Source organism: Phyllobates terribilis, unplaced genomic scaffold (genome assembly GCF_046119375.1).
Source record: "Phyllobates terribilis strain yellow unplaced genomic scaffold, ASM4611937v1 Scaffold_5__5_contigs__length_657084704, whole genome shotgun sequence".
Lineage (NCBI taxonomy): Eukaryota > Metazoa > Chordata > Amphibia > Anura > Dendrobatidae > Phyllobates > Phyllobates terribilis.
Genome location: NW_027362765.1, coordinates 125,940,158 through 126,012,246, shown reverse-complemented (window position 1 = coordinate 126,012,246; position 72,089 = coordinate 125,940,158). Strand labels below are relative to the sequence as shown.

Sequence of the window (72,089 nt, the reverse complement as noted above, 5' to 3'; positions counted from 1 at the left end):
TAGGGCCGAGTCCTATCCGATAAAACATCACATAGCATTCGGCCGTGTTATACGACAGTGTGAGCGAGCCCTTAGAGTCAAGGAATATTTACATGCAGATGATGATATTACTCTCCCAGTGTATATTTTTTTAGGCAAGTTCATAGTAAATGCTTTGCCTTTTTGACATGTGATCAACTAAAGAACAAGAAAGATTTAGGACCACCCCTATAGAGAAATGGAAAATAGTTTGGAGGACTTGCATAAGTCATAAAAGATCCCGTTTTTTATCCATGCTGTGACTTTCTGCTGAGGGAGAGGGAGAGAGCTGCCCTATTCAGAGTCTGTAATAAGACCTGCTGACAAAAGTGTTGAAGAAACAGTCTAATGTGAATTAACAATGAAAAAAAGTTAATTTCACAAATGGCTTGTATTTTTTCTAATACAAACTTTTTTGTGTTTACAGCTCCTTTAAAGGGAATCTGTCATCAGGTTTTTGCCACCTAATCTGAGAGCAGCATAATGTAGGGTTAGAGGCACTGATTCCAGTAATGTGTCACTTACTGGGCTGCTTAGTGTTGTTTTGATAAAATCATTGGTTTGTCAGAAGGTACTTATCACTAGATGACTAGTAAGTTCTGTAGGACCCCACCCCCATCACTGATCAGTAGATTTCTGTGTACACTGAGCATGGGCAGAAAGCTGCCAATCAGTGGTGTGGGCGGGGCTATACAGAGCGCAGCATTCAGAGAGCTGCTAGATCTGCAGCAGATGAAACGGTGATTTTCTCAAAATGACAACAAGCAGCTGAAAAAGTGACACATCGCTGGAATCAGGGTATCTGCCCCAATATTGTGCTGCTCTCAGATGGGGCAGCACAATTAATATTGTGCCAAATTAATTTCCCGTGAACTATCACATGATCTATCACAGGGGATCATGTGACATGTCACGTGATAAATCAGGTGTGTGTGGGGGGGGGGCCTTCTAAACTGCCGGGGCCCTTGCTACTCTTAATCCACCCCTGATTGTGGCTAAACAGTTATCCTGGGCAATCCTTACATTGATGAAGGTCTGGTATATAGACCGAAACATGTGTATAGAATTCTGGATTGTTATTTTTCATTAAAAGTTCCACTTTTTCATCACCTCTGAGTGCCAAGTTTTCTTATGAATTAATTGTATAACGGGACAGGATCCTACTTGAGCACTTACCTATATTATTTAGTTTGGAAAAACGAAGACTTAGGGGTGATCTTATTACTATGTACAAGTATATGAGGGGACAGTACAAAGACCTTTCTACTGATCTTTTTACTCTGAGGCCTGAGACGGGGACCAGGGGGCATCTTCTACATCTGGAGGAAAGAAGGTTTAATCATAATCACAGACGGGGATTCTTTACTGTAAGAGCAGTGAGACTATGGAACTCTCTGACGCATGATGTTGTAATGAGTGATTCACTACTAAGATTAAAGAAGGGCGTGGATGCCTTTCTTGAAAAGTATAATATTACAGGTTATATATACTAGATTCCTTGATAGGGCGTTGATCCAGGGAACTAGTCTGATTGTCGTATGGAGTCAGGAAGGATTTTTTTCCCCAATGTGGAGCTTAGTGTTTGCCACATGGGTTTTTTTTTTTGCCTTCCTCTGGATCAATATGTTAGGCTATGGGTTGAACTAGATGGGCTTAGTCTTCCTTCAACCTTAAAAACTATGTTACTATGTTACTATCAGAAGTGCCATGTTTTTTTATCTAATTATAACAGGAAGGGGCCAGGACAGAGGACATTATACCAGGATGGGTCCCCTGATGGGCGACATGATTACAGGAACGGGGCAGTACAGAGGACATTATTACAGAAAGGAGCCCAGGATGGAGTACATTATTACAGGATGGGGGACATTATTATAGGAAAGGCCCATAATGGAGGACTTGATTACAGGAAGGGGACAGAACGGAGGACTTTATTAAACAGAGGGCGAACACATATGTCTTTATAGGATGTAGAATGCTGCAAGGGCCCATACATCTGTTACGCCATTGATCACATGTATTGTCTGGATGAAAAATTGACTACTTTTCATTCATTTGTCTGAATTAATATATTTTACGTACGTGCGCTGTCTGGATATCACCCAGACAACAAGAGGCAAAGCGGTGTACATAAAGACTGGGATCACCACAAAATATGATCACCTAATTTTATTAAACAAAGAAGATGAACAGAAACAATTTAAAAAGATTTAAAAAGCAACACATGCTATCTTCATTTCATTCTGACAGGTGAGTCCATAATGGGACAAAACACCCCTCCTCCAAAAAACACAACCATACAGTATAAATGGTAATCCTCAGGATATAACAAAGTCAAGTTATATAGAAGGCAAAATGCAGCCAGGAGGAATGACTGAAAGAAAGTGAGGTCAATAGGTGTGGAGGAGTTGGAAACCCCACGCGTATCGCCACCTCTAGTGTGGCTTTATCAGGGGAGGGAAGCACAAGAGGAAGTTTCACAATTCATCATTTATATACAAAAATGCTATACATGTAATTAAAGTAAGATTTACCACATGCAGAGATGAAGCTTAGGGACGGCGTGCTAGGAAGTGAGCCCAGAGGGTGTCAATGCGCCTGCGCCGCAAAGTCAGCCTATCGGAGAGTGCTTGACAAGCGCGGTCAGCTGGAGGGATAGTATTGCGCATGCTCAATAGAAAAGGACCAATCGGACACAGCGTATCAAAAAAGTATGGAGACTGTGTAGTATAAAGAATCCAGCAGCCCTAAGGATATTAGTGCGCCTGCGCAACAAGGTGAGCCTATCAAGAGGCAGATACCAAACAATTTAACAAGTGAATATACAATGCGCAGGCGCCATGGCAAAGGTTAATCACATATGGCATAGTGGATGATATCGCCGAAAACAAAACCATACAAGTAAGTATTGCGCATGCGCTGTAACAAACAGAGTAACAGGTATATAAGACTGGTAAAAAGCAAAGCCATGTAAGTGAATATTGCGCATGCGCTATGACGAACCAGGTGGCAATGATGTGACAATGACCACCAGGCAAAGGAGAGGCCGCCCACATGGATGGCATCAAAAAACGCAGGCATAATAAAGCCGAAGTACACATACAGACCAAAAAATGTAACCCACTACAAAATTACACACCCCACCAAAAGGAAAAAAACAGGTAAGTATTACAAAGAGTGGATAACATTGGCACAACAAAGAAAAAAGACAATAAAAATTAATCACGGTAAGATTTAAGTTCCGTGGTGTAATGGAGGATTGGTATATATTAACCACATGGTGTAAGTCACCACATGTGAGAAACTGTATTGGTAAGCGAACAATCAGAAAAAATAAAATAACCCAAATCCACAGTAGTGAATAATAAACAATAAGCATTAAGCAGGCAGGGAAGGAATTAATAAAAGATAATGAAAATACATATGAAAAACTATGCATATAAATACATTGTTCAAAGGAGAATGGAAGGGAGAATCACCATGGATGATGTTAATCAAATAGACAAAAGTCAAAACCATAAAACATAACCAACATGACAAATAAATGACAAACAGAAAGGGGTTAAGTTAGTCTGTAGTGGGCAATCTTTATAGGCGATGTTAGTAGGATGAAGAGATGTCCAGGCCACCAGATGTTAGTCCATATAAGATTAGGATGCAAGCGCAGAGAGGATTAGCGGAAGCAAGAAGAACAATGAATCACACTTGGGCGAAAGGTCCATAGAGGGTGTAATCACTAGATGTTAAAATACTATGAAAACAAAGAAAACAAACAAATAAATATCCTCAAAAGACTCATGTACCCCTATTTTCATATTTTATTTCTTATAGAAGCCCTAGAAAAGTAATTCTTCATTAAGACCCAAGGGTGTCAAACTTTTGAGATTAAAGATCCATTTGGCTTCTCGTCTCAAAAGTTCATCAGTGGGGTGTTCACCCCTAATGGTAGTAAAAACTCTATCAACAGCAATGATTTTTACATGTTTTGGAGAGAAGGAGTGATGCTCCAGAAAATGTGCAGCCAAAGAGGTAATAGGCTTACCTTTTTATTGGTCTTTGCTGGCTCTCATGATGTTTGAAAAGCAGGATTCTCCTGCGCAGTTGCTGCGTGGTCTGTCCAACATAGATCTTGGGGCAGCTACAAAGTAAAACATAGACAACATGCCTAGTACAACAATTGGAATAAACCCGTGTAGAAATTGGGTTGGAAGACAGTGGAGAAGCCATGTGGTTACCCCCAATCATGTAGGGGCAAATGTTGCAGCTGCCACAGGGGAATCACCCAGACCAAAGCAAGTCAGTGGTGCAGTTTACAGCAGTGTTTTTACACATGAACTGGTGGTCGATGTGTAAAAAAAAAAAAATTCCAGTAAGCATTGGATGTCATCTGGACACCATGCGTATGGCATCTGATTTTTTTTACGGATCCATTGCAAATATTACTATAGAAGACAGTAACTGTCCATTTTTTCTGGATGAAAGTGGATGATTTTTTTAATACACTTGTCTGAACCAAGCCTTCGACCTCGTTCAGACGTCCATTTTTTACGCACGTGTTCTATCCGTGGTTTTCATTCGTAAAGCACATTCCCATTTTATTCTATGGAGCTGTTCACATGTTCATGTTTTTTCGTAGACTGTGTGTCTACAAAAAAATAACAGAGACATGTCTGTTTTTGTTCCGCAGCATAGATCAAACTTATCTATACAAAGTTTATGGGTCCGGGAAAATCTCCGACCGCACACAGATGGCGTCAGTGTACAGACCGTGTGCGGTCCGTGATTAACATTGAGATAAATAGGAGAAGATTTGTCATTTATTTAATTTTTCATCTCTTAAAATCACTTATAAAACACTGATGGTAAAAACGGACACATTAATCAAACTCCGTTGAAACTGGAATCCAAACACTGATGAACAAAGGTCTATAATATCCTTATGAGAAAATGTTTGCTTGAGGCCTGAGGCCTAAGGCTAAATTGACATGCGCATTGCGTTTCTTATACCAGGCGTCACATCTGCACATAAAAGGCATGGATGACTCCCTATGCAAATATCAAAAGACTGACCATCACTTCCAAAACAGAAAACAGGTGTGAACAGGTGCTTACTAAGACTAGCCATCTCCATATATAACTAACAAATAAAGTAGCACTCTGTAATGCTAAGTATGCAAACATGAAATATATGAAATTTGAATTGCATTACTGCTGTAGAAAATAGGAATAATTGAGAATACTTAGCACATAAATTGGCCAATTCATGTCTTTTGATATTGTATACATAGACTTTCTGACTGAGCACTCCACCTGTAAGCCTCATGCGGTTTTAATTATAGCAGGATCCTACCTTCCCATATACATGTAGGCTTCAGCCTAAGAGAGGATTCACACTAGATAGGTTCCCAGCAACCAGAATCGACTTATCATGGCTGCCGGGTACACAATTTATACACTAAGTATTCTCAATGACTTCTCATGCAGTTCAGAGTGCTTATCTGCATAGAAGAGGAGTGCAGGAGCTGTCTTCTATTTGTATGCACTAGTTTGGTCTGTAAATTAGGCAAGACTAGTGCATGCTGTAATTCTTCCCATGCAGAGTTGAGGTTTGTATGGAAAATAGCCAATGTGCACATAGACTAATCAGTCAGTGTGAGGTTCAATGTATGAACTTGTACACACAGCGCTGCCTCCGCTATACAGTATCTTCTCCAACACTCTGTGAACTGATGCACATGTATTTGTTTGATAAACATCACGTATGATACACAGTATCTATTAGGAAAGTTTCATGTATTTTCACCATACTCACCCCAGAGTTCCGGATTTCTCTTACTACTTTACATACAGTACAAGTGTTTGAGCATGGTGGCTCAATGGTTAGCACTGCAGCCTTGCAACCCCTGGATTTAAATCCCACCAAGGACAATATTTGTAAGGAGTTTGTATGTTCTCCTTGTGTCTGTGTGGGTTTCCTCTTGCACTCCAAAGACCTACTGTTATGAAATGCATACCTCCCAAATTCTTAAGAACAGAAAGAGGGATAAATTATGTGGTGTGTACTGTGGCAAATTTTGGCCATGCCCATTTATCATTTCTTTCTCCCCCTGGCAGGAGGAGTTGTCAAAGGGGAGCTGGCAATGAGGGACATTCAGCTGATGCGTAGACCCTATTCCGTAACTGTCCGTTGTGTCCGGGACAGTTGGGACTAGAGATGAGCTGATTGATTCACGGGTCTCTAGTCCAGCGTACAAGTCAGTGCTACCTGGCGGCTGGACGGGAGGCCGCCAATCTCTTACCTTCCGGTATCCCCTATGCGGCTTTTGATTCGCCAGGGCTGGAGCGATGTCATCTGTGCGTTCTGTCATCCCCAGTTGGGACCTGTGGATTTATTTTTTGTTCATTCGTTCACAGTCGGAGCCGCCAGAACTTTCTCATCTTTATGTAGTTTCACTATATGACATCTAATTTTTTTGTGTCTGTAAGGCCATGTTCACACAATGCGTAAATACTGTGTTTTTTTTTTTGTTCTCTGCAGATGTCTGCATCAAACTACACAATAACAATCTTCTCTGATTATTGCTGCATTTTTTTAGGCATTTTCACACTTATTTGATGCGTTTCTGATGCAGATGTGAAGCTGCGTTTTTTTATGTGTTTCTTTTATAATACAGAAAAATTTTGATTCTGCACTTAAAAATATCTGTATCTGCAGGTTTTTTACATGCATTTTTTTAGGCTCCACATAGAAGACAAGAGAAAAAAAAAAAAGCACCAAAACTGCACAGTTCAGCAGCGTCTTTAGACTCACAGCGGGCGCAGTTTTCATGAAATCACATCCACTTTGCTTGGAAAGTTAAACACAGAAGAATTTATGTACAAAAAAGCAGCAGAAATTGCGCAGTATTTACACGTCTACATGTGAACATGGTCTAAATTTCCAAGCAAAGTGGATGTGATTCCATGAAATCTCCACCCTTGGTACGTCTAAAGACGCTGCTGAACTCTGCGGTTTTGGTGCATTTTTTTTTTCTATAGGCTTCTTCTGAAAAGAAAAAAAAAAAAGTATGAAAAAAAGTCATTGCATTTTTAAGCTTAGAACCAAAGCTTTTCAGTACTATTAAAATAGAGTCAAAAACTCTGCTTCATATCTGCCCCAAAATCTTATCAAATAAGGGGAAAACGCATAAAAGAAATGCAGCAAACACACAATAATCAGAGAAGATTGTTATTGAACAGTATTTACGCTACATGTGAAGACGGCCTCAGTGTTACATTTTTATTACAGTTTTTATAGGTTTAATAGAGAAAAAATATCAATCTTGCCATTTTTTACATCATTTATCGATCCCGTAAATAATCTGATCGCTGTGTTGTGAGGCTCGTTTCGATTACAGGGACACCAAATATGACTCTTATTTGCTGATTTGTGATGTTTATTATTTAAAAAAAAAACACATTAAAAATTACATTACTTTTTCCATTATCAAGTGTTTTTCATTATTTTATAGTAATTCTATAAGATGAAAAAAATCTTTTATTCTCTCTCTACTGTAGAATATAGATACATAAATTGTACGCAGCAGTGTATTTCTATCAGTATAATCTGGCTGTGGAGTCAGAGCCTTCAATACAGATCAAGTACACAAAATTCGCCCTGTTACATCACCAAAGCCTGTAGTTCAGTAGCTTTAGCTCCTTCTTGTTATGTTGAAGGTTGTAGGTTCAAATACTTGGAGACTCTGAAAAAATGACATTTTAGTAATTGATTTTTGTTATTTTTATATGAACAAAAAAAAATCTGAATTTTTCTTCACCTTTAGTATACAGGGAACATAGAAATACATTGTTATATATAATGTATCTCTATGTATAATAGTATAATCTGCTTCTGGGAACGATGAAGACGTCAGAGAGATGAGTAATAGAAGCTGGGAAAAAGCACTGAAGTGGCGAAATGGCGGGACTGAGCCCTCAAATCACAACAGTCCGGCTGATACCGGGACAGTTGGGAACTATGGGAAATCTAGATTGTGAGCCCCAATGGGGACAGTGCCGATAATGCTGTAAAAATGCTGTAGCGATGGAATTAATGGTGCTATATAAATGAGTAAAATAAATTAATACAGTATACTATGCATCAGCATAAACTGGGAAACAGATAAGGATCCAACTTTGCTCTCAATAAAACCTATCTGGGAAAGATGTTTTAACAAGAGTTAATTTTTTTGCCCCAAATTCATCAAAATAGAGCAGGAAGTTCATGAATTTTGCACAAAGTCAAAAACTTTTTTGTGTCTTTTACCTGTTTTTGCAAAGGATAGGTATTGTCTTTGAGTATCCAGCATCTTGTTCAGCCTTAATCAGCTGATCAAGATGAGCACAGACCACTCCCATCTGGTTCACAGCTGAATGCATTCTGTTACAAATACATCTCTCCCTCCATTCTTCCCACCCATCTCACCTCCTCCTCAGAGCTATTCCTCAACATACAATCCTTTGCCTCCAAACACAGACAGCCACCTCATGCCCTCTCCTGCTCCCACCTACTAACGCTTTCTCTGCTCCTCCTCACTGCCGGCGACATCTCTCCAAATCCTGGCCCTCCTCACCACATCCCCACAGTCACTTCCACCTCCTACCCACGATCTATCCCAAATTCTCGTAACCCTTCTAACCTTATACCCATCTGCCCAGCCCCCGCTTCCCCAATCCCCCTAACAGGAGCTCTATGGAACGCTCACTCCGTCTGCAACAAACTTTCCTACATTCACGACCTCTTCATCACCAACAAACTTTCCTTCCTTGGCATCACTGAAACCTGGCTCACCCCCTCTGACACGGCCTCTCCTGCTGCACTTTCGTACGGCGGATTCCACTTCTCCCATACCCCCCGCCCCACCGGCAAGCACGGTGGAGGAATAGGTTTCCTCCTCTCAGATAACTGCTCCTTCATCCATATCCCACTGCCGCCCTCAATTACTCTCCCCTCTTTTGAAGTGCACTGCGTGCGCATCTACTCCCCCTCCAACTGGCTGTCATCTACCACCCCCCAGGATCAAACACCACTTTCTTTGACCACTTCACCACTTGGCTACTTCATTTCCTCTCTGTTGACATCCCCACTATCCTCATGGGTGACTTCAACATCCCCATTGACACTTCCCTCTCAGCTGCCTCTAAGCTTCTATCTCTCATTTCCTCCTTTGGTCTTACTCAGTGGTCTTCCACACCCACCCACAAAGACGGCCACACGCTGGACCCCCTCTTCACCCGCCTCTGTTCCCTATCTAACCTCTCTAACTCACCTCTCCCTCTCTCTGACCACAACCTACTTACATTCTCTACCCTCTCCTCTCCAGAGCAACAATCCCCACTCCACAAATTTGCATACCCTCGCAGAAATCTCAAACACCTTGACCTACACTCACTCTCTGAATCCCTTCTCCCTCTTACAGACATTAGTTCCTTACATGATGCAGATGTTGCTGACACTTTATACAACACCACAACAGCTGCGGCTCTCGATTCGGTCGCCCCCCTCACACATTCCAAGGCTCGCACAATCAACAGACAACCCTGGCACACCAGCCTAACTAAAGAACTGCGACGGGCCTCCAGGGTTGCTGAGCGTAGATGGAAAAGGTCCCACTCCAATAAGCACTTCATCGCATTCCAACAGTCCCTCACTACCTTCAAGTCCACACTCACTGCAGCAAAACAAACATACTTCTCATCTCTCATTTCCTCCCTGTCTCACAACCCCAAACAACTATTCAACACCTTCAATTCTCTCCTCCGCCCCCCAGTGCCTCCTTCCTCTCCTCTTATTTCAGCCGAAGACTTTGCCTCATTCTTCAAACAGAAGATTGACACCATCAGACAAAGCTTTTACCTAAAGCCCTCACAGCCCCTCCCCACACCTACTCAACCCTCCTCCTCCAAAACCACATTCTCCACCATTACGGAAGATCAACTTTCCTCTTTACTCTCCAAATCACACCTCACCACCTGTAAACTTGACCCAATCCCGTCCCACCTCATCCCAAACCTTACCACTATCTTCATCCCAACCCTAGCCCACCTCTTCAACTTGTCACTAACAACTGGTGTCTTCCCCTCATGCTTCAAACATGCCTCAATTACACCCATCCTGAAAAAGCCCTCCCTTGACCCATCCTCTCTGTCTAGCTATCGCCCCATATCACTTCTCCCCTATGCCTCAAAACTACTGGAACAACACGTCCATTCTGAACTGTCCTCCCACCTCTCCTCCTGCTCCCTCTTGGACCGCCTATAATCTGGTTTCCGACCGCACCATTCTACTGAAACTGCACTGACCAAAGTTACCAATGACCTACTAACCGCCAAATCTAAGCGACACTATTCTGTCCTCCTCCTCCTAGACCTGTCATCTGCCTTCGACATGGTGGACCATTCCCTCTTACTAAAAACTCTCTCATCTCTCGGCATCACAGACTTGGCCCTATCCTGGATCTCCTCATATCTAACAGACAGGACATTCAGTGTCTCTCACTCACAGACCACCTCCTCATCTCACCCCCTATCTGTCGGTGTCCCCCAAGGTTCAGTTCTAGGACCCCTGCTCTTCTCCATCCACACCTTAGGCCTGGGACAGCTCATAGAGTCTCATGGCTTTCATTATCACCTCTATGCTGACGACACACAGATCTACCTCTCTGGACCTGATATCACCTCCTTACTAACCAAAATCCCACAAAGTCTGTCTGCTATTTCATCCTTCTTCTCTGCTAGATTTCTAAAACTTAACATGGACAAAACAGAATTCATCATCTTTCCGCCATCTCATTCAACCCCCCCAACTGACCTATCCATCATAGTCAATGGCTGCCCACTGTCCCCAGTCCCTCAGGCTCGCAGCCTTGGGGTAACCCTGGACTCTGAACTCTCCTTCAAACCACATATCCAAGCCCTTTCCACTTCCTGCCGACTCCAACTCAAAAATATCTCCCGGATCCGCACATTCCTCAACCATGAATCTGCAAAAACACTAGTGCACGCCCTCATCATCTCCCGCCTTGACTACTGAAACCTCCTGCTCTGTGGCTTCCCTTCCAACACTCTTGCACCCCTCCAATCCATCCTAAACTCTGCTGCCCGACTAATCCACCTGTCCCCCCGCTATTCCCCGGCCTCTCCTCTCTGTCAATCTCTTCACTGGCTCCCCATTGCCCTGAGACTCCAGTTCAAAACCCTAACCATGACATACAAAGACATTCACAACCTGTCTCCTCCATATATCTCTGACCTAGTCTCCCGCTACATACCCGCACGCAACCTCCGATCCTCACAAGATCTCCTTCTCTACTCCCCTCTAATCTCCTCCTCCCACAATCGCATACAAGATTTCTCCCGTGCTTCCCCTCTACTCTGGAACTCTCTACCCCAACACATCAGACTCTCGTCGACCGTGGAAACCTTCAAAAAGAGCCTGAAGACCCACCTCTTCCGACAAGCCTACAACCTGCAGTAACCACCACTCCACAAATAATGCTGCACGACCAGCTCTATCCTCACCTACTGTATCCTCACCCTTCCCTTGTAGACTGTGAGCCCTCGCAGGCAGGGTCCTCGCTCCTCCTGTACCAGTCGCCGTCACATTGTGTTCAAGATTATTGTAATTGTTCTTGTATGTATACCCCTTCTTCACATGTAAAGTGCCATGGAATAAAAGGCGCTATAATAATAAATAATAATAATAATAATAATTGTCCATGCAGTCATATTATTACAATGCAGAAAGGTTTTCCTCCATTCTCCTGACTTGATCTGATCCTAGACAAACCTCACTCAGATGGCAGCAGGTCGTTGCCCTTAAAGGGATTGTCCACTCTATCGGTATAATAACAAATGTGTTGGGGACATGATTTTGTGACACTTACTAATATATATGTATTACAGGTTTTCCTTCTTTGTGAAGTGTCACCCACGCTTGACTTCCTAACACACGCACAGCACTCCTGTCCCCAAAATGGCTGTTGGTGGACGCGCATGTGACCTGTCCATCTGTATCTTCCAGTTGGAAAACTCTGCAAATAGGAAGGCTGATTTTCAAGTGGAGGAGGCTGATGAACAGGTCTGGTCATATGTTTCTCCACCAGCAGCCATTTTGTGAATAAGAGAACCTGTAAGGCAAATCAACTATGAAGACAAGGTCTTCAAATCAAGGAACATTTCACTGGCGACAAAGACACGGCTCGTACATAGTCTGGTCTTTACTGTAGTAACATATGGATGCCAAGCCTGGACGATAAAGAAACAAAGCAGAATAAGAATCGATGCCTTCGGAATATGGTGCAGGATGTTATCAATACCATGGATGGCAAGAAGAACGAACAAATACATTTTGGAACAAATCAAGCCAGACATGTCACTCAAAGCTAGGATCAGCAAGCTATGAGTTGTCTACTTTGGACACATCATATGAAGAGAGCAATCACTGGAGAAGGACATCATGGTCGGAAGAATAGAAGGAACAAGGGAAAGAGGAAGACCAGCAACCCAATGGCTTGAAACAATCAAGATAATGGCAGAGAAGACCCTGATGTATCCATATAGGCTTTCACAAGGTCAATCTTCCTACAGAGTGTCCTTCTGCACATAAGTGACTGGCATAATGGCATGGGGAGTGGGGTGACAAATCTGATCCACATCTTCCCCTGTGTCTCCTTTGCTGTTCAGATGTGTTTCCCATTGTGGTGGACATCTTCAATACTGGAAGACTGTAATACCAGTCTTAACGGAAAAGGCAGGAAATAAATGGAAGGCATCAGCAAGGGTGAATATACATAACAAATATATAGTCACTTTTCAATGCCAGTGTGGAAGGTCACTTTAATGTTTGATTTTTGTGGGTCCAAACACTGGAACCCCCAACTATCATGATGATGAGGGTTTAGTTTCACCCAATAGGATCCCAATAGGGGAAGACGACTGGGGAGTAAGCTGAGCACTTGTGTGTCCTATCTTATGTTCAATGGTGTACTTGAGCATTTTTTGGGGATGTTCATTACTAAGTGGTATTGGGGTTGTCAAGTGGAAACAAGTCATCACTGAGTTGCGGGATAGATGATCACTAACTGATCGGTGTGCGTTCCAGTGGATGGACACCCACCAATCGATACGTTATCACCTCTCCTAAGGACAGGCCGTGATAACTTATTTTCACTGGTTAAATCAATTATATATATTATATATCAGGTTTATTATAGTTTGATCAAACAGGTGTAGCATTTTGATTGGTTGTGACCTAAGACTTGTGCTATACGGTAAAGTCCATGATTGTCAACTGTCCCGGATTTCCAGGGACTCTTGGGCCAAAAGAGTGACAGCAGGGGTGTAACTATAGGTGCAGGAGTTGCAATCCCACCTGAGTCTTGGAGACTAGGGGGTCAAAAAGATATCTTTACACCACAGAAAAAGACTTACTATTTTAGATCTATGATTAGTTGGGGGCTCTGTTGGAGATTTTGCACCCTTCCTATCCTATAGCCATGTTCACATGATCAGTATTTGTTGAGTTTTTTACCTCAGTATTTGTAGCCAAAACCAGGAGTGGGTGATAAATACAGAAGTGGTGACGTGTTTCTATTATACTTTTCCTCTGATTGTTCCACTCCTGGTTTTGGCTTACAAATACTGAGGTAAAAAACTCACCAAATACTGAACGTGTGACTGTGACCCAACTTTTAAATGTTGCAATAGTTTTTTCCAACCACTTGCAATCATCCCCCTATAGGTCACACTGGTGAGTGCTTTGCGGTATAATGTTACTGTATGAGTTCTCCCATAATGACAGTGATGGATGGATGGAGGGATATAAATCACTGCAGGTCACTGTGTGCCTGATTTTATTTTTAGGGAACCCCCATGACAACCAGTGCATAACATCCTTTATTAGAAGGGGGTGACTCGGCCAGGAGTTACTGCCACATAGGTGCAGGACTTTTATCAGTTGCTTATAGCAACCAATAAAAAAAAACTAGCTGGAATGCACTGCGCATGTGCTAACCACAACTTCTCAATCACATGACTAAACCTCGCGTTGCTGCCGGGTCACGTGATACGCGCTGAGAACTCGGTGCTTCTCTGACGTCAGCGCCGGAAGTTCGGTAAGCGTCTGTTTACCGGGGGCTGGTGGAGGACTGATTTCATTCCATGGTGCTGCTGTCCGGTGCCTACTTCCGGTCATTGTATGAGAGTCGGGCCCAGGTAGCTCCTTCCTGACCCGGTCCTCGGGCGGTCTGTGGGCTGTTTACATCCGGGGGTCTCGTCCATACTCTCTGGTGATGCAGCCCCGTCTTTCTCTGTGTATTTCCATGTCTCTGTCTCTTCCATCTTCACAAGTCTGTGTCCTGCTCTGTAGACACATTGATAATGCATAATAATGGCTGCTGTGCTGGAAATCTGGGGGTCTATGGAGAAGAAAACCTGCTGGAGACCGGAGAATATGTCCGCCATGCCATATAACTGTGTGGCGGCAGCAGATTCTCCATCTCTGCTGTTTACCGTGGGGGAAATAATTGTAAGACGTTGTGTTACACGTTTATTTATCACTATGCATTGATTTCTGACCACCGTGAGGACGCATTGTCCGCCATGTCACGTATCCATAGCAACATATCCTGAGGGGGCTTGGCAATGTGACAGTTCTCACAGCTGAGGGTTTGCTACCATTGTACCTGGTGTGCACATCAGCAGACCTTTCTCTCCTGTGCTGACAGTCTGTTACAATGTATCAGTATGGCTGCTACTCTGTAAGAAGTGTTAGATCTGCACAGTTGTGACCAACAATGGTCTCATTCACACTCCGCAACCATCTTTTGGAAGCATTGGGAAATTAGATAACCTATTTACAGAGAATCAAGTAATAAAGCATGCACAATAGAGATAAACCTACAAAATAAGGTCACAGTCTTAATATACAATATTTTTATTCATTCTTAAAAACAAACATAAATATAATATAGTGTTATAAAATCAGAAATGCAAAGCAAGAAAATGGACATCGATGGGTTGGGATATATACATCTAATAAAAAAGGATCAAATGTGAATCGCTAATTGCAACAGTTACTAGGTACATATTATGTGTCAATATGAGATAAGCTATAAATCCTGTCTAAGATTTAAATGTAGAAATATTTACCGAAAGCCATCATAGCAGAGACCTGATCACCAAAAGTAGACACTTAAAAGGTTACCCAAAAGACCACAGAAATGTACACACCCCAATGTACATTTTGCCTACCTCTTTATCAAGAGGAAAGCAGCAAGCGAAACGTATGTTGGTGTACGGTATGGTCTTTTGGGGAACTATTTAAGTTTCTACTTTTGGTGATCAGGTCTCTTTATTTTTGTTTTTAAGAATGATCTAATAAAATATTTTATTATTTAAAAGTGTGATACCTCATTTTGTAGGTTTATAAACGTAGAGAAATTGAATAAACAATCTTATTATGAAGTGGCAGGCAGTTTTAATTATACAGTAAATAAGCCTTAAAGGGTACATGTCATGTAAAATAACACGATTAACCTGCAGATATGGGGTTAATCTTTAGGTTAAGAGCGTTCTGACACCATGTGGTGCCGGCACTGAGGGCCTCACTGCAGGGAGGATATTAACTTTATTCTCCACAGCAGGCTTGCCCTTTCAGTCATGTGGATGGTGCCGGTATGGTTTCAGCCACTGCTCTATGCATAGAGCACATCAGCTATAACTGCGCCCCGGCACTGACTGACAGCTGGATCAGCATTAGGCCGGTTTCACATGTCCGCATATATCCGGTACCGGAGATATGTGTCCCGTGTGTCACACGTGTGGCAGCCATGTGCCGCATCAGGATCCCACGGACGGCGCCTGGGAATCAGAGCTACAGTTATCGCTGTTCCCAAGTGCCGGTGCTGAACACTGCCCTCATCATGGTTTCCTGCTGGCTTTGTGATCCGCACCAGCAGGGACCATGATGAGGGTAGTGGTAGTCTGCTCCCTCAGTGTTCAACTGTAAAAATAAGAATAAAATAATACATAAATAATAAAATCCATGTACTCACCTCTCCTAGGTGTCCCCCGCTGTAATCCATGCAACCGCTGCTGCCGAGGAGTCCGGGAGAATGAGCCGCTCCGGAGCTGTGTCCTGTCACTCACTGACCTGCAGCTTCGGCTCATTCTCCCCGGCTCCCCTGCAGCAGCGGTCGCATGGATTACAGCAGGGGATACCTAGGAGAGGTGAGTACATGGATTTTATTATTTTATTCTTATTTTTACACAGGTGGACACTGCAGGAGCAGACTACCACTACTGCCCTCATCATTGTCCCTGCTGGTGCTGATCACAGCACTGGCAGGGAACTATGATGAGGGCAGCGTTCAGCACCCGGCACTTGGGAACAGCGCCAAGTGTAGCGCTGATTCCCTGGCGCCGGTACGTGTTAAACGGATGACACACGGATGTCATCCAAGTGGTACGTTTTGCGAAACGTGTATCTGCAAAAAGACGGACTTGTCTCCGCGTGGAGCGCACAGTCCATGAAAAGACACTAAGATGCGTGTCTAAGTGTCTCCGGTACATGTGGAAACTGTCACCACTCGTACCGGAGACACTGACTTGTGAAAGAGCCCTTAGGGTCGGCTGTCAGTCAGAGCCAGGGCGTGGTTACAGCCGCCACACTTTATACACAGAGTGGTGAATGAAACAGTCTCCGGACCACCCCTGTTACTGAAAGAGCGAGGCAGTTAATTTCCTCCTGGCAGCAGGGCTCTCAGTGCAGCAGCCACACAGTGTCAGAAGGCTGTTATCTTGCAGATAAGCCCCAGGTTCTCTTCATGTTAATGGCATTATTTTACATGACAGGTTCCCTTTAAAGGGGTTATTCACAACTCTGGTGATAACTTGAGAATTGTTGGGTGTCAGATTGCTGGGACCCCTACCGATCCCGAGAACAGAGGTCTGAAATGCCTTATCTGAATGTGCACATATGCTCCATTAATTCTTTATGGGACCACTAGAGATGGTAGAGTACAGCATAGGTGCACATGTTCAGCCGCCACTCCATTCGGATGGGGACATTTCATAGCTCTGTTCTCGGGCTCGGTAGTGGTCCCAGCGATCGGATACTCAACCTTCAGTTATCACACAGACAATTCATTCAGTCTTTAATATGATTTAGAGGTCCGTTCCTCCCAGTTTCCAGCAGGGGTTGGTACTTTTGCGGTGGCAGATAGATATTTAGGCAATGTTCACATGCAGTAGATCTTTTCCATGTCTGTGAATAGTTATATGTCTACACTGAGACAGTCACAGAAAACAAATCTGTCCAGTGTGAATTCATCCTAAGAGTAGATTCACACATTGCGTACATCACAAAATCAGCACGAAAATATCCCAGATTTCATTCATTACAAAAGCGTAAAACATACAACTAAATTCCGCACCCATATCTGCAATATAATCAACATGTGCGGAATCCACACATTGTGGATTTTAGGATGGTGTCTCCACCAAATTCTTTTTACTGTGTGTGCATATAGCCTTAGTGTCCAGGAGGTCATTGATCTCCATAGTAAACTGCTGTATGCCATACAGGTCAGTGACCTCCTGGATTGTGTTCTTAGCTGACAAGTTTTTAGCACTCATAATCCTGGAGTGGCATCATAAGTGGCGGGTAGCTGGGCACCCGGGCATTGTGGTCAACACGCCTATAATGCATAGTGCTGTTTTCTCCACATTTCATTTTTCAGTGCGGAAAAAAATTACAATTCTTTAGGCATTTCTGCTTAAAAAGAAAAGTTAAAAATAATACCATTAAAGCAATAGAACCAGAAAAATACTCTTCAAAGGCTTTTTTTTTTAATTTTGGATGTTTTTTTTTTTTTAGCTTCAAAATCCAATTGTGTGTGAACATAGCCTAACAGCAGTGGTTTTAGAAACATTTAGATCTCAGATTTTTTGCCTTTGAATTTTGCAATCAATACTGATCATGACATTTCTAAGGGAAAACCTGATTTGATTGCATCAGATCTGTTTCGTGCTGGGTCTCTCCGTTTTTCCAGTAAATGGCAGGCCATTGTATCATATCACAAATTTCCATTATTGTTTTATAGCTCAATGGGCCAGACCTGAAAAAATTGGCAAATTCTATATACTTCCCAGGTGACCAGCTCCTGCACTGCCTTGTGTTGCCTGTCCCTATCTGGCCTACGTATGGACCAGACCACTGTGAGATTGCTCCCCCCATGTCATGGGTTTGTCTTCCAATTTCTACTGCAGGATGTTACGCCCACATTGGACACTTTGTCTCAGAGGTTTCGTCCATTTACGGATGTGACAGGAAACGAGCAGCATTTGGAGAGTTTGTCCAACCCCATTCAGCTGATCATGGCGCTGTCTAACTCCCACCAATGTCATATTGATGACTTCTCCTATCGATAGTTCATCAGCTGTAAGGTCCCAGACTGTCACTTTAAGCTGGCCACACACATTAGATAGCTGACAGCTGAACCATCATTTGGTCAACAGCTATCTCCCCCGTGTCCCCACCGTACACAGGAACGCTCAGCTGAGAGAGCCGCTACAAGCAGATTATCTCTCCACCGAACAGAAGGATCGGCCGTTGAAGTTCAACAAGTCAGATTCATGGAGGCCATTAGCAATTACATTCCTGATTGCAAGACCCATTCTCCGGCCTGTAGCGCTGGGTTGTGGAGTCGGTAAGCCAAACCTCCAACTTCGACTCCTCAATTTCCACGACGCCGACTCCAACTCAGACTCCGACTCCCTCATACATGGCTCATGTTTAAGTGATAAATTTACTATAGCACAGATTAATCTCAGCTAAAAGTCTAGACCCTTAGATCAGGAATAGCACAGACATTTCTAGGACATTTCATAACTTTCCCAAATTCTTATGAAAAATATTCCCCACAAACTGCATTGAATTACTGTACCCAATTTATTATATATTTTAGGAGTCGGAGTCGGTCCATTTTATACCGACTCCACCAAAATGGCTCCGACTCCTACTGCACAGCCCTGCTGTAGCGCTGTTTTCATGCAACATGATGTTTTGTAATACATTTTTTTTTTTAAAAAGTGATCATTAAAATGTTTTCTTTAACTTCTTTCTGGCCTGGGGCGTATTAGTATCGGCGCTGAGCCCGCACTGAACTGGGCACATGTCAGCTGATTTATACAGCTGACATGTGTGCACAACAGCCGCGGGTGGAATCGCAATCCACCCGCGGCTGTTAGCCAGTTAAATGCCGCTGTCAATCTCTGACAGCGGCATTTAACATCACCACGCCGGAAGTGCTGCATTATGCCCGCCCATCAGTGACCCCCGTCACATGATCGTGGGTCACTGATGGGTGGGCATGACAACCCGGGGTCTGCAGCAGACCTCTGTGGTTGTCATGTCTCGATTGCTATGAGCGTCTCCCAGTGGTCGGCGCTCATAGCAAGTGAGCACATCTGCTGTATACAGGCGATCTGCTCTTCGCCTGTATGCAGCAGATTCAGTCTGACAACTGCTGCTTCTAGTTTCCTATGGAGACTATTGAAGCAAGCAGAAAGTGTAAAAAAAAAATGTTTTGAAAAATAGAAAAACAAATTAGAAAAAATATAGTTTAAATCACCCCCCTTTCACCCCATTCAAAATATAAAAAAACAACAACCCACATACACATATTTGGTATCGCCGCTTTCAGAATCGCCCGATCTATCAATATAAAAAAAGAATTAAGCCGATCGGTAAATGGCGTAACGTGAAAAAAATTCTAAACTCCAGAATTTCGTTTTTTTGGGTCGTCGCAACATTGCAATAATGATCAAAACATTGGATCTACCCCAAAATGGTATTGATAAAAAGGTCAGCTCGATGCACGAAAAATAAGCCATCACCTAGCCACGGGTCTCGGAAAATGGCGCCAGTTTTTTTTTTACCACTTAAATAAAAAAGAACCTATACATGTTTGGTGACTCGTAATGACCTGGAGAATAATAATGGCAGGTCAGTTTTAGCATTCAGTGAACGTGGTAAAAAAAACAAACAAAAAAAAAAACAACTGGGGAATTGCAGTACACGATATGGTAAAAACAGTGATGGCGTTTAAAAGTACAACTTGTCCTGCAAAAAATAAGCCCTCACATGGCCATATTGACAGAAAAATGGAAAGCTTATGGCTCTAGGAAGAAGGGGAGCAAAAAATGAAAACGCAAAAACGAAAAATCCCAAGATTGTTAAGGGGTTAAGGCTTTGTGTCAACATACGTCTTCAGAACTATACACAATCACAGCCCCCGCACTTCCTTGTTGCTAGGGGGGTAGGCGCTCCCACTTGAGTGACAGTTCTGGTTGAGCAGCATTGTCCTGCAGAACTAAATGTGCTTTTTTGACATATTCGGGTTTTCGTCATTGTGTTTGTTCTAAAGGCCTCCATACACCTGAAACTAATGTCAGCCAAGCCCACCAATATTGGCAGATTCAGCTAACAGTCTAAAGTGTGTGGTGTCCCCTCACAGATGATTGTCAGGGAAAATAAGGATCTAGTGTGTCCAATTTCGGACTGTTGATCCTTTTGTACTCTGAGAGAAAAGCCGCCGCCAGAGATGTCTGATAGAAGGTCTCTCATAGAGATCACAGAAGCTAATGTGTATGGGACAGTTGGGCGAGATAACGGTTAGCTGAACTATGGCAGCTATCTAAAGTGCATGGAGAGTTTAAAGTCTACAGTCATGGCCAAAAGTATTGAGAATGAGACAAATAGTAATTTTTCCAAAGTTTACTGCTTCATTTTTTGTAATGGCAATTTGCATATACTCCTGAATGTCAAAGAGTGATCAGCTTAACAGCAATTACTGTACTTGCAAAGTCAATATTTGCCCAGAAAATGAACTTTAACCCCCAAAACACATTTCAACATCATTGCAGTCCTGCCTTAAAAGGAGCAGCTAACATCGTTTTAGTGATTGATCCATTAACACAGGTGTGGGTGTTGATGAGGACAGGGCTGGTGATCAATCAGTCATGATTAAGTAAGAATGACATCACTGGACACTTTAAAAGGAGGCTGGTTCTTGGTATCATTGTTTCTCTTCAGTTAACCATGGAAGAGTATCGCAGCTACAAAGATTGCACTTCAGTCAACAATCTATCGCATCATCAAGAACTTCAAGGAGAGAGCTTCCATTGTTGTCAAAAAGGCTCCAGGGCGCCCAAGAAAGACCAGCAAGCGCCAGGACCGTATCTTAAAACTGTTTCAGCTGCGGGATCGGACTACCAGCAGTGCCGAGCTTGCTCAGGAATGGCAGCAGGCTGGTGTGAGTGCTTCTGCACGCACTGTGAGGCGGAGACTCTTTGAGCAAGGGCTGGTTTCACGGAGGGCAGCAAAGAAGCCACTTCTCTCCAGAAAAACATCAGGGACTGACTGATATTCTGCAAAAGGTACAGGGAGTGGACTGCTGAGGACTGGGGCAAAGTCATTTTCTCTGATGAATCCCCTTTTCGATTGTTTGGGACATCTGGAAAACAGCTTATTCGGAGAAGAAGAGGTGAGCGCTACCACCAGTCATGTCTCATGCCAACTGTAAAGCATCCTGAAACCATTCATGTGTGGGGTTGCTTCTCAGCCAAGGGAATCGGCTCACTCACAGTCTTGCCTAAAAACACAGCCATAAATGAAGAATGGTACCAGAATGTCCTCCAAGAGCAACTTCTCCCAACCGTCCAAGAGCAGTTTGGCGCCCAACAATGCCTTTTCCAGCATGATGGAGCACCTTGCCATAAAGCAAAGGTGATAACTAAATGGCTCATGGAACAAAACATAGAGATTTTGGGTCCATGGCCTGGAAACTCCCCAGATCTTAATCCCATTGAGAACTTGTGGTCAATCATCAAGAGACGGGTGGACAAACAAAAACCAACAAATTCTGGCAAAATGCAAGCATTGATTAAGCAAGAATGGACTGCTATCAGTCAGGATTTGGTCCAAAAGTTGATTGAGAGCATGCCAGGGAGAATTACAGAGGTCTTGAAGAAGAAGGGGCAACACTGCAAATATTGACTTGCTGCATTAACTCATTCTAACTGTCAATATAACCTATTGGTACTCATAATATGATTGCAATTATATTTCTGTATGTGATATAAACATCAGACAAACACTAATAAAAACCAGAGGCCAGCAGATCATGTGAAAATATAATTTTGGTGTCATTCTCAAAACTTTTGGCCATGACTGTACACTGTAATCTCTACATTTACTTATAGAGATAATAGTGTCTTTGAACAACCCCAGAGCTCAGCAGCTCTTGGGAAAGATGAGCAGTGGTTAAACTATGATTTTGCAGGACTGATAAAAGCAGCTCCAGATCAGGAGCTGACTGGCAGCAGAAAGTGACAGCTGTTTAAAGGTTTGTTCACATCTTGTGTCATTGGTCACTAAGCCACTTCAGATCAGCTACTTGCTTGCTGATGGGGGGGGTCGTTTAATAGCTTGTTTACATAGGCCGACCTGGCATCAGATGTGCACTGAGCGCTCTGTAATAGATTGTTCAGTGCGCATAGGCTGCCATTGTTCTCGGCAGCACAGGTCCTGTTTACACAAGACAATGTGCTGCTGAAAGTGATCTTTTTTGCAAATGTTAAATCCATTAAACAAGCATTTTGTTCATTCGCCTGCCGAGCATCAGTCAATTTAGAATGCAAGATTATTGTGGAACAAGCGTTCTTAGGAATGCTCGTTCGTGATAATCGTGCAGTGTAAATGGACCTTTCATGCTCTGTTGAAATTAATGTACTATAGAGAGATGGTGGGGAAATCAAGAGTTAACTCCTCAGCTTGGACTGTAGCTACTGCACATGTTCAGACTGCCTCTGAGGGTCTGTCTACTTGACAACCAGCTATAAACAATAAAAGACAATAGCTCTCATAGCAGGAGAATCACAGCATATAGAAAAAGCTAGTCAATTGCAAACTTATTTTCATGTTGTCTAACTAGCTATGCCAAATTCAAAAAATGAGTATACCTCTTTAATTATATATTTTGTGTCTTTCACAGCAATCATGAGCTATGCGGAGAAACCCGAGGAGATCACCAAGGATGAATGGATGGAAAAACTGAACAACTTGCACATCCAGAGAGCAGATATGAACCGACTGATCATGAACTACCTGGTAACCGGTCAGTGCTAACTGTGCGCTAGTAAAGGGTCAATAATCCTAATGTCCGCGGTTTATATTAGTGCAGCTGTTGATACTGGCAGTACAGGGAGGTTTTTAGACGCTAAGAAAAATGAATGTTTTTTTTTACTGTGCAAAAGTAGTAAGATGTAAAAAAAAAAGACATTAAATAAATTTGGCAGATACAGTGGCAACTTTGCCCTTTGTCTAAAGCTTACAACCTTCGGGAGTTAAAGAGGTTGTTTAATGTGGACAACTACCACTTAAAGAGGGAATCTTTAACCTCTGGTGATCAGCTGTTATCTGACAGGGCCACATCTGGCCAACCGTGTAATACATGGTCCACTAGGACGATAGCCTTTATGGCACTGTATTATGAGGAAGTCTTAAAGGGTTTCTTCGGGAATATAAAAAATGAGTTAACCAAATGAAATGTCATTATAAATAAGTTCCTAAATACTTTTAATTAGCAAATCACAATTGTTTTGTCTGGGGAGTTAATCAGTGTAGAATAAAAATTCCCACCACCTTGTTACAATGACAAACACTTATCTTTGAATGCTTGGCAGTTGTCTGTGAGCATGTGTTGTAGGAAGCTTCTCTGCTGGGACGTGGAGATAACCTGTGCCTTGTACTGTCATTCAGAATGACAGGGTGGACATCAGTGTGGACAGCCTCTTCTTACCTCAGAACCCCTGGTATCTCCAGTATTAGATCAGATAGACAGGGTGCACAGTAGTGAGAGTGGCCTCTTTTTACCTCAGCTCCCCTGGTGTATCCAGTATTAGATCAGGTGGACAGCAGTGTACGCAGCCTCTTCTTACCTCAGCACCCCTTGAAACTCCAGTAGTAGATCAGATAGACAGGGTGAACAGGAGTGTGAGTGGCCTTTTTTTTACCTCAGCACCCCTGGTGTATCCAGTATTAGATCAGATGGGGTGGACAGCAGTGTGAGCAGCCTCTTCTTACCTCAGCATCCCTGGTGTCTTCAGTATTAGATCAGTTAGATAGGGAGGTTAGTATTGTAAGCAGCCTCTTCTTACCTCAGGATCCCTGGTATCTCCAGTAGTAGATCAGATACGCAGGGTGGGCAGCAGTGTGAGCAGTCTTTTCTTACCTCAGCACCCCGGGTGTCTCATATAAAACTTATTGTCTATGGGCCCAGGGTAGGGACTTCCTTATTCAGACAGGATTTGAAGGCCACAGTCCATCAGCATCCATTGATTGGCTACAGCCACTATGTAACATTGTTTATGCCAGGAGACTGGTGGGATACACAGAAGCCAGTGTAGAGGAGCGATGCCGGTTCTGGAAGCGAGTACCAGTTTGTTATTTTTAATTCCCCACACTGGGCCCATACACAATGTTTTAAAGTAGTGGAAACCAATTTAGGATTCCCTTATTGTCTTTTTGTACTATTTAACATCACATAAGATGTTTGGGACCAATATGGGTCATCACATAGGCCGTATAACACAGACATGCTGGATTATCAGATTCTTTAGATTATCTAACAGGTCACATCTGGGAAGTAATTTTCAGGTAGTCTAGAACTGTTTTTGTTTGATGCCAGATTAGCAGACTTTCCTGTTCTGCTGGATTCATAGTGACTAAGGCCAGACATACAGGTTATTGTGGCCTTGATCTCAATGGTGTTTCTGATACTGTCTTCTATAAGGATGCTACTCATTAAAGGGCCATACACTGCTAGATACCTGCAACAGCCAAAAAGATTTATTGCATATTGCTGAATGTCATTTATGATCATTACTACACACATTAATTATTTTTTATTAATAATTCACAACTATTCAATATATCAACTGTCTATAAAGCCATTTTTTTTATATATTCACCAAAAATGTAATATATCTTTCTATATGTCAAAGTTCTGCTTCTTCAGATGAATCTTTAGATCACTGGGCGCAGTAATCTATTCCAGTCTGTACCTATGAACGATTATCGTGTAATACTGAGCTTCTCCAGTAGTGACCACTGCCGGGGAAATGATTGCCTAGCAGCATTGTGCATCAGCCACCAACCATCTTTCTGTAAAAGGCAATGAGATTAGACATCACCTTTTAATTATAACATTTTTCCTGCCACAGTCACCACTAGGGGGAGCTCACAGAACATAGGTTTATTATTAAGATGAATGGAAGATGTGTAAATCCTGTTATCTTATTTGGGTTCGCTCCCTTTTTTTTTTCCACAGAGGGTTTCAAGGAAGCAGCAGAGAAGTTCCGGATGGAGTCTGGTATTGAGCCTAGTGTGGACCTGGAGAGCCTGGATGAAAGGATTAAGATTCGGGAGATGATTCTTAAAGGACAGATACAGGAAGCCATCGCCCTGATCAACTCCCTTCATCCTGAGTTATTGGACACACACCGTTACCTGTATTTTCACCTACAGGTCAGACCAGGGGCAGCACAGGGTTAGAGCATCGCGCCATACAAAACTCACAGGGTGACTACTTAACCCTGGCATCCTGTTCCCCACATGTCATATACAAAGGGGTGTGTCAGCTGGGGTTTGGGGATCTGTTTAGGATTGTGAAAATGTAAAGTTTTCCTCTGGGGTTGGATTTTGAGATTTTCTGTCTCTGTCCACAGTTTTGAAGGGTAATGGTAAATCCCACATTATTTTTTTTTTTGCCGTTGAGGAGATGCTATCTTTTTTTTAAGGAAAATATGTCCTGGGTTATAAGAGTGCTCCCTTCACATCCAGGGACCACTACAGCTGAGTCTTTGTGTGTTATCAATGGGTAGAGGGGAGAAAGACCCTTCTAGACTCCTGACAGAGGCTTCTTTTCCCCAGCATCATCTGTTGTGGGAGAGTCGGGTGGCCCATACACATCAGGTGGTCAGCCGGTCCCAACGTAACTGGAGGGTTTGGCTGACTTCTATCTAATGTGTATGGGGGTCTTTAGTATCCTACCAAACTGCTCCCCTTATCTTTGCCTCTTGATATGAGAGCGATGGATATTGAAAAAGTAGTTGGCGCTATAAAAATTCTTATTACGGTAAGTATTTCAGAGCAGAAGTCATCCGTTCTTCCTTTGATTCTTCAGCAACAACATCTGATAGAGCTGATCAGGCAGCGGGAGACAGAAGCCGCCCTTGAGTTCGCCCAGACACAGTTGGCCGAGCAGGGGGAGGAGAGCAGAGAGTGCTTGACTGAGATGGAGCGGACGCTGGCGCTATTAGCCTTCGACAACCCAGAGGAATCTCCATTCGGTGATTTGCTGAACATGATGCAGCGGCAGAAGGTACTCTTTCCAAGCCACATATTGGGCAGGACAGGATTTAGGACTTTTCATGAATGGTGAAATCATAAACTGTAGCGGCATACTGTCCTGTAGGTAGAGGGTGCTGTATGTAGTTAGGAAGAAAGTAGCCATGTTTTCCTAAAAGAGCTCCAGGTCTGTCCACTGGTATTATTTGGTATTGCTACTTCATTGACATGAGTGAAACTAAGCTGCAATACCACACTGAACCTGTGGACCAGTGTGGCGCTGTTTTTAAAGAAAGCAGCCATGTTTTTCTAAATATGTACAATCCCTTTTAGTCAGTGGTTGGGAGGGCTCATGTAGTAGGTGGCCTTTGATAACCCTAAAGAGAACCTGTGTATTGGGTCAGTTATTGATGGGGGGGGGCAATCACTTTTTCACACAGGACCCTGTAGGTTTGTTTTTCTTTTTCCCTAAATAAGGCTGTGTGCCCACGATGCATTTTTTAACCCCTTTCCAACCCTTGCCGTATTAGTACGCACATTTGCGTACCCCCGGTTCAGTGAGGGCTGCTGCGCTGAGCCCTCACTGAACCGAGCACACGTCAGCTGATTCTTACAGCTGACATGTGCCCGCAACAGCCGCGGGTGGAATCGCGATCCACCCGCGGCTGTTAACATGTTAAATGCCGCTGTCAATCTCCGACAGCGGCATTTAACGCGCGCTTCCGGGTTGCGCGTCATAAGCCCCGCCCACCGGCGACCCTGTCACGTGATCGCGGGTCACCGATGGGCATGCATGACAACCCAGGGTCTGCAGGAGACGCCTGTGGTTGTCATGATCTCGTCGCTATGAGCGCCACCTAGTGGTCGGCGCTCATAGCACAGGACCATTTCTGCTATATGCAGGGGATCTGCTGATCCCCTGTATGTAGCAGAGACGATCAGACAACTGCTGCTTCTAGTCTCCTATGGAGACTATTGAAGCATGCAGTAAGTGAAAAAAAAATGTTTTTAAAAAAATATAAAAGTTTAAATCACCCCCCTTTCGCCCCATTCAAAATAAAATATATATAAAAAAAAAAAAACCACATACACATATTTGGTATCGCCGCGTTCAGAATCGCCCCATCTATCAATATAAAGAAAGAATTAATCCGATCGGTAAACGGTGTAACGAGAAAAAATTCTAAACGCCAGAATTACGTTTTTTGGTCGCCGCAAAATTGCAATAAAATGCAATAACGGGCGATCAAAACATCGGATCTACCCCAAAATGTTATCAATAAAAACGTCAGCCCAGCGCGCAAAAAATAAGCCCTCACTTAGCCCCAGATCACGAAAAATGGAGAGGCTACAGGTCTCGGAAAATGGCGCTATTTTTTTTTTTAGTTTTTTTTTTTTTTTTACCAAATTTTGGAATTTTTTTTCACCACTTAAATATAAAATAACCTATACATGTTTGGTGTCTACGAACTCGTAATGACCTGGAGAATAAGAATGGCAGGTCAGGTTTAGCAAACAGTGAACGTGGTAAAAAAAATAAATAAAAAACATCTGTGGTATTGCACTTTTTTTGCAATTTTACCGCACTTGAAATTTTTTTCCCGTTTTCCCGTACAAGATATGGTAAAACTAGTAATGGCGTTGAAAAGTACAACTTGTCCCGCAAAAAATAAGCCCTCACACGGCCATATTGTCCAAAAAATAAAGACTCTATGGCTCTGGGAACAAGGGGAGCAAAAAACGACAAAACCCAAGGTTGCGAAGGGGATTTAAGCATTTCCACAGCTGCAGAAACTCTTAAAAAATGCTTGGTAGAAGGCCTGCCATGTTCCCCAATGATAATCCGCATGTGCTGTGTACATGCTGCGGAAATTTTTGCTGCGGATTATCATTGCGGAAAAAAACGCAGCACTACCAATTATTTTGCGGAAGCGCTGTGTTTTCGCCGCCATTGACTTGCATTAGAACGCATGGATTATGCATCACTGTATATGTAGATGCGGAATCCATGCATTCTAATGTGCGGATGGTACCCGGGTCTAGAGAAGAGGAGACTTTCCTCCGGACCTGGGTACCATAGAAAACTTGTCAACCCGCATGCGGAAATGCATGTGAAGAACGCTTCACATCCGCATGTCCCTGGCAGGAAAAACGCATGTACAATCCGCATGTACAATCCGCATGCGTTTTTTTCTGCCAGCGGAGATGCAGAAACTTTCAGGAAAAATCAGGAGCATTTCTGCATCGTGGGCACATAGCCTTATAAAGACTTTCATTTAAAAACTGCATTTTGTGTTACCTTTGTCTAACATTTAAATTTGTTTTGTGATCTGAAACATTTAAGTGTGACAAACATGCAAAAGAATAAGAAATCAGGAAGGGGACAAACACTTTTTCACACCTCTGTATATGCTCCCCAAAATCCATATTCTCCTGCTGTAACCCAGATGTATTATGTACTTTACAGGTTTGGAGTGAAGTCAACCAGGCCGTCTTAGACTACGAGAACCGCGAGTCCACACCCAAACTGGCAAAACTCCTTAAACTGCTCCTGTGGGCTCAGAACGAGCTCGACCAGAAGAAAGTGAAATACCCCAAGATGGCTGACCTCAGTAGAGGCACAGTGGAGGACCCCAAGTAACACCCCCACCAATGGGGGGGATACCCAGAACGTGTGCGACCTCCTGCATTACAAGTCTGTGATTGCAGCGTTGTTTTTTGTTTTTTCCTTACCAGCACTAAACCTGGACACTTCTTCACCGAGCCAGTTCCTCATGAGGCACAGATTTACAAGGGACAAGGGTTCACCCTAGCCAAGCAAAGCCCTACGAGGTTAAAAAATAGAATAATTTTTTTCTTTTTCTTCCTATGTTCCCTTGACTGTCCAGTATATAATTACAGTCATCGTCCCACTGATCTCGAGAGGAAATTTATGGAAGGAGTAGTAGTCTATGCATTTTACCACAGGATTACAGAGTATTTAAGCCACAGTACAGTGATCTGTGACCTATATATTTATGAAGCTCATTTTTACCATAGCCTTCTATGAACTGTCTCATAAAATTTAATTTATAACCTTTATAATGAATCCGACCCCTGTAATATTATCATTATTTTTTTTTTTATATTGTGATAATTATAGTAGCATTGTATTGGATATATATTTGCTGTGGCTTAGTTCTTTTCCAATATTATTTTCTGTATGACCTGACTATTTGGGATAGCTCATGTGTATGTATGCATCAGTCTCAACAAAGAAAATTTAGTTTAAAGGGCATGTCCATTTTTACAGTTTATATATAAAATTAGAAGTCCATGTGTACATACATTACATTGCTGATCTCAAAAAGATTCTAAGTTACAACCTGTATTATACTCTAGAGCTGCACTCACTATTCTGCTGGTGCAGTCACTGTGTACATACATTACATTACTTATCCTGTACTGATCCTGAGTTACCTCCTGTATTATACTCCAGAGCTGCACTCACTATTCTGCTGGTGGAGTCACTGTGTACATACATTACATTACTTATCCTGTACTGATCCTGAGTTATATCCTGTATTATACTCCAGAGCTGCACTCACTATTCTGCTGGTGGAACCACTGTGTACATACATTATATTACTTATCCTGTACTGATCCTGAGTTATATCCTGTATTATACTCCAGAGCTGCACTCACTTTTCTGCTGGTGCAGTCACTGTGTACATCCATTACATTACTGATCTTGTACTGATCCTGAGTTACAACCTGTATTATACTCTAGAGCTGCACTCACTATTCTGCTGGTGGAGTCACTGTGTATATACATTACATTACTGATCTTGTACTGATCTTGAGTTACAACCTGTATTATACTCTAGAGCTGCACTCACTATTCTGCTGGTGCAGTCACAGTGTACATACATTACATTACTTATCCTGTACTAATCCTGAGTTACATCCTGTATTATAGTCCAGAGCTGCACTCACTGTTCTGCTGGTGGAGTCACTGAGGATCAGTACAGGATAAGTAATGTATGTATAGAGTTACATCCTGTATTATACTCCAGAGCTGCACTCACTATTCTGCTGGTGGAGTGACTGTGTACATACATTACATTACTTATTTCATAATGATCCTGAGTTACATCCTGATTTATACACAAGAGCTGCACACACTAACCAAATTACTGTACGGTGACTTGTGTAAAGACAAAAGTAATGAAGCTCAGTGCAGACAATGAGCAATGTTGACTCTGAAGCCTCACAGTGCAGCTCTGGAGTATAATACAGGATGTAACTCAGGATCAGTACAGGATAAGTAATGTAATGTAAATACACAGTGACCCCACCAGCAGAATAGTGAGTGCAGCTCTGGAGTATAATTCAGGATGTAACTCAGGATCAGTACAGGATAAGTAATGTAATGTATGTACACAATGACTGCACCAGCAGAATAGTGAGTGCAGCTCTGGAGTATAATACAGGATGCAACTCTCTACATACATTACTTATCCTGTACTGATCCCAGGATCAGTACAGGATAAGTAATGTAATGTATGTACACAGTGACTCCACCAGCAGAATAGTGAGTGCAGCTCTGGAGTATAATACAGGATGTAACTCAGGATCAGTATAGGATCAGTAATGTAATGTATGTACACAGTGACTCCACCAGCAGAATAGTGAGTGCAGCTCTGGAGTATAATACAGGATGTAATACAGAGCAGGCATCTTTTGTGCGGATTTTACCTAGCTCTAAGCTGTGAAGTGATTAGAGGTCGGGGTACATTCTTACATAGACCTGTGTTTGCTTTTAATGATTGAGGGCTATAAGTGATAGTTATATATCAGGGGTTGGTGCCCCATTCGTTAAGTATTGAGCAGCGATCGCACCCTAGTCCTGGTGGCCCTTATCTACCTCTGGGGGTCTGATCCATACATAGACCACACTATGGCTGATTACAGTTGTATACATTGCAGCCATTAGCATCATACAAACACTGAAGTCGTAGGAGAAGGGATTTCTGCTCCTTTACACACAAACCTAGTAAACTCCTGGGAAATATGGGAAAAGTGCAAGGATCGAGCATGGTAAATAAATCGGGAGGGCTCACTAGAAATCTAGACATTTTGTAGAGTAAGTTGGTAATCTGCATGTGAGGGATTTCTGGTCACTAAATGATTGTGGCTTCTGTACTATTCTGTGATCTGGCCAAGTATATTGATTAGCCGTCTTCTATCAAATAAAGTACCGGTATAGTTGTGGGAGTCCTTCCATAACAGTGTACAGCCTTACTGACAGACAAATGGGTCAGCTGTTATGTGTTGGTTTTCCTGCAGGGGGGTGTTGCAAAGATTACCTGCATAAAGCTGAGTAGCCTTAAGGCTCCCATACACATTAGACTGCTGGCCAATAACAACAGATTCGGCCGACGGTCTATTGTGTATGGGAGCGCTGGCGGACCGATGGTCTGGAGAGATGTCTATCACTCATGTCCAATTTCGGACTGCCGATCACATTGTTCTGGAGATGGGCCGCCGGCCGACATGTCAGATTGTGGCTTTCTTAGAGAACACAGAAGCGCTCGGCCAAATGAGCGTGGGAGAGTCGTCTGACAGCCGAATGATTAGCAGATGCATCGTCCGTCGCCATCTAATGTGTATGGCTGGCCTCATGCTACAGTTTTGTCTGTAGGCAAAAAGGATAAGGGGCCCTGTCTTTTCCTAAATGCTGGTTTGCAAGAACTCCAGTGTCAGGGAGACTGCGGGTGAGAAACCATTCTCTTCCTCTCCCATCCCACAGCAATGCATGCCAGCCAGATTATTCCTACAAGTAACGAAGATCTTATTATTATAATGAGTAATTGCTATGTAAGCGACTTCCTGCTTTCTGCACAGAGCCTGGCTTAGATCTCAGTCTGCAGTCACACAGACTACTTTTCCATGCATTAAGCTTGGCGAGTGTTGCATCAGATTGTCACTCCCTCCAACGCCATTGTCCCATTGTGCATGACGTGGGTTGTGTACCCAGCAGGGAGGTGGCCGGCTCCCAGCATTTATTATTCTCTCTACCAACTGAAGGCAACTTAGGTGACATTGACCTTTTAGAAATCAGAGTATAATGGCCAATGCCACGGTGCCATATTAATGCATAGCTAGGCGTGGTGCCCGGCAGGATTATTGGAAAGCTGGATGACCATTCCAATGTCACTGTAGTGGCAGCCATATTGGTTAGCGGACATGTGTAGCTAGATCTGAACAATTTGTTATTGGCCTGGTAGTTGGTGTAGAGTTGACTATTTCGAGTCCCATCTGTGATAAGTGTTGTATAGCTCTGCACACAGCGGAAGCAGCCATGTTGTACAAGGTGTTACATGCCATCACATAACTTAGCTGTGCATGTTATTAGGAACGCTGGGCATTCATCTTCCCAAAACAGCGCCACATCTGCTCTCAGGTTGTTTTTGGTATTGCAACACCACCCTATTGGAGCTGAGCTGTAACACCAGACAAAACCTGTGCTCTGGTGTGGCGCTATTTTTGTATTGTATTGCTTCTACTGTGAACTGCAGATACTATAAAGCATTGGTACGCAAGAGGGTGTGAAACTACAACTCCCAGCATTGTAGTTTCACACCCACTAGTGTGCTACGGCGTCTACCAAAGGGCGTTTATTTGTGAGTGTAATATGATCATTCCCCATATGTTTTGGGGGGGATACAGCTTCTACAGCATCAATGTGGGGGACATGGATGGAAACGGTCTGGTTCTAGTTAACACCAATCACCTACTTCTTTCCTTTTCTTGTCAGACAAGTCATGCGGTTTAGGTCAGCGGGAAAATGCAGGGGTGGCACTCCACTGCGTCAGGGAGGGAGGGGGTGGGGGTGCATTACATTGTATATAGCAGTCTGCCTTTGTATATAGTTTTACATTTTTGCAGGTTGTATCCATTGATTGATTGACGTGTGCGTGTGTGCGCTGTATAAGATGTGCATCCAACCTGAAAGAGCTTAGTCTAATGTTTTACAATTAAAATACCTGAGACCGGAGACTTGTCCTGCTGACTCTTTATTTTACCAACTTCCAAGGTTTAATGCTGTCCTCTACATGTATAGCATGTATGGCGCTAGCTTCACTGCATCGTCTCCATTGATGTCTATGGGAGTGACGGAAAACGGCAACAGCACCAGGTACACTCCTCCCAAAAGATGAGGGCCTCAGACCTGCACCCATCCTAAAATTCATTTCATGTCCTGTGAAGGACAAATCTTTTTCCATATGTTCTATAATGATGGTGGGTGCGAAAGCCGTGCCTTAATTCTCACTCTATGGGTTCCAAACGATTTTTCTTCTATAGGTGTCTTGATAGCTTGGAGTGTATTGATCGCCCAGCTCAGGACTGTGGCATTAGAAGACTCGTAGTTTAAGAGCGGGGGCTATCCAGAGCATTGTGGCCCCCCCATGCTTAGCTGACCACTCTCTAAAAACACGAGGAGCATCAACACAATCGTCATTGTTCCAGATACAGTCCTAGACAATAGCAGTTTATTAAAATGACATCATTGTTCCAGAATCTACAGTAATTGTTAATGACCTGAATATTTGGGCAGCGTGCCCGGTTAGTCCTGGGCTGGAGAATTGTATTAACATGACTATCTTGTAATGAATGTGGGTGAAAGAAAGAATATATGTAAATGTCTGTGCAGCTCCTCACATTTCTGCATCCTAATTAATAGGAATACCTGCCGGCGGTGAATGGTTGCCCCTGTGCAATGCCATTAATATAATGAACTCCAACCCTTGTTGAAAAAAGGCTTTCTACACCTCCCATCCCAATATCTATATACAGTATGTGTCCCACTTCTGCTGCCTATCGACTGAGTCTATAGACGTACAGAGAGAGAAAGAGACCAGACGAGGCTACAGTGCATAAAGGTTCACACCAAGGAATGGAGGAAACTGGGGTTCTTTAGTGGAAGAAGGTCCTGGCAGGGCTGTACCTTGATATCTTCTTAAAGGGGGGGGTTCAATTTCTGCAATACATGAATCACTTGTGGTTATGAATCAGACTTAAAGCACCATAGAACCATGGAAGGTCCACATTGTGCCAAGCCTTGACCACCAGTAGAACTGTATGTGTGCATTGCCCCCTCCATTAAAGTCTGTGAATAAGCAAAAGCCGAGCTCTTCTTTTCCAGCTGGCCATTTATCTTGGTGCAAGAGTCATGAGAACCTCCTTATACATTGGGGTCCGAGAGCTAGGATATCCCATAAATAATGCACATGGAGCCCTGACTGTATACAATGCACTCATGAATAGAGCTGTGATGGATGTGGCCTAGTGACCCAAGGGCAAAGGTTTGGTAGAATCACCCATTAGGTCTATGTACATTGCTGTACATGGACATTTATTGGCACATTCTGATCCTGGAAAATGGGTATATTGACATCATCATATGCTGGTGCAGTAATAGCGGCAGGAGGACGGTCTCATTACTCTGTACTCCGTGACCTAACTGGGCTCTGCTACATCCTGGGCAAATATTGATCATAGAGATAACATATTGACAAGGATATAGTGTGACTACTGGCATCTGAGAATAAACACTGGAAAACCTGAACAATTGGGCTTAATTATTGTCCTTTCACTTTAGGAGACATTAAATATTCAGTATGTAAATAAAAGTATGTGAACCCCTGACCATTATAGTCTTGTTCCATATGGAATTATGCTGGCCTCCATTCTTCAGGGGAGGCTTTGGGGTCCTCCTGATTTTGTTTGCATCAGTTATGTAACTGACCTGTTAAGAACATCAATTCTGGAACAGATAAACCGAGTGCAGGTTTGAACACCGCCTTATAAAGACACATTCTAGCACTCCAAATGATCGACGCCATAACCCTACAAACTCCATTAGTGTGTGTGTGCACGATGTCCTTCCCAGGCGGCAAACTCAATGAATTTTTCAAGATGCTTCAGGAAATGTCGTTGTTTTTTTTTCCTAAACTGTCTTTTTTTTTTTTTTAACGGTTTTTGGTTGTTTTCTAAACCCTTTTTGGACTTTTTTGTCCGCCAGTGGCCTTATTAAGCGTTTTGTCCAGCGTTTCTTTTGGACTTTTTTTTTTTTTCCCCACTGATGTTTTCTGGCCATTTTTTAATTCCATTGAACAATGAGGGAACCCATAGCCATTTTTCAACTAAAAACACTGGCAAAATGCTCAATAAAAAGACACCGGGTGCTTTCTGAGGCTTGTCCATTATAAAGTACAGGTCGTCTTCAGAACATGATGAATGGTTGGTACACTTTTTTTTTTTAACCGTTTGGCGTTTTTGAAAGCCTGAAGCGATTAAAAGACGTTCAAAACACTGAACATATGCACAGATGTTAAATAGAAATGTATGTTCATTCTTGGGAGCTTTTACTGGTGAGTTTTGTAGCAGATCAGCCTGAAAAAAAATCACGGGCACATACCCTTATAGTCTTGGGGTCCTTGTTAGCATCCATTACGGATCTGTCCTTCGCATGAACGCCATTTCTTTGTTTTTAGAACAGTGTAACGAAATGATACAATGCTGGTGTGAACAGAGACGTAATCAGGCAAAGATTCCAGGTGACTCTGCCAGCTTTGAGGTGTGCGTGCACCCCAATAGTTGTGTGTCACTGACGCCAGCACCTGGAATGTGGCTAATGTCAGTGCCTGGCTTCCTGCCTGTGTATAGAGAAAGCAGCACCAGGAACAGGAAACCAGCACTGACAACGTGGAGAAAAGTTACTCTAATGCAAAAAAAAGTCCCTCCCACTAGAAAAACTTCCAGCTCAAAACACAGCAGGAGTCAGTACAACAGATTTCAGGGAGTACATACAACTCACTGCAGGGAGTCGATGCTTAGAACTTTAGAGAGTCAATTTAAAGGGTCAGAAGTGCAGAGATTTAGAAGGTTCTTAGATCCTAAGTAACTCAATGCATATAGCTTTAGGGATTCAGTGCTCAGCTTTATGTGCCAGTCTGGGTTAGTCCAACTCCCCCTCCTTTTTTTTTTTTTTTTTTTTGAATGGCATCTATTGGGGGCAAACATGCCCACCGGAGCGACCTGATACGATTGCTACAAGATGATCTGCCACAGCCACCGCCTAAGAACCCTCATCATGTGGACAGGATGAAGAGGAACAGCGGAGACCCCCACTGGACCAGGTCAGTGAACAGACTGCTATACTGAGCCCACAGAGCTTGCACTCTAATAAGCTACTGCTCCTGGTTCATGCCACGTAAATTGGGCTCCGAGTCTGCCGTCTATGTAAGTAGATACATATGTGGCAGTGATGTGATTCCTTAGCAACACCCCATGTAAAAAATAGCGCAGTAAGGCTGCCCTGTAGAATATATTGTATTCCGCTTTTGTCTGTGCCATTTTTTTTCTTTGTATAGTGTTTGGTGTATAAGTTTCCTCTGTGTAGTGATGGCTGAGAGTTGTATTTCCTCTGCTCATTTACACATCCAATTGTTACGTATTACCGCGTCTTTCCAACGTAAACAGGTCGCTCGGAGCTAATATTAGCAAATGTATATCGAAATGTCAAAACACCCCCTTACACCTATATGTATCAAGACGGATGTTTCAGATTTCAGTTTTAAGAAAGAAGTGATTCCTGCGAAATGTCCAAACACGTTCTACTAGGGAATTTAGATTGTGAGTCCCGATGGGGACCGTGATGTCTCTGAGAAGCGGTGGAAATTAATGGCACTATATAAGCGAGTAAAATAAAATGTAATAAGAGGCACGGGGCTTTTAATTAATTTGAAGCTTTGACATCTACGTCAGCTGTATAGTTTCCACCAAAATTTTTCCCAGTTTCTGTCTTTTATTTTAAGAAAGCCAAGACCACTTTTTCTACTTTTGGTATGGAAGGCGGGAGAAAAAAAGGGGAAATTTTTTTGCAAACACATCTGACTTTTTAGAGTGTTTTTTTTTCTTCTTTAAATGTGCATAAAAAGATCAATATATTTGCCCCTATATAGGAGCTAATGTCCTGTCGATAGCAGTCTGTCTTGATTCATTTGTTTTGAATGGAGAGAGCAGAGAAAGCTGGCATCAGACAGCCCTGGCACCGGCTTATCTCTCCTGAGAACAAAAGAATCGGGCATTTAAATTTCCAGTGTCTGGTACTTATCTTCCCAGACGTTATCTTTTGGTTAGGAGTTGGGAGGCTCCAATATAAATTTGAAAGCCATTGACTCCCATACACACTGGGTTCTGTTGATGGTCTAATGGGTATGGGGATGTCGGACAACTGATGATCAAGAACAGATGTCGAGCGTGCATATCTGGTTTTGGACCACCGATCGCATTAGGATAAGTGGCCGGCCGATGTGTCAGTCGGTGGCTTTCTCATAGAGAACCCAGGAGTGCTTGACTGGCTTAAAGGAGTTGTTCTTTACTTGAACAACTCCTTGTCATACCGCATTCTTGGCCCCGTTAAAATAAAAAAAGCCTATACTCCCCTCCCGTGCCATACTAATATGCATGGATTTTTGCCCTCAGGCTTCATTAAACATTTTGCGGAATAAAACATCTGCTAGTCCATGAGTGAACTTGTTCTGATAGTTTGCAGTTTTGATTTCCACCTTACTGAGTTCCTCTCAGCTGATTTATCTCCTTCAGGGCTCATTCACACGACCGTATTTTCGGTCCGAGAGCTTCCCGTTAAAAAAAACGCACCACACTCGGACCAATGTTATTCAATGGGGCAGTGCAGAGGAACGATTTTTTTTCACTGACCAAATCCGCGTGTGAAAAAAATGCATGCACGAATTTCTACAGTGTAGCATCTGATTGTTATGGACACATTGCAATTCAATACATCAGTGTGCAATCTGTGTGATGTCCTTGTTTAACATTGCAAAGGGTAGGAAAAGCTTTGTAATCTATTTATTTATCTATCTGTGAAAAACACTAATGACAACATTTGCATACATGAAAAATATTTACTGATAGTCTGAAGGAGGCCTACAATTTAGAAGCTCTGTCAGAATTGGCTCACTGATGGATTCTTGGTTAACTCATTCTACAGCTAGCAATGAGCAGGAAAACAGACAGCCTTAAAAGCCAAACGGTGCAAAGTTTTTAAGAAGCAGTCCTCCTCCCATCAAAATGTTTATCCTCTTAATATATTGCAGTCATCATATTATATAGCACTGTGTACTTACAATTGCTCATTTTGCCTTTCTACCCAGTTATTTATTCTTTCTTCCATTAGGTCTCTGACATCACGTGATTAAAAACTGACCAGCTGAATCCTTCTAAGCTTTATGTAGAAATAGGAGATCAATTTTCTCTGCATGAGTCATGAGTCACTGCTAAAGTCCCCGGCAGGGGGGGAGGAGGTAGTAGCTGGGTCAAGAGTTGACAAGAGGAATGATTTTTGCAGGGACAATAGACTTCTTGTTTCTACATAGAGAAGAATTAGCTGGGTAGAAAGGCAAAATGAGCAATTGTAAGTACACAGTGCTATGTAATATGATGATTGCAATATATTGAGAGGATAAAAACTTTGATGGGAGGAGGAAGAGTGCTTCTTTAATGAAACCCAATTGCAAAAATTAGTTTTAGTCCAAAATACATATTCTTTTAACTTAAATCTAAATAATAGACGAGACTAGTCTGGTTCTACCACTGGCCAGCTCTTCTCTGAAACACTGGAGAATAATATACCTGACAGCAGTCGGGCAACCAGGACCTGATTTATACTGCAGTTTGGGCAGCATGAATCAGGTGATTGCTTCCCTTTAATGTTATGAACATTTTTCCAAGTTATAATGAACTTGGAAAGTGTGTAGAGCAATAAAACATGTATCGTTTATATGTGTAATAAATAGCGGAGCAAAGATTGACAGGTGCAGCAAAGCTGAGATTGCCAGATGGAATAGTGCTCATTTTGCTAGGTTGGGTGGAGCCAAGTTTGCCAAATGCCGCAATCAATACAGGGTTAATGAGTACATGACTTTGCCGGTAATAACTCAGTTCCAACTTCACCAAGTGCGCCAGAGATGAGCTTGTCATTTGGTACAACGCTTTGTCATTTAGGCCTCCGTACAAGCATGAAGCTTTCTATGAAGCCGTCACACTTGAATCGGGAGGATCGTGGTCAGTCCATGCATTGCGGTCTGATCTCAGACCGATTTGCACAGATGTCTGAATTAGCCTTTATAATACCACATTTTATTCCTGGTTACGCATAGTACTGTAAGGGCTCATTTAGACGTCCATTATTCTGATATAATAGAAAAATGGAGCGATGACTGATCCGTTTTTCTCATACGTGAAGGAAAACAAACCACCTTCTACCTTCTCCTATGTGACAGTCCGTGGAAATCATGGTCCCACAGACCTACATTGCTGATTTTGATCTGACCCTCTGGTCAAAATCGAACATGTCTCCGCAATTTTCCATTGACCACTTGGTATGTGAATAATCATGGCCATGTGAATGGCCCCTAGACTATCACATGTAGGAGTGCTATCCGTGAACCATGGCTAGTACTCGTACGTGAAAATCTGTCGTCTGAAAGAGGCATAAAGATGATGCTGATGGGTTTATGACAATAGTACTGTAGCCTCAAAGAGTTAAATGACAAATTCAGCTCTGCAGTAGAGCCCCCGTCTCACATAGCGAGATCGCTAGCGAGATCGCTGCTGCGTCACGGTTTTGGTGACGCAACAGCGACCTCACCAGCGATGTCGCTATCTGTGACACTTTGCAGCGATCAGGCCCCTGCTGTGAGGTCACTGATCGCTGCAAAGTGTCCTGGACCATTTTTTGGTCGTTGCCCTCCCGCTGGTCAGCACACACTGCTGTGTGTGACCAGCGGGAGCAGCGATCAGGCTGGTAACCATGATAAACAACGGGTTACTAGGGGCACACGCGCATCTAGTAACCCGATGTTTATCATGGTTACCAGCCTGCTCCTGCTTCAGCAGGCTGGTAACCAGGAGCAGGACATCGTGGAAAGATTCTTTCCACGATGTCGCTGCTGCCCTGATCGCTGGTGAGCCTGCCTGTTTGACAGCTCACCAGCGACCACATAGCGACGCAGCAATGATCCCTGACAGGTCGTATCGTTGTCGGGATCGTTGCAGCGTCGCTAAGTGTGACGGGGCCTCTTATAGCAGTGCTATATAAACATTGTGAGCTGATTGTACGAGATAAGACACCCTGATGTTTTATTGATCACAAAATATGGTTTCATTGAGCAGCTGGAAAGACTAGTCTGTACTGATTGTTCTGTGTGGAAATAAGATGGTTAGTTGGACTGTAGGACGAGCAGGGCTGTGGAGTCTGTAAGCCAAACCTCAGACTCCTCAATTTCCATGGCTCCGACTCCACAGCCCCGACGACCAGTGCCGTCACCACAGGGCCACAACGTGACGTTGCCGGAGCCTTTGTTGGATTTCTTCCAGAAATCCATGGGCTGTTCCTATCTTAAATTTTTATCAGCTACAGGCTAATGTATTATTCTGATCAGTAATAGATAATGCCACAGCACAAAATAATTCTAAAGCCCCCGTCTCACATAGCGAGATCGCTGCTGTGTCACGGTTTTGGTGACGCAACAGCGACCTCACCAGCGATGTCGCTATGTGTGACACTTTGCAGCGATCAGGCCCCTGCTGTGAGGTTGCTGATCGCTGCAAAGTGTCCTGGACCATTTTTTGGTCGTTGCTCTCCCGCTGGTCAGCACACATCGCTGTGTGTGACCAGCGGGAGCAGCGATCAGGCTGGTAACTATGGTAAACATCGGGTTACTAGGGGCACACGCGCTCCTAGTAACCCGTTGTTTATCATGGTTACGAGCCTGCTAAAGTGAGCAGTAACCTCCCGCTCACTGTAGCAGAGTGGTAACCATGATAAACAACGGGTTACTAGGAGCGCGTGTGCCCCTAGTAACCCGATGTTTACCATAGTTACCAGCCTGCTCCTGCTTCAGCAGGCTCGTAACCAGGAGCAGGACATCGTGGAAAGATTCTTTCCACGATGTCGCTGCTCCCCTGATCGTTGGTGAGCCTGCCTGTTTGACAGCTCACCAGCGACCACATAGCAACGCAGCAACGATCCCTGACAGGTCGTATCGTTGTCGGGATCGTTGCAGCGTCGCTAAGTGTGACGGGGCCTTAACTGCACTGCTAGTGATAATATTGCCATTATGTGACTCAAAGCATATCCCACTGTTTATTTTAAACTGTGTGTTTTTTGTTTACACGAGCACTGGGCACTTTATCTATTTTATATTTATTAAAAGTTATGTTTTAGAATTATTCTGTGCTGAGGCATTATGTTCCTATCTTAATCATTTATCCACAAGTTATGCCATAAATGTCTGGTAGCAGGAAGTCCCACCTTGGGACTAATACCCTTCTCCAGAATTGGGGTCTCTGATCCCTGTTTTTTTCTGATGGTGCTGCCACTGTGAAAGGAGAGGTGGCTATCCCCATTCACTTCTACGAGAGTCTCAAAAACAGCCCAGCAGATTCCTGTTCTGAAGATAGGTGAGGGGTCTTAAAGTAGTGACCCACATCTTTTAGACACTTAGGGTATGTGCACACGGTTGGTATTGGCAGCGCTTTGAACGTAGCATACTTTATGCTGTGTCCAAAGCTCTGCACTCAGGTGAATCCGCATGTGTTCATTGAACCATGCGGATTCACCGCATCCTATACATTACAGTGATATAATTAGTGATATAGAGAGAAATTGACATCCTATGGTCTGGAAAGACGCCCTGCGTGTCCGTGTCCGCGGGTGATCCACAGGTGCACGGAGACCCATAGTGGGCATGGGATTTGTACAAATCCCATCCACTATGCTGTAACATCTGGCCGCTGCAGATTGCACACAGCGCAAGTGCTCTGTGTCCAATCTGCGGCGATTACTGATCGTGTGTGTGCACAGACCCTTATAGTGTATCCTTCAGATGTTTTTGCTATGCAATGGGGTAGAAAAACACTCCCAAAAGCTTGCAGTGCTTATATATGAGGAAATGTACATTGATGTAGTTGTGATGTGTTTGCCATTTGGCACAATAAGCTGTAAACTCTTGAGATTCCCCATAGGACTCCGCTGAGAGGATGGAACGGGCCCCCTCACTCACTAGATAAGTGGTCTCCTCCCGGTAGCACTCGTGCTGTTGTGACACTGCAACTTCCACAAGCCCTGACAATGGTGGCATATGTCAGAGCAAGCTGGGAGTTGTAGTTTTACAACAGCTGGCGTTCAACACATTAAAGGAGTTTTCCACCCCAGGGCAAAGTTTTGGCAAGTGGTGTGAAATATATAAATGGAAGTGGCGTCAAATAGGTTTTTTTTTGTCATTTTCCATGGATTTCTGCAGCTGTCAGGACAAATACCGGTCTGCTGTTAACTATCTAATACAGGGACGGACATATCATTGGTGCAACCTGTGCAGCCACAAAGGGGCCCAAAAGGTAAGGGGGCCCATTTCTTCCCCCAAAGCAGGTGCAATTTTGCATTTTTAGGAGCTCTTGGGCTGCAAAGGAATATATTGTTCATGCACAGGCACCCCTTTCTGTTTGTGTCCGCCAGTGATCTAATGCATATGGGCCTCCCCTTCAGGATACCCCTTTTTTTATATGTTGTATTGGAGCATATTCACATCATAGGGGAGGGGGGTCCTTTGCCTTAAACCGACCCTCTGTAATAAGTGGTTCTCCTTTAGAAGACACTCTCAGAACCAATCTCAGACTTGTCAGAACAATTCAACTTTTCCTTCACATACAGTGTTACGACAAGCTTGATGGTTGCAACACTCCAATGAGGCACAGTCTCTTGACGGTTTTAATACACACAAGGGGGCGCTATTATTTACCGTTGCAGAATGTCAAACTCCTCAGGCACCACAGCCCAGGACTGCGATACTCACATACAGTAGGTCTCCACTTCCAGTATGGATGTTCTTCTCCAGCTCTGCTCTTACCAAACCTTCCCATGGCACTTTTTCAGTCAGTGATCCCCCTTTCGAGGGGTTTACACCAACCGACATGCAACATTAAATGACCGCCGATCGGTGAATGTTTAACGATCGGAGGTAGTTTAATAGGCATTTTACACAGGTGCGGACCGCTCTTAACAATGCGCCCTGAATGATCTGTAATTGTTCAGTGCGTATTAGCTGACATTACTCTCTGTTTACACAGGACGATGCGCTATCGAGAACGATGATCCTTTTGTTCAACACAAAAGATCATTTCACTGGATGAACCAGCGTTTTGTTCATTAGTGGGGTGATCGGCAGCCTTTTTATACTGCAGGATTATCAGGAGATGAAAGTTCCTGGGAATGCTCGCCCGTGATAATATTGCAATGTAAATGGACCGTTAAGTCCGCTGTACACGAGATGGCTGTCGGCCAATAAATGCTTGGGCCGGCTGCTATCTAGACCTACCTCTTCCTTATACAAAAGCCATCACCTGACGTGTCTGGAGAACAAAGGATCTGCACTGCAAAATCAGAAATGCTAGATCGATAACTTCCCCAACGATAACTTGTCCGGGGCCCCCGTACACATTAAACTGTTGGCTTAACCCATCGATAGCTGCAGGTTTGGACGACATTAGTCTAATGTGTATTGGGGCTCAGGTCTTCAGGAATCTATGCCTCCACTAAAATTGCTAACTTTATTTTTTTTTTTTTTTACCACTGACTTAACTTAAGTGCTGTCTCCCTTGGAATGGGCACAATACTGCTTTCTCCCGGCTACTTAGACCCAGTAGACACCCTTGTAGCTAAACCCACATGGACTTAAAAGAAAACGTAGGTGGCAACTTGCACAGAGCATGACTGGGCACCCACTTCCATGCCCAGACCCTCCCAGCTGTAACTGTATTGGCTTGCTGTCTTCTCTCGTGGCAGCCATGGCTTTGCTACCGGACAACTTCTCTCTAGCCACCTACCCGAGCATACCAGGTGGACCTCCGCACAGCCCCTGCTGCTCCACGTCACACATCCTGATTTATACAGACTGCCACCTCTTCATTGTACAAGCCACTCCAGCCACTGATCACCACAGTCTCTTTGGATGTCTAAAGTGTCTATACACAGATATAAAATCTATGAAATATTTCTATACAATTGAAGGTTTCTTCTAAAAGGTCTGAATACACTTCTCATATCACTATGTCCGGGGGTCAATTGTTGATGTCCATAGCCTTCAGAAGTGTTAATCAGGATACACATGTAAGTGAGACAAAGGCTCCTGAGAGTACAAGGATTTTCTATCTGTAGGACAAACATTAGGGGTGATATCTTGGCTCCTCTCTGTGAGCTTTGAATGCAGACTGCCAATGAGAGATAATCAGGATGTCATAAAATGCTGATACTGAATAGTAGAAGATATGATGTTATCCTTTGTATGCATACTGGATCACAGATTGGCCAGTACAGGTCTTAAGGTACCGTCACACTTAGCGACGCTACAGCGATCCCGACAACGATACGACGTGGCAGGGATCTTTGCTGCGTCGCTATGTGGTCACTGGTGAGATGTCAAACAGTCAGATCTTCCCAACAACACAGCAACGATACGGCGACCCGTAGCTACCTGTATAACGATGTCGGCGGTCGTTGGCACCCTGTCACATAGCAGCTACTATGACAATTCAGACCTCGATGAGGGACGACTTCTCAGTTCTGAGTCGCCAACGAGGTCGTTGGTAAGGTGTCAAACACACCGATGCATGCTACCCAGCGGGACCTCAACGATCAAAAAATGGTCCAGGCCATTTCGACACGACCAGCGATCTCACAGCAGGAGCCTGGTCGCTGCTACGTGTCAAACGTAGTGAGATCGCTGCTGAGGTCGCTGTTGCTTCACAAAACTTGTGACTCAGCAGCGATCTCGCTAGCGATCTCGCTTAGTGTGACTGGGCCTTTAGATCATGGCATCATCAGGTTGGAGTGGAATCCCAATAGGGGAATAAAAGTCTCGACCATGGCTCAGAAAGGGGCACTCGGGGAGAGGTCCCTGGAGGAAAATATAGCTGGGGAAGGGGATCAATGGCCATACCTAGGAGAAGACATTCCATGGAGATGTGAGGGCTACACCAAGGAGGCACCAAGGGAGATGCCAATGAGATACTACTGAAGATAGAGACCTGTGTGTCTGATGGGTTTCTTTATGGTAACTCATTATGGAAATGACTTCCCAAAATCACTTATAATGTTAGGTTAAATTGGCACAAATGTGTACATTATACTATTTTAAATCTGCCCCATTTTGCACATATCCCCCTAAAGATGCCCCTACAAGCTCTATTTATCCTCCAGCGGCCATTGGGACTGTCCTGTAGTTCCAGTCTGTCCGATATCTTCTAGCCAGCATAGCTCTGCTCTGGTACGTGTCTAGAACAGATCTTCTACTTTGAGGAATGAGGTCACGGAAAGGGGCAAAGCCTCCTTATTACTGTGCAGAGAGCCCATACAAGGAAATGTGGAGCAGGGGTGTACCATCCATAGTGGCAGCCCACTCAGCCACTATGGGGTCCATGAGTCGTGGTGTGGGCCCCCTGTCAGTTTTTACAGTTTTAGCAGTATCTGCATCCACAGGATGCGGATACCGCCTAATAGAATGGTGAATCAAGATGTCAAAGGCTCCATGATCCACCATTCAGCCTGACCATTCAGTCACCATGACGTCACTACATCACCTTCGGTGCTGACGCCTAATTAGAACTTTTTCTTTGGGGCTATGATTTCTATATACGCCACTGGGGTGCAGGTAAATTAAGAGGAGTGATGTTCTGCAAGTTAGGGCTCTGCTCAGAGCAGACTGAGAGGAGTGATGTTCTGCAGATTAGGGATCTGCATAGAGCGGACTGAGAGGAATGATGTTCTGCAGGTTAGGACTGTGCATAGAGCGGACTGAGAGGAGTGATGTTTTGCAGGATGGGGCTGTATATAGGGGCCTGAGAGGAGAGATATAAAAAAATATTGTGATTGTGGGAATTGGCCTTTAAGGAAATAATATCCCTTTGATGGTTAATTACTATGTAATATCGTAATATTCATTTTGTTGTTAGCTCTTTTGCCAATTTTATACTGTTCATCTGATTCTGGGCATAAAATAATTGTTATTTATACACTTTTGTTGCTATGCTTTCTTTGCTGATCATCCCTTTAGAATTAGTTTGGAGATGTTGTTGTCCGGCATTCGTATCGGTTGATATTGGTATTTTCGATAATAATATTTCTTGTTGCTGTATGGTTTCTTTATCATTCATTATTAATTCAGTCCATGGTAATAACATTTCGTACAAAAGCTTCAGTCCCTTCACCTTCCCAAGTGGACAAGCCTCAGGCCTGTAATGTCTCATAGGCTCAACCACAGTCCCTCCAGGCACCATACTCTCATTAATGGTGCCAGTTCTCTCCTGATTGCTTCACCCTACAACATGGTGGCACAGAATATCATTGTCTATCCATACCTTTCGGTCTCATTTTAGAACCACCTGAAGGAGACAGGTGATAATCAGTCGTTCCATATGACAACTATTATTGTATCTTTTTTTTTTTTTTTTGCGTGCTTCAGAGCAGAATTTTCCCAGCATTCCCTGCTTGTTCATTGTCTGTGTGGCACATGCTCCAGTATTTCATATGATGTTGTCTGAGGTTGGAAAAATGAAAGGCCCCCATTCACATTAGATGAAAGTTAGCCATTTCGGTGGGACCTGATGTCAGAGAAGTGAAGGGTCAGGCACTTGGAATTGTAATGACCTATCCTTTTTGTTTTCAGAGAAAATAATCCTCTAAGGCCACGGCCCCACTATCAGTATTTGGTCAGTATTCGGTCAGTATTTTTTCTCAGGAGTGGGAGCCAAAACCAGGTGAGGAACAATCAGAGAAAAGCTATAATAGAAACAAGTCACCAATTCTGCATTCATCACCCAATACTGACCGCATACTGACCAAATACTGATAGTGGGGCCGTGGCCTAAGCAGACACCTCTGGCATTCTATCTCCCCAATGAAAACACATGAACTAGCAGCCAAGCCAAGTGCTTATGTATATGGGGGTCGGGAGAAGTAAATGTCTGCTGAATGAGGGTTTGGCAGACATCTGTCTTATGTGTATGGCCAGTTTAAGGGATTATTCTCATTTTCATAGATGTGTATTTTCGGATAGTGACTTTTGCAATTTACTGTTTATTAGAATTTGCAGTCGTTCTCGAGATATTGTCACTTTTGTTAACAGCTCATTGCCTAGGAGACCGATCACCGCTGCTGTCTAGTTTGCAAGTATTGCCCTGAAGCCGGCAGATATTAGGAGCTAACAACTAAAGGCCAGCTTCAAAGCGGTGCTTACAAGCTCGACAGAAAAGAACTTGTAAGAACTCTACATGTTCGGCCACCTCTGCTAGATAGAAATTTTGGTTGGTCTCTTAAGCATCAAGCTGTAAACAAAATAAAATCAAGAAAAACTGAAGACTCAAACAGTAAATTCTATGAAAGTGGGAATAACCCTTTACGAGCTCAACTGAGCTGCTAGTTATTAGCTTGCTGACTGTTTCCAGCAGAATTGTGACTGCAGCTTTCACAGTTTGTCTCTTGCCTGTATATTGCATTACGTACAGTATTTTCTCCCTCTTCTTGTTACAATGTTGACGCTATTAGCTGTGTAATCTGCCCTCCAGGCTGTATGTGGTTAAATATTAGGTGCTGCCTCCTCCTGCCTCCATTGTTTGATTAGTAGGAAGGTGGGGTGTGCAAAGGGTTATGGGTAATGATCTTAATAAAACCATCTGATTATTTTCAGGAAAGTTCCCAATATAGTAATCGGCTACAGCGCATAGACGGTATCTGGAGGGTTGTGTTCACTGCAGCATCGTACTGGAAACTGCCAGTATGGCTGCTGTTACATTCACTGTAGGAACCGTCATATCGCTTTCCAAGTAGCGTCTGTAGCTATGAAAAGGCAGAAGAGAACTTGGTACATTTATACACATTTGACTGTCTTTAGAGGATGTCCTGCAAGTGTGACACTGTCCAAACACTTAGCCAATACGACCACTGGTATAACTGAAAGCAAGGGAATCTGTCACCAGATCTGTGTCACCTAATCTACACCATAATGTAGAGACAGAGACCCTGATTCCAGCTATGTGTCACTTACTGGACTACTTGCTGTAGTTTTGATAAAATCACTGTTTTCTTTTCAGGAGATTATCACTAGAAGACTAGTAAACCTGCTGCCAGGTAGTCCTCCATATTCATTATAGTGATGTGTCAGTCGCGAACGATCCGAAACTAGGGGAGCCGGCTCCCTGCTGTGACTGATGGGAGCCGGCACCCCAGTGAGAGCCACTAACTTCTCTAAATGGCTCTCACTGGGTGTAAAATCACGGTGTTCGGCGGTCGTAACTCTGCCCACCGGATTCAAACTCAGCCCACTCTTTGATTTCATTGGCTAATTTGCGGTTGAGCAGAGCTTCATCATGGGTGGGCGGAGTTTCGCCTGCATCAACGTCATGTTAAATATGAGTTCACCTGTGGTGAACACATATTTAATAGGGATCTATTTAGGATCCAAAAGAGCCGGCTCTTTTTGGTGAGCAGAGCCACTGCCCATCGCTAATTCATTAGCTTTGTATAACCCCGCCCCCACCACTGATTGGCAGCTTTCTGTGTACACTGTGCATAGGCAGAAAGCTGCCAATTGGAGGTGTGGGAGGGGTTATACAAAGCTTCAGAAAACTGGTAGATCTGCTGCTGATAAAAACTGTGATTTTTACCAAAGCTGCAGCAAACAGCCCAGTAAGTGATACATCGCTGGAATCAGGGTCTCTGGCCCTACATCATGCTGCTCTCAGATGGGGAAGCAAAAACTTGGCGACAGACTCCCTTTAAGGTGTTATGATCCACTAGCTCTCAAGAGGTATCTTATCCCCTTATTTTCAATTTCTTGTTACAGGCTGGAGACCCGTGTCTGGACTGCAGCTCTTCTGATGGGAACATGTCTCCTTTACTGTGCCCGGGCCAGCATGCCAATCTGCGCAGTGTCGATGAGTGGGTACTTTGGCTGGGACAAGCGGCAGTCTGGATTTGCTCTGGGCAGCTTCTTCTGGGGGTACTGCGTAACTCAAGTGGCAGGGGGGCATCTGAGTGACAAGTGAGTACACGGGGCATCCCATTGACTGTCACATGGTGGCATTGGGCACCTTACTTTTAGTGAGCTTTCTTATGGCTCTTGATGGGGTCCTGGTAGCGCTGTCAATTTATTTGTATCTTTTAGGGTAGGTGGTGAGAAAGTTATTCTCTTATCAGCTTTGTCCTGGGGCTTCATCACGGCAGTGACCCCCCTGGCTGCTCATGTGACCAAAGACCCTCTTCTTTTGGTCAGTCTTCTACGATTCCTCGTGGGACTATTGCAAGGTAATCCTCGGGGGTGGGTCCTGTAATGTAAATTCAAGTTCATTTGAACCTCCATGCATGGCAGGTGTAGAGGGTGTCTAGTTATTAAAGGTCTCCTATCAGCAGGACAGTGTGGGGTATTTGTGAAATAAAGCTGAACCAGTTGGCACAATAACAACCACTAAGTGGGTTCCTCCAAGCATCAATCCCTTGTACAAAGATGAAGGTCACAAGAAATTTGGACATCACTGACCTGTTAGAAACAAAGCTGCCCCGCAAGGGAGTGTCCTCTTTCACCTACCTATTGGGTGAGAGGATTCTCAGGGGAGGGGCTAGTGTAAAAAGTTAATTTCCCACCATGATTGGCTGTATGGAGGGTACAAGGGAGAGCAGTTATGTTGCTTTGTCCACAACCCCTGGCATAGGCATTTCTGACATATTTATATTGTTTTTTTCTTTTAACCCTTTTCTACATCAGGCGTGCACTTCCCGGCTCTGGCGAGTCTGCTCTCTCAGCGGGTTCGGGAAAGTGAGCGAGCGTTCACCTGCAGTGTTGTGGGCTGTGGATCCCAGCTTGGGTACGTATCATCCAGCTTTCCTGAGCGGCAGGTCTATCTATGTTATCAAGGATATGGCAAGGGGGGGGTATCACAATAAAGTTAGGTTGTGAAGAATTATCTGGTTCCCTCCCCTTCGTGCGGTCAGCTATCCCCGTGCTTATAGTCTTTTTATTCCAGGACACTGTTGATTGGTGGAGTCGGGTCGGTGTTGCTGGAGTGGTACGGCTGGGAGTTCGTCTTCTATTTTGCGGGGTTTCTCACTTTAAGCTGGGGGTATGGTCTGAGCACCTATCTACTGAAGAAAAGTGGTAAGCTGGCACAATTTAAAGGGAAACTCCCCAGAAATTAAAAAAAATATATTATGGCAGTATTGAGAGCAGTTATTGTCGGCCAAGGACCTTTCTATCACCCCGTCCTTCTCTTCTATTAGTTTCAGGGATGGAGGTGTCGTTTCACAGCTCTTTGTTAAGAGGTGACAACCATTGTACAGTTCAATAATGTCTTTCGGACCGTACCTTTCAGAAAGGTCAGCCATAATGTCTACTTGAGGCATCAAAGGTGTCCAAGATTAGAAAAAAATGTCTGCTTTCTTTCAGTAATAGCGCCACCCCTGAACATAGGTTGTGAATGGTATTGCAATTGAGACCCATTGACCTGAATGGAGCTGAGCTACAATATCACCCACAACCCATAATTAAGAATGATGCCGTTTCTGTAGAAAACAAATAAAAAACAAAAATCTGGCATATTGTTCTATCCCTGGACAACCCCTCTAAAGGACTCCAGCCTTTAGCACCCCTGAAATTACTTCTTGAGTGGCACTCATTGTATCGGTTGCCCATTTACTGTAGACATGGGACTGCAATGGTGTTATCATGCCTTATGATGACTGCAAATACTTTCCAGAACCCACCCAATGTTATGACGATCATTCACAACCCAATATCCAAGCAAAAGTATTAAAGGGACTGCCAAGTGCAGCGCTCGGCTATTCAGTCCCATAGAGGAGGCAGAGTCCTGATCTCGGGATTGCTGTGGGTACCAGTGGTCGGACCCCCAGCAATCACCAAGTTATTTACTATGCTATGGACCGAGGATTACTTTTTGGTGCAACGGATTAACCCTTTAGATTACGCCGCCAAGCCAGGGCTACAGTCTTGAGTTTTGAGCAGCATCTCCAGCCATGTTATACCCGATGTTTATAAGACATGATGAGGGTCTCAATATAATACTTTGTGTCTTTTCGCCAGAGAAGATTCTCACTTTTGAAGATCTGGGGAAAGGTTTCTCATTGTCTGCCCAGACCAGCGTGCCCTGGAGATGCTTATTTAGGAAGGCGCCCGTGTGGTATGTACAGTGGTGTCCTTATAACCTTTTATTAGATATGTAATATTACCCCATCAGTGGGCATTAAGGGCGACCCCACCAGTTACACACTCCTATTTGGCGCACAGCACAAAGTCAGACTCTTTTTCGGTTTTGTCTTTCTGTATAATTTTAGGGCAGTGATTATCGCCCAGCTCAGCGTGGCCAGCTCTGCGTTCACCCTGTTTTCCTGGGTTCCAACATTTTTTAAGGAGCGTTTCCCAGACGCCAAGGTGAGAGTCATGTGACCTGATACCGTTTTGTCTGACTGGGATTGTGTTTGTGCGATTGTCTGCTGCCACCTATTGCTAAAAATGTGGAATTGCAAAGTGCAAATCACATTCCAATAAAAGTGAATGGAGATGAAAAAGTGACATAATGGTAGGTATCATCTACCAAGGCCTTATTCTCCTACATTGTATCCCTGGATCATCTTCTTCCTGACCAGTTTCTTGCCTTGCAGGGTTGGGTATTTAACGTTGTACCCTGGCTTGTCGCCATCCCATCTGCTGTGTTCAGTGGGCTCCTGTCTGACTACCTCATCACACAAGGTAAGGTGGAGCCCCTCTTAAAGTCTCCATAAGTATGTCACTTCTTTTTGTGCTGAAATCTTGCGCTTGCACCCCCAACCTGGCGCATGCGCTGTACTCTCCCTACTCAGAGAGATCTCCTCCTCCTCATGATTTCAGTCAAATAATACCGCCAAATCAATACAGCCATCAATCAATGCTCCAGATGGAAAAACCTGTGATCCCAATGTAATATTATCCCTTTATACAGTACAGACCAAAAGTTTGGACACACCTCATTTAAAGATTTTTCTGTATTTTCATGACTATGAAAATTGTACATTCACACTGAAGGCATCAAAACTATGAATTAACACATGTGGAATTATATACTTAACAAAACAGTGTGAAACAACTGAAAATATGTCTTATATTCTAGGTTCTTCAAAGTAGCCACCTTTTGCTTTGATAACTGCTTTGCACACTCTTGGCATTCTCTTGATGAGCTTCAAGAGGTAGTCACCGGAAATGGTTTTCACTTCACAGGTGTGCCCTGTCAGGTTTAATAAGTGGGATTTCTTGCCTTATAAATTGTGTTGTGCAGAAGTCTTGTGGATACACAGCTGATAGTCCTACTGAATAGACTGTTAGAATTTATATTATGGCAAGAAAAAAGCAGCTAAGTAAAGAAAAATGAGTGGCCAACATTACTTTAAGAAGTGAAGGTCAGTCAGTCCGAAAAATTGGGGAAACTTTGAAAGTGTCCCCAAGTGCAGTTGCAAAAACTATCAAGCGCTAAAAAGAAACAGGCTCACATGAGGACTGCCCCAGGAAAGGAAGACCAAGAGTCACCTCTGCTTCTGAGGATAAGTTTATCCGAGTTACCAGCCTCAGAAATCACAGGTTAACAGCAGCTCAGATTAGAGACCAGGTCAATGCCACACAGAGTACTAGCAGCAGACACATCTCTTCAACAACTGTTAAGAGGAGACTTTGTGCAGCAGGCCTTCATGGTAAAATAGCTGCTAGGAAACCACTGCTAAGGACAGGCAACAAGCAGAAGAGACAAAAGGAATGGACATTAGACCAGTGGAAATCTGTGCTTTGGTCTGATGAGTCCAAATTTGAGATCTTTGGTGCCAAACACCGTGTCTTTGTGCGACGCAGAAAAGGTGAACGGATGGACTCTACATGCCTGGTTCCCACCGTGAAGCATGGAGGAGGAGGTGTGATGGTGTGGGGTGAGCTGGACCGCAGAGTGAAGGCAAAAGGGCCAACAAGTGCTAAGCATCTCTGGGAACTCCTTCAAGATTGTTGGAAGACCATTTTTGGTGACTACCTCTTGAAGCTCATCAAGAGAATGCCAAGAGTGTGCAAAGCAGTCATCAAAGCAAAAGGTGGCTACTTTGAAGAACCTAAAATATAAGACATATTTTCAGTTGTTTCACACTTTTTTGTTAAGTATATAATTCCACATGTGTTAATTCATAGTTTTGATGCCTTCAGTGTGAATGTACAATTTTCATAGTCATGAAAATACAGAAAAATCTTTAAATGAGAAGGTGTGTCCAAACTTTTGGTCTGTACTGTACATTCTTAATAAGATGTACAGTATTTTTTTCGCTTAGTTTGTACCTGGTAAGTGTTACTGTCACTTTAAATAAATTATCCATGACTATACTACTTCGTCTATTACTACGCACAGCGACATCCCTTGGAAGTCTCATTCATTCTTCCTATCTTATGACAAGGTATGGTATAGTCGGTGGGAGACTTGCGCTTGCTGACTGTTTCCTCCTGAACATTAAATCATTTTTGGTACATCTGAATAATACACTGCTCAAAAAAATAAAGGGAACACTTAAACAACACAATGTAACTCCAAGTGAATAACACTTCTGTGAAATCTACCTGTCCAGTTATGAAGCAACACTGATTGTGAATCAATTTCTCCTGCTGTTGTGCAAATGGAACAGACAACTGGTAGAAATGATCGGCAATTAGCAAGATACCCCCTATAAAGGAGTGGTTCTGCAGGTGGTGACCACAGACCATTTCTCTGTTCTCATCCTTTTTGGCTGTTATTTTGTTCATTTTTTCATTTTGCCATTGCTCTCACCCCTAGAGGTACAGTAGCATGAGGCGGTGTCTACAGTACAACCCACAGAAGTTGCTCAGGTAGTGCAGTTCATCCAGGATGGCACATAAGTGCGAGCTGTGGCAAGAAGGGTAGCTGTGTCTGTCAGCACAGTGTCCAGAGCATGGAGCAGATACCAGGAGATGTGGAGGGAGCCATAGGAGGGCAACAACCCAGCAGCAGGACCGTTACCTCCTCCTTTGTGCAAGGAGGAACAGGAGGAGCACTGCCAGAGCCCTGCAAAATGACCTCCAGCTGGCAACAAATGTGCATATGTCTGCACAAACGGTTAGAAACCGACTCCATGAGGGTGGTATGAGGGCCCGACGTCCACAGATGGGGGTTGTGCTCACAGCCCAACACCATGCAGGACGCATGGCATTTGCCATGTGCTCTTCACAGATGAAAGCAGGTTCACACTGAGCATGTGACAGACGTGACAGAGTCTGGAGACGCCATGGAGAGCAATCGGCTGCCTGCAACATCCTTCAGCATGACCGGTTGGCAGTGGGTCAGTAATGGTGTGGGGTGGCATTTCTTTGGAGGGCCGCACAGCCCTCCCTGTGCTCGCCAGAGGTAGCCTAACTGCCATTAGGTACCAAGATGAGATCCTCAGACCCCTTGTGAGACCATATGCTGGTGCGGTGGGCCCTGGGTTCCTCCTAATGCAGGACAATGCCAGACCTCATGTGGCTGGAGTGTGTCAGCAGTTCCTGCAAGATGAAGGCATTGAAGCTATGGACTGGCCCGCCCGTTCCCCAGACCTGAATCCGATTGAGCACATCTGGGACATCATGTCTCGCTCCATCCACCAACGTCACGTTGCACCACAGACTGTCCAGGAGTTGTCGGATGCTTTAGTCCAGGTCTGGGATGAGATCCCACAGGAGACCATCCGCAATCTCATCAGGAGCATGCCCAGGCATTGTAGGGAGGTTACACAGGCACGTGGAGGCCACACACAATACTGAGCCTCATTTTGACTTGTTTTAAGGACATTACATCAAAGTTGGATCAGCCTGTAGTGTGTTTTTCCACTTTAATTTTGGGGGTGACTCCAAATCCAGGCCTCCATTGGTTAATAAATTTCATTTCCATTGATGATTTTTGTGTGATTTTGTTGTCAGCACATTCAACTTTGTACAGAACAAAGTATTCAATGAGAAGATTTCATTCATTCAGATCTAGGATGTGTTATTTGAGTGTTCCCTTTATTTTTTTGAGCAGTGTATAAAGCACTTTGATGAGCATTTAACATATGGAAATAATGATTTATAATCAAATCAATCTGCCAGAAAATTATGTAATGATAATTTGCAAGAAAAAAAAATATCAGTATATGACGCGCCCCCTGGGCCGTGGGTACTTGGTGCCGGGCCGGTGGATGCTGGGGATGATGTCACAGTGGCGGTGACCCGGTCCATGACCCAGGGCGGTCAATAAAAGGGGTTTATTTATAGGGGATTTATAGTGTTTGTATAAAGTTTGTGACGCCACCTGTGGTATGCGGCTAGGGGAGCCGCCGCTGCGGAGCAGGTCCTCTGGAGCTGATGTTAATGCAGCAGGGATGGTGTGGCTCTCCACAGGTAGAGCTTAGCTCCAGGGCAGTGTTGATGTTATAGGTTATGCTGGGTGTTGTAGTGCAGGGATTGATGGCGCAGTAATAATCAGTCCACAACTTAATGGCGGTTTCCTCTTAGCTTTACTGGTGGTGATTAGACAAGCCGGGACACGAGTACTGGCTAGAAGTGGAAGTCCAGGAAGCCTGGAAACAAGTAAGGAATCCACCTCGCCAGGTGAATTTGGAGGCCTTCCCTTTCCACTAAACTCTTTGGCCCTGCTACTTGTAGCTGTGCGGTGGCCCTCGTCCCTGAGTGCGGCGTTTCTGTGCTCACCCGTATGGCAGGCAGCTCGGGCCTTGCTGGTGCGTCGCTCCCACGTGGCGGTGCTGGGCCCTCTGTGCTGCTGAGCCTCCGGGCGTCTGATGGGGCCAGGAGACCTGCAGTCTTCTGCCCCCCGGTTTCTGCTGCTGGGCCTTCAGTGCCCCACAGCCTCGGACTCCGGTGTCCGGTTCTTCTCTGTTGGTTCCTTCTGGGGTGACGTCCTCACTTAACTCCTCACACTAAGTCTAACTATTCCCACCCCCAGATCCCAGTTGCCAAAAGGAGGGGCTCCCCTTGCTGGTCTGGAGCCAGGACAGTGTTGCATGCTTAGCAAAACCTAATTAGGGGACCCCTGCTTGCTACCAGGCATGGCATCACCTCTTGTGAGGGACTCAATGCCACTGTGGCAACCGGACCCCTGGGGTGCCACATATATATATATTAAGGGAGTGGATTTCTGTGGCTGAATATATATTTTTTTTTTACACTTTTTTTGATGAGGTTTTTGGCACGTTTTATTTTTCAGCATGGATTATGATGTTCTCTTAATTATATCATGGGGTGTACGAATTAGGGTGTTTTTTTGGGCTTCTTTCCACTGCAAAAAGCAAGCAAAAAAATGTATCAAAAACTGATAAATAAAAAAAATGTGGCAAAAAATTGTTTTCCAAAATTTATGCTTGGGAAACGCACCAAAGAATTGACTAAACATTTTTTTTAAGCTCAATATTTGAAACATAGCTCTATATTCACATAATTTGTGAAAAAAAACTCAGTCTGAACATATACCCTAAAGCTTTTTCATGGCCAGTAGGTGGCATAATTGCAATTTAAAATGTTCTTCCTGACACTTTGCGGCCGACTCATCGGCAAGTTTATTTCTGGAGGTTTTCTCTTCCAATAGTTATGGAAATATTATTTTTTTTCTTTTCAGGTTATAAAACCATCTGGGTCCGGAAGCTCATGCAGGTGACTGCGGTTCTGTCATTTTTCTTCGCTCTTCTCTCAGCATATTGGTTGCGGCTAAGCTGAATGTGTGAGATGCAGCAGAGCTGAGCCTGTTTGCAGCAGAGCTGAGCTCACAATATGTAGACAGCCAAAGCTTCTACATTAAATGAGTATTGAGCTCTGCTACATCACTGAGCCCTCATATGGTGTAGTTATGTCCTCGCATTGTAAAAGCTCTTGTTCTATGTCTGCAGGTTATGGGAATGGGCGTCTCCAGCCTCTTCATCCTCTGCTTGGCTCATACAAACAGTTATGCTCAGGCAATTGTATTTGCATCTGTGTCAGTGGGATTGCAGACATTCAACCACAGGTAGGGGCTCGGGAGACTTTAGTGACAGATGTTCTGGCTCCTGTCATTTACTGCTCCATTATAACAGACACTGGGTGATATGACTATTCTCTTACAGTGGTATAACCGTCAATGTTCAGGACCTCGCCCCCTCCTGTGCCGGCTTCCTTTTTGGTGTGTATATATAATATTGAGAATAACTGAATGTGTCTCATAGCCATAGTTGCTTTACATTACTTATCCTGCAATAATCCTGAGTTTCATGCTGTATTACACTCCAGAGCTGCACTCACTATTCTTCTGGTGGAGTCACTGTGTACATACATTACATTACTTATCCTCTACTGATCCTAAGTTACATCCTGTATTACACTCCAGAGCTGCACTCACTATTCTTCTGGTGGAGTCACTGTGTACATGCATTACATTACTTATCCTGTACTGATCCTGAGTTACATCCTGTATTATACTCCAGAGCTGCACTCACTATTCTGCTGATGATATCACTGTGTACATACATTGCATTACTTATCCTGTACTGATCCTGAGTTACATCCTGAATTATACTCCAGAGCTGCACTCACTATTCTGCTGGTGGAGTCACTGTGTACATACATTACATTACTTATCCTATACTGATCCTGAGTTACATCCTGTATTATACTCCAGAGCTGCACTCACTATTCTGCTGATGATATCACTGTGTACATACATTGCATTACTTATCCTGTACTGATCCTGAGTTACATCCTGAATTATACTCCAGAGCTGCACTCACTATCCTGCTGGTGCAGTCACTGTGTACATACATTACATTACTAATTCTATACTGATCCTGAATTATATCTTGTATTATACTCCAGAGCTGCTCTCAATATTCTGCTGGTGATATCACTGTGTACATACATTACATTACTTATCCTGAGTTACATCCTGTATTATACTCCAGAGCTGCACTCACGATTCTGCTGGTGCAGTCACTGTGTACATACATTACATTACTTATCCTGTACTGATCCTGAGTTACATCCTGTATTATACTCCAGAGCTGCACTCACTATTCTGCTGGTGGAGTCACTGTGTACATACATTACATTACTTATCCTGTAGTGATCCTGAGTTACATCCTGTATTATACTCCAGAGCTTCACTCACTATTCTGCCTCTGGAGTCACTGTGTACATCATACATTACATTACTTATCCTGCAATAATCCTGAGTTTCATCCTGTATTACACTCCAGAGCTGCACTCACTATTCTGCTGGTGGAGTCACTGTACATACATTACATTACTTATCCTGTACTGATCCTGAGTTACATCCTGTATTATACTCCAGAGCTGCACTCACTATTCTGCTGGTGCAGTCACTGTGTATATACATTACATTACTTATCCTGTACTGATCCTGAGTTACATCCTGTATTATACTCCAGAGCTACACTCACTTTTCTGCTGGTGGAGTCACTGTGTACATACTTTACTTTACTTATCCTGTACTGATCCTGAGTTACATCCTGTATTATACTCTAGAGCTGCACTCACTAGTCTGCTGGTGGGGTCACTGTGTACATACATTATATTACTAATCCTGCAATAATCCTGAGTTTCATCCTGTATTACACTCCAGAGCTGCACTCACTGTTCTTCTGGTGGAGTCACTGTGTACATACATTACATTACTTATCCTGTACTGATCCTGAGTTACATCCTGTATTATACTCTAGAGCTGCACTCACTATTCTGCTGGTGGCTTCACTGTGTACATACATTACATTACTTACCCTGTACTGATCCTGAGTTACATCCTGTATTATACTCTAGAGCTGCACTCACTATTCTGCTGGTGCAGTCACTGTGTACATACATTACATTACTTATCCTGTACTGATCCTGAGTTACATCCTGTATTATACTCCAGAGCTGCACTCACTATTCTGCTGGTGCAGTCACTGTGTACATACATTACATTACTTATCCTGTACTGATCCTGAGTTACATCCTGTATTATACTCTAGAGCTGCACTCACTATTCTGCTGGTGGAGTCACTGTGTACATACATTACATTACTTATCCTGTACTGATCCTGAGTTACATCCTGTATTATACTCCAGAGCTGCACTCACTATTCTGCTGGTGCAGTCACTGTGTATATACATTACATTACTTATCCTGTACTGATCCTGAGTTACATCCTGTATTATACTCCAGAGCTACACTCACTGTTCTGGTGGTGGAGTCACTGTGTACATACATTACATTACTTATCCTGTACTGATCCTGAGTTACATCCTGTATTATACTCTAGAGCTGCACTCACTATTCTGCTGGTGGCTTCACTGTGTACATACATTACATTACTTATCCTGTACTGATCCTGAGTTACATCCTGTATTATACTCTAGAGCTGCACTCACTATTCTGCTGGTGGGGTCACTGTGTACATACATTACATTACTTACCCTGTACTGATCCTGAGTTACATCCTGTATTATACTCTAGAGCTGCACTCACTATTCTGCTGGTGGGGTCACTGTGTACATACATTACATTACTTATCCTGTACTGATCCTGAGTTATATCCTGTATTATACTCCAGAGCTGCACTCACTATTCTGCAGGTGTAGTCACTCTGTACATACATTACATTACTTATCCTGTACTGATCCCGAGTTACATCCTGTATTATACTCCAGAGCTGCACTCACTATTCTGCTGGTGATATCACTGTGTACATACATTACATTACTTATCCTGTACTGATCCTGAGTTATATCCTGTATTATACTCCACAGCTGCACTCACTATTCCGCCGGTGGAGTCACTGTGTACATACATTACATTACTTATACTGCACTGATCCTGAGTTACATCCTGTATTATACTCCAGAGCTGTACTCACTATTCTGCTGGTGATATCACTGTGTACATACATTACATTACTTATCCTGTACTGATCCTGAGTTACATCCTGTATTATACTCCAGAGCTGCACTCACTATTCCGCCGGTGATATCACTGTGTACATGCATTACATTACTTATCCTGAGTTACATCCTGTATTATACTCCAGAGCTGCACTCACTATTCTGCTGGTGCAGTCACTGTGTACATACATTACATTACTTATCCTGTACTGATCCTGAGTTACATCCTGTATTATACTCCAGAGCTGCACTCACTATTCTGCTGGTGGAGTCACTGTGTACATACATTACATTACTTATCCTGTAGTGATCCTGAGTTACATCCTGTATTATACTCCAGAGCTTCACTCACTATTCTGCCTCTGGAGTCACTGTGTACATCAAACATTACATTACTTATCCTGCAATAATCCTGAGTTTCATCCTGTATTACACTCCAGAGCTGCACTCACTATTCTGCTGGTGGAGTCACTGTGTACATACATTACATTACTTATCCTGTACTGATCCTGAGTTACATCCTGTATTATACTCCAGAGCTGCACTCACTATTCTGCTGGTGCAGTCACTGTGTATATACATTACATTACTTATCCTGTACTGATCCTGAGTTACATCCTGTATTATACTCCAGAGCTACACTCACTGTTCTGGTGGTGGAGTCACTGTGTACATACATTACATTACTTATCCTGTACTGATCCTGAGTTACATCCTGTATTATACTCTAGAGCTGCACTCACTATTCTGCTGGTGGCTTCACTGTGTACATACATTACATTACTTATCCTGTACTGATCCTGAGTTACATCCTGTATTATACTCTAGAGCTGCACTCACTATTCTGCTGGTGGGGTCACTGTGTACATACATTACATTACTTATCTTGTACTGATCCTGAGTTACATCCTGTATTATACTCCAGAGCTGCACTCACTCTTCTGCAGGTGGAGTCACTCTGTACATACATTACATTACTTATCCTGTACTGATCCTGAGTTACATCCTGTATTATACTCCAGAGCTGCACTCACTATTCTGCTGGTGATATCACTGTGTACATACATTACATTACTTATCCTGTACTGATCCTGAGTTATATCCTGTATTATACTCCACAGCTGCACTCACTATTCCGCCGGTGATATCACTGTGTACATGCATTACATTACTTATCCGGAGTTACATCCTGTATTATACTCCAGAGCTGCACTCACTATTCTGATGGTGGAGTCACTGTGTACATACATTATATTACTTATACTGCACTGATCCTGAGTTACATCCTGTATTATACTCCAGAGCTGCACTCACTATTCTGCTGGTGATATCACTATGTACATACATTACATTACTTATCCTGTACTGATCCTGAGTTACATCCTGTATTATACTCCAGAGCTGCACTCACTATTCTGCTGGTGGAGTCACTGTGTACATGCATTACATTACTTATCCTGTACTGATCCTGAGTTTGATCCTGTATTATACTCCAGAGCTGCACTCACTATTCTGCTGGTAGAGTCATTGTGTACATACATTACATTACTTATCCTGTACTGATCCTGAGTTACATCCTGTATTATACTCCAGAGCTGCACTCACTATTCTGCTGGTAGAGTCACTGTGTACATACATTACATTACTTATCCTGTACTGATCCGGAGTGACATCCTGTATTATACTCCAGAGCTGCACTCACTATTTTGCTGGTGCAGTCACTGTGTACATACATTACATTACTTATCCTGTACTGATCCTGAGTTATATCCTGTATTATACTCCAGAGCTGCACTCACTATTCTGCTGGTGGAGTAACTATGTACTTAGATTATGTTACTTATCCTGTACTGATCCTGAGTTACATCCTGTATTATACTCCAGAGCTGCACTCACTGTGTACATACATTACATTACTTATCCTGTACTGATCCTGAGTGACATCCTGTATTATACCCCAGAGCTGCACTCACTATTCTGCTGGTGCAGTCACTGTGTACCTACATTACATTACTTATCCTGTACTGATCCTGAGTTACATCCTATATTATACTCCAGAGCTGCACTCACTATTCTGCTGGTGGCTTCACTGTGTACATACATTACATTACTTATCCTGTACTGATCCTGAGTGACATCCTGTATTATACCCCAGAGCTGCACTCACAATTTTGCTGGTGAAGTCACCATATAGTGATCACCATATAGTTTGTTCAAACATCCTGTACTTTCGCCAATCACTAGATTTCACGATGCAGAAAGATATTTACCGTTTTATAACCACAGTCGGTGTGTGATTTGTCTTCCTCTTTTATATTTACTTCTATGGAGGATGATCTCTGAATTCTGCCTCATTCTTTTTCTCTTCTATTTTAGGTGTGGCTAACACAGGAGGAGCGTTACTTGGTAAGTCATAGATCAGTCCCCAGCAATCTATTCATACTAATCTTAAAGTTCTGTAATTTTTTAATATATTATGTTTCCATATTTTGTCATTTTTAAGATCTTTGTTTACATAAATGAACAGGAATTAGAAACCTAATATTTCTCACAGCTGATGGTTTGTTACAGTTGTATCCAGTCTGGTGCCTAGACTGATTAGCTCCCATACATTTGTCAGAATTAGATACAATTGTAGCAAACCCTCAGCTGTGAGATGTTTTAGATCTGCATGAGGTTTCTATACATGTGTGATCTAGGATGTTATGGTGTAAGGTCGACCACACACACTAGTTGGCTGCCCACCAAAAACTGGTAAGGTCAACAGCTTTCACTCCTGACTCTTCCTCCATACACACGGAGTTGAGCATGCGTGTGTTCTCAGTAGAAAGAGGACAGCATAAAGCCTCTGCCGGTCATCTCTGGCAGGGGCAAGAACAAAAGGATCAGGTAGTTGAAATCCCAGTGCCCGATCCTTAGAACTGCCATCTCTTAGTGGGTGAGAGTCGGGACACCTCCATACACATGAAATGGTTAACGAGAAATCAGTGCAGTTGGCTAACATACAGTACAGACCAAAGTTTGGACACACCTTCTCATTTAAAGATTTTTCTGTATTTTCATGACTATGAAAATTGTACATTCACACTGAAGGCATCAAAACTATGAATTAACACATGTGGAATTATATACTTAACAAAAAAGTGTGAAACAACTGAAAATATGTCTTATATTCTAGGTTCTTCAAAGCAGCCACCTTTTGCTTTGATGACTGCTTTGCACACTCTTGGCATTCTCTGGATGAGCTTCAAGAGGTAGTCACCGGAAATGGTTTTCACTTCACAGGTGTGCCCTGTCAGGTTTAATAAGTGGGATTTCTTGCCTTATAAATGGGGTTGGGACCATCAGTTGTGTTGTGCAGAAGTCTGGTGGATACACAGCTGATAGTCCTACTGAATAGACGGTTAGAATTTGTATTATGGCAAGAAAAAAGCAGCTAAGTAAAGAAAAAGGGGTGGCCATCATTACTTTAAGAAATGAAGGTCAGTCAGTGCGAAAAATTGGGAAAACTTTGAAAGTGTCCCCAAGTGCAGTTGCAAAAACCATCAAGTGCTACAAAGAAACTGGCTCACGTGAGGACCGCCCCAGGAAAGGAAGACCAAGAGTCACCTCTGCTTCTGAGGATAAGTTTATCCGAGTCACCAGCCTCAGAAATTGCAGGTTAACAGCAGCTCAGATTAGAGACCAGGTCAATGCCACACAGAGTTCTAGCAGCAGACACATCTCTACAACAACTGTTAAGAGGAGACTTTGTGCAGCAGGCCTTCATGGTAAAATAGCTGCTAGGAAACCACTGCCTGGTTCCCACCGTGAAGCATGGAGGAGGAGGTGTGATGGTGTGGGGGTGCTTTGCTGGTGACACTGTTGAGGATTTATTCAAAATTGAAGGCATACTATACCAGCATGGCTACCACAGCATCTTGCAGCGGCATGATATTCCATCCGGTTTGCGTTTAGTTGGACCATCATTTATTTTTCAACAGGACAATAACCCCAAACACACCTCCAGGCTGTGTAAGGGCTATTTGACCAAGAAGGAGAGTGATGGGGTGCTACGCCAGATGACCTGGCCTCCACAGTCACCAGACCTGAACCCAATCGAGATGGTTTGGGGTGAGCTGGACCGCAGAGTGAAGGCAAAAGGGCCAACAAGTGCTAAGCATCTCTGGGAACTCCTTCAAGATTGTTGGAAGACCATTTCCGGTGACTACCTCTTGAAGCTCATCAAGAGAATGCCAAGAGTGAGCAAAGCAGTCATCAAAGCAAAAGGTGGCTACTTTGAAGAACCTAGAATATAAGACATATTTTCAGTTGTTTCACACTTTTTTGTTAAGTATATAATTCCACATGTGTTAATTCATAGTTTTGATGCCTTCAGTGTGAATGTACAGTTTTCATAGTCATGAAAATACAGAAAAATCTTTAAATGAGAAGGTGTGTCCAAACTTTTGGTCTGTACCTCTCTACAGACAGCATAAAGAAGCACTCAAAGTTTTTATCCTCTTAATATATTGCAATCATCATATTATATAGCACTGTGTACTTACAATTGCTCATTTTGCATTTCTACCCAGTTACGGTAATTATTCTCTTTTCTTTGCTCTATGTAGAAACTGGAAGTATCTTGTCCTTGCATGAGTTATCTCCGTCTTTAACTCCTGACCCAGCTGCTCCCCCCTTGCCGATGTACAATTGTAGTTCTAATGATGACTCATGCAGGGAAAAGAGACTTCCTGTTGCTATGTAGTGCTTAGAAGGATTCAGTCAGTTTTTATAATCACATGATGTTATAGACCTAATTTAAAAGATAATTAGCTAGGTAGAAAGGCAAAATTAGCAATTATAAGCACACACTGCCATATAATATGATTAGTGCAATATATTAAGAGAATAACATTTTTGATGCGAGTGCTTCTTTAAGATCCGGGATTCATACCCTGTCTGGCCACAAGATGTCTTCATATCATGGCAAGTTGTCTCCGCCTGGAGTTGTATCGTGCACACAATGTAGAGCTGCGCAGAATGTGCTGATCCTTATTCTTGTCGTGGTTGGCATAGTGTCCCGGCATCTGGTTTAGGTTAGGGTTACACTGCGACTTTGGCTATGTAATATCAAGTATTGGACCCACTGGATAATTAACAATTTATTCAATTTTATGTGCATCTTAAAGGGTCATTTACACTGAAAGATTATTGTACACGAGGTCTTACTATCGCTCGTTCACAATAATCTTTCAGTGTAAACAGGCTGCCGATCACCTGATAAATGGGCAAAACTCTGTGCTGCACACTAGATCATCTTTCTTGGCAGCACATCGTCCTGTGTAAACAGGACCGAGAACAAAGGCAGCCTGTGTGCACCGAGCGATCTATTACCGAAAACAGGCTACGTAACTACCGCAAAGCGGTACATTTTTTACCAATCAGCAGTTGTCTAGTGCCGCCGGTCAGTCCGTGTAAACAACAAACTTTAACTGTCACTCAACTTTTTTACAGTAGTAAATTTTTTTTTTTTTTAGAAACTACCAGCGACTCGCTAACTTTTGTTTTAACTTTTGATTTCATAAATCAATAGTACACATGAAAATAAGCAACTTTGTAACAAATCTGCTTCTATCTCCTCCTGGACTGATCGTTCACTCAATTCATGTGTAAGATCTGTATTTAGGGAAGATAGATATTCACATTAATGAGATGATAAAATGTTAGTTGGTGCTTATAACATTCTATGGAGGCGGAGGAGGAGCTAGAGGCAGATACAGACATTCTGCTGCAAGTTCTGCTGAAACGACTGTTACAGTTCTCCATAGAACTTTATAAGCACCAACTGTTATCTCCTATCTCAGTAATGGGAAAATCCCCTGAATTGAGAATTTTGAGAATCATGAGGAGAAATAAGCAGATTTCTCTGAGAAGATATAGTGCAAAGTTTCTTATTTATATGTGTACTGTTAATTTATAAAAGAAGAATTAAAATGATGGTTATGTTTTTAAATTGCGGCATATAATGGCAAAGTTGTGTGCAACCTGGGACCAAAAATCCGGCAGGTGAGGCCTCACTGTCACATGCCACAATGGGACCACGTTGACAATCATTTCATCTTTGTGTTGTGTGTGCGCTTTTAGCTTCTGCATAATATAGGGTAAGAGCTCATTGCTGCTTGGCCACTTCCCCAGGCTCTGTGCAGACACTGAACAAGTAGGGAATGCTGAGAGATGTCTGTTAATGTGCTCCCAAGGGGTTTTGCTTCTACCTGCACTATGTACTGACAATATTTTGGCATCATATAATGTGGCGCCCCCCCAAAAAACAATGTCATATCTTGGATAATTAACCTCCTGCTGTCAGACTAGCAGTGCTCTATAGTGCCATCCCCTATCATACAATACTGGAAAAAACCCACACCGCAGTGTGTAGTGTCTAGTAGTGCTACTTCTATACAGTGCTCAAATCACGTTGCCATGAGTGGCCAAAGATCTCCATACCCAACGACATCTAATAATAGTGCTATAACATTTCTAAATAATACCGCTATACAATTGTTGTAGCGACACAAAGTTGCCATGTAGCCCCAGCTTGAATCTTACAAGTAATGATGTGGTGTTTTTCTTCTGGCCCTAGGTGTAGTCTGGGTCTATCTCTCCGGTTACCTCATTGAGACCACCGGCTCCTGGAGTCCCATGTTCCACCTGGTAGTTGTGGTCAATGTGTTGGGTTTATTGGTGTTTCTGGAGTTTGCCAAGTCTGAGAGAATGGACGTAGAGATGATCCACATCTAACAGGACAACATGGGATGAAGAAGTTGAGATGGATCCCCAGGACATTTGTGGCACCAAGGTTGCCCTCTTGGTATCTGCCAGTCTGTTGAGGAAGCCAGGACAATCATGTCAATGGACTTAACCTAATAATTTGGTTTATAGCACCCCTAGTGGCTCAGAGAACATGACGACACAAATGGAAAGGCATCAACCACAATGGCTTCATGGAAGATATGAAGGAGGATCCAAGAAAGAGTACATATTTTTTTAAAGATGTATTTAATTTATTCTATAGCTGAAAAGACTCCATATCAAAACTGATGGCAGTAAACATTCATGTCTGCATAGACATCTTGTCATGTCACAAACCCGATGGAAGCTGACACTGAATATACACCACACACATCACACCACGACCGCCAAACAACTGGAAATCCCATACTGCCTTACCACAGGTGAATATGCAGAAAAATGAATGTATTCTAATAAAATATTGCATTTTTAAGGTTTTGTCCTGCTTTATTTGTGTAAAGTGGAGGAGACCTATAGCTGCGTACAGAGATATACACACCTCACATGTCTCTTCTCCTCCATGTACAGAGATATACACATCTCACGTCTCTTCTCCATGTACAGAGATATACAATCTCACATCTCTTCTCCTCCATCTATAGAGATATACACACCTCAAAGGTCTCTTCTCCTCCATGTACAGAGATATACACATCTCACGTCTCTCTTTTCCTCCATCTACAGAGATATACACACCTCACAGGTCTCTTCTCCTCCATGTACAGAGATATACACATCTCACGTCTCTTCTCCATGTACAGAGATATACAATCTCACATCTCTTCTCCTCCATCTATAGAGATATACACACCTCAAAGGTCTCTTCTCCTCCATGTACAGAGATATACACATCTCACGTCTCTCTTTTCCTCCATCTACAGAGATATACACACCTCACAGGTCTCTTCTCCTCCATGTACAGAGATATACACATCTCACGTCTCTTCTCCTCCATGTACAGAGATATACACATCTCACAGGTCTCTTCTCCTCCATGTACAGAGATATATACATCTCACAGGTCTCTTCTCCTCCATTTACAGAGATATACACACCTCACATATCTCTTCTCCTCCATGTATAGAGATATACACACCTCACATGTCTCTTCTCCTCCATTTACAGAGATATACACACCTCACATATCTCTTCTTCTCCATGTACAGAGATATACACACCTCATGTCTCTTCTTCTCCATGTACAGAGATATACGCATCTCACATATCTCTTCTCCTCCATGTATAGAGATATACACACCTCACATGTCTCTTCTCCTCCATTTACAGAGATATACACACCTCACATGTCTCTTCTTCTCCATGTACAGAGATATACACACCTCATGTCTCTTCTCCTCCATGTACAGAGATATACACATCTCACATATCTCTTCTCCATGTACAGAGATATACACACCTCATGTCTCTTCTTCTCCATGTACAGAGATATACTCATCTCACATATCTCTTCTCCTCCATGTATAGAGATATACACACCTCACATATTTCTTCTCCTTTATGTATAGAGATATACACACCTCACATGTCTCTTCTCCTCCATGTACAGAGATATACACACCTCACATGTCTCTTCTCCTCCATGTACAGAGATATGCACACCTCACATATCTCTTCTCCTCCATGTACAGAGATATACACACCTCACATGTCTCTTCTCCTCCATGTACAGAGATATACACACCTCACATGTCTCTTCTCTTCCATGTACAGAGATATACACACCTCACATAGCTCTTCTCCTCCATGTACAGAGATATACACACCTCACATGTCTCTTCTCCTCCATGTACAGAGATATACACACCTCACATGTCTCTTCTCCTCCATGTACAGAGATATACACATCTCACAGGTCTCTTCTCCTCCATGTACAGAGATATACACATCTCACAGGTCTCTTCTCCTCCATGTACAGAGATATACACACCTCACATGTCTCTTCTCCTCCATGTACAGAGATATACACACCTCACATGTCTCTTCTCCTCCATGTACAGAGATATACACATCTCACAGGTCTCTTCTCCTCCATGTACAGAGATATACACACCTCACAGGTCTCTTCTCCTCCATGTACAGAGATATACACATCTCACAGGTCTCTTCTCCTCCATGTACAGAGATATACACATCTCACAGGTCTCTTCTCCTCCATGTACAGAGATATATACATCTCACAGGTCTCTTCTCCTCCATGTACAGAGATATACACATCTCACAGGTCTCTTCTCCTCCATTTACAGAGATATACACACCTCACATATCTCTTCTCCTCCATGTATAGAGATATACACACCTCACATGTCTCTTCTCCTCCATTTACAGAGATATACACACCTCACATATCTCTTCTTCTCCATGTACAGAGATATACACACCTCATGTCTCTTCTTCTCCATGTACAGAGATATACGCATCTCACATATCTCTTCTCCTCCATGTATAGAGATATACACACCTCACATGTCTCTTCTCCTCCATTTACAGAGATATACACACCTCACATGTCTCTTCTTCTCCATGTACAGAGATATACACACCTCATGTCTCTTCTCCTCCATGTACAGAGATATACACACCTCACATATCTCTTCTCCATGTACAGAGATATACACACCTCATGTCTCTTCTTCTCCATGTACAGAGATATACGCATCTCACATATCTCTTCTCCTCCATGTATAGAGATATACACACCTCACATATTTCTTCTCCTTTATGTATAGAGATATACACACCTCACATGTCTCTTCTCCTCCATGTACAGAGATATACACACCTCACATGTCTCTTCTCCTCCATGTACAGAGATATGCACACCTCACATATCTCTTCTCCTCCATGTACAGAGATATACACACCTCACATGTCTCTTCTCCTCCATGTACAGAGATATACACACCTCACATGTCTCTTCTCTTCCATGTACAGAGATATACACACCTCACATAGCTCTTCTCCTCCATGTACAGAGATATACACACCTCACATGTCTCTTCTCCTCCATGTACAGAGATATACACACCTCACATGTCTCTTCTCCTCCATGTACAGAGATATACACATCTCACAGGTCTCTTCTCCTCCATGTACAGAGATATACACACCTCACAGGTCTCTTCTCCTCCATGTACAGAGATATACACACCTCACATGTCTCTTCTCCTCCATGTACAGAGATATACACATCTCACAGGTCTCTTCTCCTCCATTTACAGAGATATACACACCTCACATATCTCTTCTTCTCCATGTACAGAGATATACACATCTCACAGGTCTCTTCTCCTCCATTTACAGAGATATACACACCTCACATATCTCTTCTTCTCCATGTACAGAGATATACACACCTCATGTCTCTTCTTCTCCATGTACAGAGATATACGCATCTCACATATCTCTTCTCCTCCATGTATAGAGATATACACACCTCACATGTCTCTTCTCCTCCATTTACAGAGATATACACACCTCACATGTCTCTTCTCCTCCATGTACAGAGATATACACACCTCACATGTCTCTTCTCCTCCATGTACAGAGATATACACACCTCATGTCTCTTCTCCTCCATGTACAGAGATATGCACACCTCACATATCTCTTCTCCTCCATGTACAGAGATATACACACCTCACATGTCTCTTCTCCTCCATGTACAGAGATATACACACCTCACATGTCTCTTCTCCTCCATGTACAGAGATATACACATCTCACAGGTCTCTTCTCCTCCATGTACAGAGATATACACACCTCACAGGTCTCTTCTCCTCCATGTACAGAGATATACACACTCGCATGTCTCTTCTCCTCCATGTACAAAGATATACAAACCTCACAGGTCTCTTCTCCTCCATGTACAGAGATATGCACACCTCACAGGTCTCTTCTCCTCCATCTATAGAGATATACACACCTCACATGTCTCTTCTCCTCCATGTACAAAGATATACTCACCTCACATATCTCTTCTCCTCCATGTACAGAGATATACACACCTCACATGTCTCTTCTCCTCCATGTACAAAGATATACTCACCTCACATATCTCTTCTCCTCCATGTATAGAGATATACACACCTCACATATCTCTTCTCCTCCATGTACAGAGATATACACACCTCACATGTCTCTTCTCCTCCATGTACAGAGATATACACACCTCACATGTCTCTTCTCCTCCATGTACAGAGATATACACACCTCACATAGCTCTTCTCCTCCATGTACAGAGATATACACACCTCACATGTCTCTTCTCCTCCATGTACAGAGATATACACATCTCACAGGTCTCTTCTCCTCCATGTACAGAGATATACACACCTCACATGTCTATTCTCCTCCATGTACAGAGATATGCACATCTCACATGTCTCTTCTCCTCCATGTACAGAGATATACACACCTCACATGTCTCTTCTCCTCCATGTACAGAGATATGCACACCTCACATGTCTCTTCTCCTCCATGTACAAAGATATACAAACCTCACAGGTCTCTTCTCCTCCATGTACAGAGATATGCACACCTCACATGTCTCTTCTCCTCCATGTACAGAGATATACACATCTCACGTCTCTTCTCCTCCATGTACAGAGATATACACACCTCAGATGTCTCTTCTCTTCCATGTACAGAGATATGCACACCTCACATGTCTCTTCTCCTTCATG

General features: G+C 43.3%; 2 protein-coding genes across 4 annotated transcripts; both read left to right on the top strand.

The window, feature by feature from the left end:
- Nucleotides 1-14,059: 14,059 nt before the first annotated feature.
- GID8 (GID complex subunit 8 homolog) lies at nt 14,060-33,509 on the top strand. Of its 3 annotated transcripts, none has more exons than XM_073682950.1 (5): nt 14,060-14,171; nt 23,115-23,237; nt 25,452-25,648; nt 26,307-26,504; nt 28,938-33,509. In XM_073682950.1, the coding sequence occupies exons 2-5, from the start codon at nt 23,120-23,122 to the stop codon at nt 29,109-29,111; spliced, it is 687 nt and encodes a 228-aa protein (XP_073539051.1). In that variant the 5' UTR covers nt 14,060-14,171; nt 23,115-23,119; the 3' UTR covers nt 29,112-33,509. The 3 variants fall into 3 exon arrangements, with proteins under 3 accessions (XP_073539051.1, XP_073539052.1, XP_073539053.1); XM_073682951.1 differs by having other exon boundaries at nt 14,132-14,271; XM_073682952.1 differs by lacking the exon at nt 14,060-14,171 and adding an exon at nt 14,213-14,345.
- Nucleotides 33,510-36,236: 2,727 nt separating this feature from the next.
- SLC17A9 (solute carrier family 17 member 9) lies at nt 36,237-67,819 on the top strand. Its single transcript, XM_073682949.1, has 13 exons — nt 36,237-36,654; nt 49,438-49,635; nt 49,759-49,898; nt 50,356-50,455; nt 50,615-50,745; nt 51,688-51,784; nt 51,939-52,035; nt 52,266-52,353; nt 57,266-57,300; nt 57,534-57,649; nt 57,747-57,802; nt 62,932-62,961; nt 67,178-67,819. The coding sequence occupies exons 1-13, from the start codon at nt 36,515-36,517 to the stop codon at nt 67,333-67,335; spliced, it is 1,386 nt and encodes a 461-aa protein (XP_073539050.1). The 5' UTR covers nt 36,237-36,514; the 3' UTR covers nt 67,336-67,819.
- The last annotated feature ends 4,270 nt before the right edge of the window (nt 67,820-72,089 follow it).

Excerpts from the sequence above, each read along its gene's own strand:
- GID8 (XM_073682950.1), top strand. The coding sequence starts at position 23,120 with ATGAGCTATGCGGAGAAACCCGAGGAGATCACCAAGGATGAATGGATG. Across the intron at positions 25,649-26,306 it reads ACCTGTATTTTCACCTACAG|CAACAACATCTGATAGAGCT; the intron begins GTCAGACCAGGG and ends TTGATTCTTCAG. Across the intron at positions 26,505-28,937 it reads ACATGATGCAGCGGCAGAAG|GTTTGGAGTGAAGTCAACCA; the intron begins GTACTCTTTCCA and ends TGTACTTTACAG.
- SLC17A9 (XM_073682949.1), top strand. The coding sequence starts at position 36,515 with ATGGCATCTATTGGGGGCAAACATGCCCACCGGAGCGACCTGATACGA. Across the intron at positions 49,899-50,355 it reads CCTCGTGGGACTATTGCAAG|GCGTGCACTTCCCGGCTCTG; the intron begins GTAATCCTCGGG and ends TTTCTACATCAG. Across the intron at positions 57,650-57,746 it reads TTGCAGACATTCAACCACAG|TGGTATAACCGTCAATGTTC; the intron begins GTAGGGGCTCGG and ends ATTCTCTTACAG.